At 45.2% G+C, this 72,089-nt stretch overlaps 1 long non-coding RNA gene across 1 annotated transcript; it reads left to right on the forward strand.

Moving 5' to 3' along the window:
- Nucleotides 1-16,025: 16,025 nt before the first annotated feature.
- On the forward strand, nucleotides 16,026-58,261 carry LOC141141502 (uncharacterized). Its single transcript, XR_012244106.1, has 3 exons — nucleotides 16,026-16,254; nucleotides 16,875-16,937; nucleotides 58,127-58,261. It is a non-coding gene; the product is annotated as an uncharacterized lncRNA (long non-coding RNA).
- The last annotated feature ends 13,828 nt before the right edge of the window (nucleotides 58,262-72,089 follow it).

Genomic DNA, 72,089 nt, shown 5'->3' on the forward strand with positions numbered 1-72,089 from the left:
CACTCAGCCAATATGCAGACTCTGTGTCCACTTTAACCCCATTTTCATAGTGACAGGGACTCTCACTATTACATATCCCCCCCTTTGTTTTGATCCGGAGGGAGGAACACCAGCACCCGTCATGGTTGGGACACCTTTGTGCTGGCTGTCAGCCACGTAGGCCCAACTTTTTTTCGGGTGCGCTTCCAGGTACGTCCCACCCTGGATCTTAACAGGGTCCTACATTTCCCTATACACAGCCTACTCCCTCTGTCCTTGTGGTTCCTGAGCTCACATTTCTTTTCTGTTGGCCCCCTGCCTTTCCTGCTACTTCCTTCCAACTCAGTTTCCTGATTCTGTAGAGAACCTCCTCCAGACACTACGCCTGATGAGTAACCACCTTTTCCCTCACTGGTACCCGTTTTCCCCATCACAATAGGTCTCTTGGGTTTACCAAATCTTTTGCCTCCACGCTTCAATTTTCCTGGTTTCCCAAAACCTCTCTTAGCATTACTGTTCTGAGACTGTAGGGGGCCTATTTCTATGGTGTTTATAACAGGACCCCTCCTCTTATTTCTGGTACCTGACTCAGCAGTCACTAATTGTTTACCAGGTTTACCTGTACCTTTGGACACCACATTATAATGTACCATTAACACATTACTTGGTTCATCATTGACAGACATTTTCAAACCAACATTACACCTCTCAATGTTGCACATGTCACCAATGCCTTTTTATTCAGCATTTGCTAGGGCAGAGTCTGCAGAGGGCACATATACTGGAGGGCCGCCATCACCCACGGGAACCTAACAGGATGTCACCTCCCCTGGGTTCACCCACTCTGCAGACAGCTGTCCTACCACTTGATCTTTAATAACCACCTGGATTTCTATCCAAAACCGGAACAGGCGAGCTCTCGTCTGATCCACGTACCAACCTTATTGCACTTTTTACCCATTTGCCTGTCGCAGGGACCATATCAGGTTTGTCACATAAACCTATTATTGGACTGGTGACCCCAGTCTCTTTAACCACCTCTGTCTGAGCCCCAGTCAGGATTTCTGCTGTTTTCTGGTCCATGCTAGGCCCTTCCATCTCACGTGGTTTGTCCACTGGTGCAGTATATGCTCCCTTCACCGACAACTGACCAGCACCACCCTGGGCCATAGCCGCAGAAATGCTTCCCATTGGGCTGTTAGGAGGTGAAACCTCAGACATTTTGGACTCATTTTTAGTTTCTCCAAAGCATCTCCCATATACCATTTTTTTCCCAGGAATTAACCCAGTAGCATCTTAACAAGAGTAATACTGTCAAGAATAAACCATTCCTGTCTTGTTCTTTGTTCTGTACAGCCTGCCATTTAGTGCTCCACCTAGTGGTACTCCACAGTACCAGGCCGTCTGACTGGAGGAGACACCCCAATATAGATTGGCTGTACATCCCAAAGTTTAAGCATCTCCTTTAATGCTTTGGTTAAAGACCAGACCCTTAATCCCAGACCCAAGTCCTTTCTGGGGACTTTCATTACATTGGGAATGCAGACAGACTCATTTGCTGAGACTTGAGAAGTTGCAATTGTCAAACAAACATCCTCCCAGCTGGAGGTAACCACAGCCTGGTGCTCACCTAGAGTGCTGCCAGGTGCTGGACTCATACCCAACTTCTCAGGCTCAGCATCAGTGAACTCCTCCAGAACATTACCAGTGACAACGTCACTTTGACACTCCATGTCAACCTCAGTTTTGTGGGTCACGGACAATGTCTCTGCTGTGCGCTCACCCTTATTTGGTTCATCCTGCTCATGAGGGTTAACCCCTGCAGCAGCCACTGCGCCCTCAGGTACAAGCTGTTCTGCAGTCCCTCCTGCTGGCACAGCAGAACCAGTGTCCACCTTATTTTTGTGCATAAAAACCTTATCAGGGAGATAAGATTTTTACCCCAACTATCCCAATCTATTGTATGTGCACTCCCTTCAGCGGTACTCCTCAGCACTGGTCCATCCGCCCAAGGAGACACATAACAGACTGGCTTAGCTGCAGATTCATTATCCAAATTACAAATCATGCCAGATTGTGGTAACACAGGTTTTAACACAGCAGGTTGCAATACCCCATATTCACCACCTTGCTCGGCTGGTGCTTCATAAACCTCACACACCTTTGCATTTTTCACAGGTTGTGTTAACCCACCATTTACCTGCACATTTTTAGTACTAGCAGTTTGCACCAACACATTACCATTACACGGTACAGTTCCACACTGTCCCACCAGAGTGACATCGCAGTTGTCCAGGGCAACCTCCGACTCCAATAAATGAAGTTCCCTGGAGAGGTCTAGAGACAACTGTGCAGTCTTACCACCAGTTGCTATGGGCAATGGCCCATTTTTGATTACAGCTTTTGCTCTGCAAGAACCTGGGGGTTTCCCAACAGCAATACATTTTCCATAATCATCAACATTGACAGCATTTGTACCTCTTGCAGGCTGTCCTAGCCCACTGCCAACTTGAGACTAGCAGACATTAGACACATCACTATTTTCCTCTTGAGCTGCACACACAGGTGCAGGTTTGACTTTAACCCCTGCCTCCCCACTGCACAGGGACAAGTCACCCTCAAGAACACATTCAGTGGCCCCACTAACTGGGGTCACTCTCACATCATCAGGGACAGTCTTGTAACCAGTCCTTTTATACCGGAAATCAGCAGTTCCAGCCATCATTTCATTAAAGACAGTCTTACCCACCGCAGTAGTTGGGGGTCACCATCTTCATTTGAGTACGTTGTCTTATGAACCAATCCTCTGCCGCACTTTTACTGGCCAACTCCCCCTGGTGGCCACGGGATGAAACTACAGCAGGCATCTCCCACTGTTTAGCACCACCTGCCGACACAACAGGAAACTCCTTGTTGCTAGGGGTGACTGCAAACATATTTTCACAGGAACCTGGGCCCGCAGATAAAGACTTTCTCAGCAATATTATCTCCAGCTGAATTCCAGAACCTAGGACAAGAAAACATGCCACGCCCCAGTTGGCCACATTCCAGGCATGGTACTGGACGACTTTTTCCCAGAGCGCTTCTCTCCTGGTGATTCCCAGCTGGCTGGAACGCACAAGCCTCTTTGCGGGGACGCTGAGCCAAATCTCCACTGCAGCTCCTCCTGTCCGGCACCACTTTCACTCTTGTCGCCATGGGAGATCGCGCTCTCCCAGCAGAACTATGCTGGCTCTCTCCAACATGATGTATCGGCTTCTCCTGAAGCCACTTGCCACGATCCTGGTTAGACATACCCCATGGTACACAGACAGCCCGACTGGCTTCCTCTGTGTTGCTATGGGCAACCACTCTTGGTCTCAGCCTTTCTCTTTGTAAATAGCATTGGCTTCTCTCTGCTGGATCCTGACACATTGACATTTTTCACAATAGCTACTGTTTTAACTGCAGCAGCGTTGCCAGGGGCAACAACACCCCTCTTCCAGTTATGGACATCCAGCCGCTCTCCCCTTACACTGAGGGTTGACTTTCTTTCCTCTGTAGCTTGGTTCAGCGCTGCCAGGTGCCGCTTGCACCAGTCCACAGCCGATTCAAACACTGGTGGACTTTCCATATTTGCAGTCACTCCACTGCACTTTTGCGGCCTCCAGCAAAAAATGAAGCAAAGTCACTTTAAAGCAAGTTGCTTTTCACTTCATGCAAGCTTTCCTCACCTGCACAGTGCACACACAGATTGTGCTGTCTCATGCACACAAACACAGTTCATAGCAGAAAAAAAATAAATAAAAAATTGACTTTTTATTCACAGGTACACCACCTGCAACACGCAATGCCTTTTGCCTGGCTGCACTTTCACACACAGCCAATAGTTACTGACTTGAACTCACTGTGGAGCAAGGACCCGGATTTCACCGTCTGTTGCCCGCATTCGAACACCCACTTGTAATATCGGGGACCATTAGCTCTCGTGGCAGATGCATTTGTCAGTGATTCAAGCCAGTCAGGAACTATATTTAAGGGCACGGTAGCCCATTTTTATTAAAAAGGCAAATAAAAGTCCGTAACATAAAGGGTTCCCATGCAGGGGTTCATCTCCAGCAAATAAACACAATAGAAAATGCTAGCCCACCTGGCTCTCTTTAGCAGTACCTCTGCTCTTTATCCTGGTCACACAGACCACAGGATTCCTCAATGTGGATGGCTTCACTTTAGCGCCCACAGCTCCGCTTTGGCCTTAGTCCTCAGGCCGATCCACTGCCTCTTGCAGTTACACATTCTGGCTGCCTCCTGCCCCCCCTCTAACTCCTGAAGACCTCCTGTCTCTCTGGGTGTGGAGCAGTCTCCAACTGGGAGCCATGAGGTCTTCCCATACCCTCATTATAAGTGCTGTGCTCACCTAAGCACACACCCTGCTGGTAATCTACAAAGTCTGGACACAGGGTTGGAGATCCCATCCCACCCAAGACACTATGGAATCTCCAAACTACAGAGCCCCATGAGGAACTAGCAAAACCTGGAGAAAACTGTCAGAGCAGTTTTCTCCGTTTCAAATTTACACTCTGTAGCTCTGCACTCAGCCAATATGCAGACTCTGTGTCCACTTTAAACCCTAAATGTGAATCCTGTGTCACATCTTCCTATATTCTTACAGTGACAGAGCCTCCCTCTGTCACAATTTACTGTATACTGTAGAGATGCTCTGGAAGCAGGCAGAAAAACTCTTTTGTGTGACAAGGGGGTGCAAAAAAAGGAGGAGGAAATCCCTATTTGCATTCTTCCCTATTGTAAAAACAAGGGTGGAGTTGTGGAGATTATTAATTAACAGTGGCCCCTACTTAGGAAGTATCCGTTCCTCAGAACAATATTACTCTCAAGACCCAAAGTGGTCTTCACCAAGACCCCCACCTTCAAGGATCTGTTAATGAGGATTTATATTTGAGATAAAAAGCCCCCTTTAAGAATGTGTTTGGTGATAAGGGCTTTAGAAAGTGCTGTAGTTGTAGTAGGTAGTCTATCTGCTTGTGTGTGGTGTTGGTATGCAGTATGTGTGGAAAACTAAAAGAATATTAGCAAAACACATTGAAGAGCATACTTGAAATATCTGAAATCACAAGACAGACCACAGAGCACCACAACATTTCAAACTCTATGAAGGTGGTAACCCCCAAAATTGAAGTATTTGGTGATACAATGAGTGATACATAGTTGCCAACATTGTAAAAAAAAAATGTGGGACACTTTTGTGGCTGTAGGTGGAGCTGTCCAATAATTAGGGGGCGGGGCATTCGTCAGCAGGCGTGGCCTAGCAAAAATAGACAAGTGCGGTGCGCGAAGTGCGCCGCGGCGAAAAATGGGCGTGGTTTACGTGAAATTGTGGGCGTGGCTTAAATGGGCATGGCTCTAGAGGGTGTGGTTAGAGTCTAAAATGAATGAGGGATGGAGAGGGGGAGAGAGGGGGAGAGAGAGGGAAATGACGGGACAGCAGCCCCAGATCCTACACAATAGAAATATGTGTATTCTAGAAAGTTTAACAATCAGCAGATAAAGATACTCCAAACACCTGGTGTTAACGCTTCAATCATCCCGGCACCATGGTTGTTATGGTGTCAGGATGATTGAAGCGCATTATTTCTATTATTATATTGTAATATAAAATGAAATCATTCAATTTACCATAATGCAGAATCAGTGGGATGCCTGAGCGTGTCACCAGCCACGTTGCCTGCCACCAGCCGTCCGTCCTTGCTTCAGATGTCCGAGCAGAGTCCGTCCTTGCATCAGATGTCCCCAGCGGAGCCCCCCCTCACACCAGGAGTCCCCGGCGGAGCCCCCCCTCACATCAGGAGTCCCCGGCGGAGCCACCCCTCACATCAGGAGTCCCCGGCAGAGTCCCCCTCACACCAGGAGTCCCCGGCGGAGCCCCCCCTCACATCAGGAGTCCCCGGCGGAGCCCCCCCTCACATCAGGAGTTCCCGGCGGAGCTCCCCCTCACATCAGGTGTCCCCGGCGGAGCTCCCCCTCACATCAGGAGTCCCCGGCGGAGCCCCCCCTCACATCAGGAGTCCCCGGCGGAGCCCCCCCTCACAATCAGGAGTCCCCGGCGGAGCCCCCCTCACATCAGGTGTCCCCGGCGGAGCTCCCCCTCACATTAGGTGACCCCGACGGAGCTCCCCCTCACATCAGGTGTCCCCGGTGGAGCCCCCCTTACATCAGGTGTCCCCGGCGGAGCCCCCCTCACATCAGGTGTCCCCGGCGGAGCTCCCCTCACATCAGGTGTCCCCGACGGAGCCCCCCTCACATCAGGTGTCCCCGGCGGAGCTCCCCCTCACATCAGGTGTCCCCGGCGGAGCTCCCCTCACATCAGGTGTCCCCGGCGGAGCTCCCCTCACATCAGGTGTCCCCGGCGGAGCCCCCCTCACATCAGGTGTCCCCGGCGGAGCTCCCCCTCACATCAGGTGTCCCCGGCGGAGCTCCCCCTCACATTAGGAGTCCCCAATGCCCCCCCTCACATCAGGTGTCCCCAGTGCCCCCCCTCACATCAGGTGTCCCCAGTGCCCCCCCACTCACATCAGGTGTCCCCAGTGCCCCCCCCACTCACATCAGGTGTCCCCAGTGCCCCCCCCACTCACATCAGGTGTCCCCAGTGCCCCTCCCTCACATCAGGTGTCCCCCGGCGGAGCTCCCCCTCACATCAGGTGTCCCCGGCGGAGCCCCCCTAACATCAGGTGTCCCCGGCGGAGCCCCCTTCACATCAGGTGTCCCCGGCGGAGCTCCCCCTCACATCAGGTGTCCCCAGCGGAGCTCCCCTCACATCAGGTGTCCCCGGCGGAGCTCCCCTCACATCAGGTGTCCCCGGCGGAGCCCCCCTCACATCAGGTGTCCCCGGCGGAGCCCCCTCACATCAGGTGTCCCCGGCGGAGCTCCCCCTCACATCAGGTGTCTCCGGCGGAGCTCCCCCTCACATCAGGTGTCCCCGGCGGAGCTCCCCCTCACATCAGGTGTCCCCGGCGGAGCTCCCCCTCACATTAGGAGTCCCCAGTGCCCCCCCTCACATCAGGTGTCCCCAGTGCCCCCCCCTCACATCAGGTGTCCCCAGTGTCCCCCCCCACTCACATCAGGTGTCCCCAGTGCCCCCCCACTCACATCAGGTGTCCCCAGTGCCCCCCCCTCACATCAGGTTTCCCCAGTGCCCCCCCCACTCACATCAGGTGTCCCCAGTGCCCCCCCCACTCACATCAGGTGTCCCCAGTGCCCCCCCACTCACATCAGGTGTCCCCAGTGCCCCCCCCCTCACATCAGGTGTCCCCAGTGCCCCCCTCACATCAGGTGTCCCCGGCGGAGCTCCCCCTCACATCAGGTGTCCCCGACGGAGCCCCCCTCACATCAGGTGTCCCCGGCGGAGCCCCCCTCACATCAGGTGTCCCCGGCGGAGCTCCCCTCACATCAGGTGTCCCCAGCGGAGCCCCCCTCACATTAGGTGTCCCCGGCGGAGCCCCCCTCACATCAGGTGTCCCCGGCGGAGCTCCCCCTCACATCAGGTGTCCCCAGCGGAGCTCCCCTCACATCAGGTGTCCCCGGCGGAGCTCCCCTCACATCAGGTGTCCCCGGCGGAGCCCCCCTCACATCAGGTGTCCCCGGCGGAGCCCCCCTCACATCAGGTGTCCCCGGCGGAGCTCCCCCTCACATCAGGTGTCCCGGCGGAGCTCCCCCTCACATTAGGAGTCCCCAGTGCCCCCCTCACATCAGGTGTCCCCAGTGCCCCCCCCACTCACATCAGGTGTCCCCAGTGCCCCCCACTCACATCAGGTGTCCCCAGTGCCCCCCCTCACATCAGGTGTCCCCAGTGCCCCCCCCACTCACATCAGGTGTCCTCAGTGCCCCCCCCTCACATCAGGTGTCCCCAGTGCCCCCCCACTCACATCAGGTGTCCCCAGTGCCCCCCCCCTCACATCAGGTGTCCCCAGTGCCCCCCTCACATCAGGTGTCCCCAGTGCCCCCCCTCACATCAGGTGTCCCCAGTGCCCCCCCACTCACATCAGGAGTCCCCAGTGCCCCCCCACTAACATCAGGTGTCCCCAGTGCCCCCCCCACTCACATCAGGTGTCCCCAGTGCCCCCCCACTCACATCAGGTGTCCCCAGTGCCCCCCCACTCACATCAGGTGTCCCCAGTGCCCCCCCCCACTCACATCAGGTGTCCCCAGTGCCCCCCCCCACTCACATCAGGAGTCCCCAGTGCCCCCCCCACTCACATCAGGTGTCCCCAGTGCCCCCCCACTCACATCAGGTGTCCCCAGGGCCCCCCCCACTCACATCAGGTGTCCCCAGTGCCCCCCCACTCACATCAGGTGTCCCACAGCGGTGCGCGCGCTCCCCCCCCACCTAGAACCCCCGCCCTTTTCCATATCAGACTGGCAGCGGGGCGGGGGGTAGGCGGGCCGAGGCGGAGCGGGGCGAGGCGGAGTGGGGCGGGCCGAGGCGGAGCGGGGCAGGGGGTGGGCGGCGACGCAGAAGCTTTGTCTAGCCCCCCCCAGCCGTCTTCCTGAACTTCCACAAAATGGCGGCCGGCGGAGACAATGTCTCCGCCGGCCGCCGACCTCTAGCGGCGGCGGCGGTTTCAAAAACGGGAACCGGATTTTTCGGGACATTTCCCGGGACACCACAAATCCGGGAATGAAGTCCAAGTCCCGGGAATGTCCCGGGAAATCCGGGACAGTTGGCAGCTATGGTGATACTGAGATGGAGTAGAGGAAATGTGATCACCAACCTAATCAAAGGGAGGGAGAGTGGATATATCACCTCAACACTCTAGCCCCAAGAGTTTTAATTTAAATTGTTTTTACAGGTTATATTTTACAAATAGGCGTGAGATAGAGGGAAGTTGTTTCAGAATGGCCTAATAAGTCTACATTTACACCGGCAATTAGGGCTGGGGTGAATAGTAGTGGCAGAAATCAGAGATTCCTGCTGCAGGCTTTTAGTGGCTAGGTGTGGCTGCCAGTCATGTTCATTATAATGGCAGGTCATTGTGGCTGCAGCGATTCATGGCTCTCTGTACTTTGTCTGCATACAGCAGCGATCACTGCAGGTAATGGCTGGCTGTGCAGAGAGCTGTGAATAGCTGTGGCCACCAGCAACCTGTCATTATAGTGAACAGAGCCTGTGGCTGCACCTAGCCACTGAGAGCCGCTGAGAGCCACTGCAGGAACTGTCGCTATAATTCATATTGGCCTTAATCACCTGTGTGAATGTAACCTGAGGGAAGTCTGATGTGAGAGATATGTATTGTATCTTTTTTTTTTTCTTTTTCACTTATTGGGATTATTCATTTTGATTCTTTATTATTAAGAATCTATTTTTATTATATGCTTTTAAGTCCAACCAAAGCAAATACATCATCTGCACCTAGTTTCTGGAGGACTGATATTAACATTTGGGTTCCATATACCTAGTTGTTTGGGATTATTGGAAAAAAAAAACACATTTTAAATGTATAATGTATAAAAAACAAACAAAAACAAACAAACATTTTAACCACTTGACCACTGGGCACTTAAACCCCCTTAATGACCAGACCAATTTTCAGCTTTCAGTGCTCTCACAATTTGAATGACAATTACTCAGTCATGCAACACTGTACCCAAATGAAATTTTTGTCCTTCTTTTTCACACAAATAGAGCTTTCTTTTGGTGGTATTTAATCACCGCTGGGTTCTTTATTTTTTGCGCTATAAAAGAAAAAAGACAGAAAATTCTGTAAAAAAATGCATTTTTCTTCGTTTCTGTTATAAAATTTTGCAAATTAGTAATTTTTTTTTCATATATTTTGGCCAAAATTTCTACAGTTACATATCTTTGGTAAAAATAAACCAAATCGGTGTATATTATTTGGTCTTTGTGAAAGTTATAGAGTCCAAAAGCTATGGTGCCAATATCTGAAAATTGATCACACCTGAAGTACTGACGGCCTATCTAATTTCTTGAGACCCTAACATGCCAGAAAAGTACAAATACCCCCCAAATTACCCCTTTTTGGAAAGAAGACATTCCAAGGTATTTAGAAAGATGCATGATGAGTTTTTTGAAGTTGTCATTTTTTTCCCACAATTCTTTGCAAAATCAAGATTTTTTTTTTCTTTTCACAAAATTGGCATATTAGCAGGTTATTTCTCACACACAGCATATGCATACCACAAATTACACCCCAAAACACATTCTGATATTACTCCCGAGTACGGTGATACCACATGTGTAAAACTTTTACACAGCGTGTCCATATACAGAGGCCCAACATGCAGGGGAGCACCTTCAGGCGTTCTAGAGTGCCCAGGCCAATTCTGACATTTCTCTCCTACATGTAAAAATCATAATTTATTTGTTATAAAATTACATAGAACCCCAAAACATTATATATTTTTTTTAGCAAAGACCCTAGAGAATACATCGGCGATCGTTGCAACTTTTTATCTCGCACAGTATTCGCGCAGCAATTTTTCGCACGTGTTTTAAAAAAAAAAACAGTTTTGTGCTTTAAAAAAAAACAAAACAGTAAAGTTAACCCAAAGTTTTTGCATAATGTAAAAGATGAAGTTATGCCGAGTAAATAGATACCTAACATGTCACCCTTCAAAATTGCACACGCTCGTGGAATGGCGCCAAACTTCGCTACTTAAAAATCCCAATAGGAGACGCTTTAAAATTTTTTATTGGTTACATGTTGTGAGTTACAGAGGAGGTCTAGGGCCAAAATTATTGCTCTTGCTCTACCGATCGCAGCGATACCTCACATGTGTGGTTTGAACACCATTTTCATATGTGGGTGTGACTTACGTATGCGTTCGCTTCTGCATGCGAGCACACGGGGACACAGAGAATTTTTTTTTTTTTTTTTTTTTATTGTTCATTTTACTTTATTTATTTTAGTTTGATGCTTTTTTCCAAAAAATAAATTTTTTGATCACTTTTATTCCTATTACAAGGAATGTAAACATCCCTTGTAATAGGAATATGGCATGACAGGTCCTCTTTACAGTGAGATATGGGGTAAATAAGACCCCACATCTCACCTCTAGGCTGGGAAGCCTGAAATTAAAAAAAGCAAAACAATCCTGGCTTTGATCGAAGCGGTGAGTCGGTAGAAGCACCTGAGGGCGGCGGGAGGGGGGATGTCCCCTCTTGCCTCCCGTAAGAACGATCAAGCAGTGGAACAGCTGCTATGATCATTCTCATGGTGTAGAGAATCGCCGGCTGAAAAAGCTGATATCTGAATGATGCCTGTAGCTGCACCCATCATTCATATATCCTCGCACAAATTCAAGGACGTCGTATGACGTAAGTGGTTATAACACATATTTTTTTTTTAACACAAAGTTGTCCATTTATACAATATTTCTAACACATAGCATGTACATACCAAAAATTACACCCCAAAATAGATTCTCCTAATCCTCCTGAGTACGGCGATACCACATGTGTGAAACTTCCACAGCCTGCCCACATACAGAGGCCGAGTACAGCCGAGTATGACAGAGTATGGCTGAGTATAGCCGAGCATGGCTGAGCATGGCTGGGAATCACCGAGTATTGCTGGGTATGGCAGAGTATGGCTGAGTATGGCAGAGTATGGCTGGGTATGGCAGCGTATGGCTGGGTATTGCAGAGTATGGCTGGGTATTGCAGAGTATTGCAGGGCATTGCAGAGTATTGCAGAGTATTGCGGGGCATTGCAGAGTATTGAGGAGTATTGCGGGGTATTGCGGGGTATTGCAGAGTATTGCAGAATATTGCAGGGTATTGCGGGGCATTGCAGAGTATTGCGGGGCATTGCAGAGTATTGCGGGGTATTGCAGAGTATTGTGGGGTATTGCAGGGTATTGCAGGGCATTGCAGAGTATTGCGGGGCATTGCAGAGCGTTGCGGGGTATTGCGGGGCATTGCAGAGTATTGCAGGGCATTGCAGAGTATTGCGGGGTATTGCGAGGCATTGCAGAGTATTGCGGGGCATTGCAGAGTATTGCGGGGTATTACGGGGAATTGCAGAGTATTGCACAGGGAATTGCAGAGTATTGCAGAGTAGTGCTGGGTATTGCTGAGCATGGGGGGATGGCTGAGCATGGAGGGATAGATGGATGGATGTGACTGTACATGTCACTGAACAGCGCTGTGGGCACTAGATATCCAGCCCACAGCGCTGCTCCCATCCGATCCCTCCCCCTCTGTACCGATCGATACAGAGAGGGGAGAGAGGAACCGGCGTCATGTCATGATGCCGGTTTGTTTACATGTGATCGCTCCGTCATTTGAAGGAGGTATTGCGGGGCATTGCAGAGTATTGCGGGGCATTGCAGGGCATTGCAGAGTATTGCGGGGCATTGCAGAGTATTGCACAGGGAATTGCAGAGTATTGCAGAGTAGTGCTGGTTATTGCTGAGCATGGGGGGATGGCTGAGCATGGAGGGATGGATGGATGTGACTGTACATGTCACTGAACAGCACTGTGGGCACTAGACATCCAGCCCACAGCGCTGCTCCCATTCGATCCCTCCCCCTTTGTACCGATCGATACAGAGAGGGGAGAGAGGAACCGGCGTCATGTCATGATGCTGGTTTGTTTACATGTGATCGCTCCGTCATTTGACGGAGGTATTGCGGGGCATTGCAGAGTATTGCGGGGCATTGCGGGGCATTGCAGAGTATTGCGGGGCATTGCAGAGTATTGCGGGGTATTACAGGGAATTGCAGAGTATTGCACAGGGAATTGCAGAGTATTGCAGAGTAGTGCTGGGTATTGCTGAGCATGGGGGGATGGCTGAGCATGGAGGGATGGATGGATGTGACTGTACATGTCACTGAACAGCGCTGTGGGCACTAGACATCCAGCCCACAGCGCTGCTCCCATCCGATCCATCCCCCTCTGTACCGATCGATACAGAGAGGGGAGAGAGGAACCGGCGTCATGTCATGACGCCAGTTTGTTTACATGTGCTCGCTCCGTCATTTGACGGAGCGATCACATGGTAAACGGCTGGGATCAGCAGCCGTTTACTGTGATCCGCCGGGTCATCTGGACCCAGCGGTCACGGATGTTCCCGTGTGCGCGCCCCAGGGGGGGCGCGCGGGAGTGGTTTTCTGGGATCACGTCATATGACGTGATCCCACAGTTATCCAACTGCCCTGCAGCCGTCATTTGGCTATGGGCCGGTTGGCAACTGGTTAATGCTGACTGACTGTTACATAGTCGGTAAGGCTGAAAAAAGACAATTGGCCATCCAGTTCAACCTGTGTAGGTGTATGTGCATCAGTGTCTATAATGATTTCCCATATCCCTGTATGTTGTGTCCTTTAAGATGTACATCTAAGAGTCTTTTAAAAATATCTAATACTCTCCGCAGCCACCACCAATTGTGGGAGAGAGTTCCACATCCTTATTGCTTTAACAGTGAAGAACCCCTATGTAGTTTAAGGTTAAAATGCTTCTCCTCCAGTCTCATTGTGTGCCCCCATGTCCTTTTACAATCCCTATGACTGAATAGTTTATTTCCTATGCTAGGATCCCCATTGAGATATTTGTAGATCACTATCATGTCCCCTCTTAAAGCGGGGGTCCACCTATCTATCGTTTTTTTTTTTTGGAGTTCATTCACAAACTTTTCTTCTCATGATTATCTACTCACATGTTCTGTGTAATAAAACCGCCTGTGTCCGATTTTGTTGTAAAGAATAACTTATAAAATTCACTGAAGGCGGTTTCCATCTTCATTGTGGGCATTTGAAGCCCACAAGCATGTATTTCCTGGATGCGGTGAATGCTGTGCTCCCAGAATTCACCGAGATGTTGTGATGACACTGTTGCACAATGCATGCTGGGAAGCCTGAGACTAGCTCCCAGGGGACTGTGGGAGGTCTGGGAGAGGCTAGAAACACGCCTACTCCCATGGGAGGAAAACCAGGAAGTGCTAAGAAGATTAGAAAAAAAAAGGTAATTACGGCGATTTAAATTTTTTTACACAGCATGTCAGCATCTAGGCAAGGAAGAGAATGCATAGAGATAATGTTCAAAATTTGGGTGGAACCCCGCTTTAAGCGTCTCATCTACAGCGAGAATAAATGTAGTGTTTGCAGTTGTTCCTGATAATTGAGGGCGTCCAGTCCCCTTATTAGTTTTGTTGCCCTTCTTTGGACTCTCTCCAGCTCCAGCACATCCCTTCGCAGGACTGGTGACCAGAACTGGACTGAAAACACCAGATGAGGCCTAACCAGAGTTTTATAAAGTGGCAAGATTATAGTTTTGTTTCTGGAGTATATACCTTTTTTTATGCATGCAGTTGCCGGCGGCCTTATCAAAATTTGAGTCTAAAACATTAATTTGTGCTGTACAGACAGTAGGGGAAGAAGGGTTACCTTCGAAATGCATTGGGTTTTCGGAGCATGTGAAAAGGGAAGGTTTACATTTGGTAATCTGTCTTCAGGTGCCAGCCTCTGACTGGCGTATTTATTGGATATGTATCCATTTAAATGCTTACAAGACTAGTGGCTTTATAAGTAGTATTTTATTTTTCTAATAAAAATGTTTTTTTACTGCACAAGGAGAGTGCTCTGTCTCCTTATGTTTAGTGAGGAAAGTGGTAACCATGCCCTGAGGGTGGAACAGCAGCAAAGTGGCATCAGCCTGAGAGTGGAAGGAAGATTAATTGCAATTGGTTGATTGCAAAATGAAGCAGCCCTGTGAGAAAGACAGGGTCCTGTGAGTCAAAAGAAATAACTCTGCCAGGGAGACAATGCTGCAATCTGGACTGTGCTGCAAGTGAGGAGAGAGGGAAGTTCAGAACCACTGTCCATTGATAGCACAGCTGGGAGAGAAATTGTTACAAATTTAAGAGTCTGTGAGAGTCAAAAATCAATTATTAGCATCTGACTGGTGTGGTATGTACAGTTTTTCAGCCTAAAAACCTCTAAAATGCTGTCAAACAGGTAGCTGCTTAATAGTGAAAGCATCTGACAAGCTGTTCTGTTGAACTACAGACTTCACTGACTGTTTAGTAGAGTTTTGGTTTCACTTAGCAGAGGTGAGCACAGAGGAGGAAAAGAAAAAGAATGTGTAGCTGAAAATTGCCTGTGATAAAAACTGACTGTCGGAGTGTGATCTCATTAACCCTTTCAGAAGATTGTTAAAATCATCATTATCTATATTGTCCACATGCCATCTCTTATTTATTTATACCGTATATGATCTTTTAAAAATTCGGGACATTGGAGGGATAAGTTGTGTCCCCATATTTTAATATGCAGGGGTTATTCAGCACTGGCTGCTTTAGGTATTACACGATTGCTGTATAATTATTAATTATTAATCATGTCTAACTGTATTTTGCATCATTAATTTTGTCATTGTCTACACTGTGATAGTTTGGATTGGCCACAGCTTTCACTTGGTGCAAGGCTGCTGTGATTGGACCTGTGATCGCTGTAGCCAATAACAGGATCACACAGTAGTAAATGATGGCATCATGAATAACAGCCTTGTTTACTACTGCTGACTGTGATGGTTATAATTGTTCACAATTATCACATGGCACATGGCCAATCACAGCGGTAGCTGTGATCCGGACATAGTGGTCATCGATCACACCTCTGCAGGGCTCCAAGACACCAGTTCTAAGGACATATGGGTAAGTCCTCCCAGGATGATGCTCATCCTGCCCAAATGTGTGTGTGTGTGTGTGTGTGTGTGTGTGTATGTATATATATATATATATATATATATATATATATATATATATATATATAGTGGCCAGCAAGAAGCTGTTAAAAAAATAACTTCTACTTGGTATCAGCATTTTGAAATCCTCTGTACTGCAGAACCCAGACTGCAATAGGAAGCAGCAGTCCAAGAATCCAAGCAGTTGTTCTGCTGTGTTCAGGTGTTATCAAGTAACATAGTAACATACAACTAAAAGAGAGCAGAGTAACAGAGAGATGAGCTGATAGTACAGTATATGTGTGCTGTTTTATATAGTTGGCACTCTCCATTCTTCTATCCTCCCAGGACTTTTGTTTTCAGGACTTTTAGGTCTTTTACATCATCATAAACTTATCCAACCCACTCCTGCCTTCAGACTACTGGATTTCATGGTGTCATCAAGAGGCTGGGTCTAGAAACAGGAACCACTGGGAGTTACTATACAACAATAATATAATGACAGCCTCGCAGGCAAAGAGCAAAGTGGAATGGCTGAAAAAGTGAACCCAAGCAAAAGATCCACTATACCATATCTAATGTAAGTGCTATATAATTTTGTAGATCACAACTGAATTTCCTTGCACTGTAAAAAAAAAAAACGTTTTCTGAGTGTGTGCCCACTGAGTCTGTGTGTGTGTGTGTGTGTGTGTGTGTATTTAAACTCTATACAAAAGATTATGTTTTTAGTTTGAATGGAGTAGGGAAGAAATAGAGCTATTGTTTTTCTGTTGTGCTCCCTTGCCAACCAGAGTATTGCAGAGAGCACAACCTCTTGTATTACCACTCTGGAGTGCATCCTTCATAAATTCCTTTGGGGAAACCACTAGGGATTGCTAAACGTGTCACTCGTGCCTTATGTCTTGATCCATAGGGAAACATGAAGAATGTAATCCTATCATCCTCTCTGCACTGTTTGCTGTATGTGAGTTGGAATGTGTTTTTTGCACAAAAGCCACATTATTTTTATTTTTTTTTATACTAAGCCCCTGTTCTTTGAGTGACACTGTTTCCAGCCAGTACATAAAAAAATCCATCAAACAGCATTGCACATTTTAACAGAATACGTCAAATGCTAAGCTGTAGATACTCTTATAATTTGATCAAGCTGTAACTTTTAAACTAACAACATGACACACGTAATTCCCTTTCCAATCATAGGCAAGAAACACACTGCTGCAGTCTATCGGGGAATTGGCTTTTCACTGTCGTATAGCAGAATCAGTAAGTTAAGTTACATTAGTCATTGTTCCATTGATTCATATCAAATTTACTATTGAACCTCAGACTATAAAGGGATAGATATGTATCAAAGCAATATATTTTCTGAATTAACAAATTCATAATGCTTCTTGTATTTGGTACAAGGAAATGTACTGCATTTTTCTGCAACATTTTAATAGACCTCCAGTTTCACCAGTGTGACAGCTCTGAGGCTCCTTTGATACAAGGAGCCTAATACAGGTAATTCATTCAGCTATTGAGCACACAATCTACAGAAGATAATTAGCAGAACCTTCCCGATGGACATTCTGGCAGACATGGATTATTTTCCACTGCCCCTGAGCATGGCATTCAAAACCATCAATAAAATAAAAAGTGTGCTTGTAAATAACATCACACCAGCCCTTTGTGATATACAATGGAACCAAAATCCTTTACTTATTAAAAGTGACATATAGCAGGGTTGTGAAGTACAAAAGTAAAATCTGTAGACATGCCCTACAGACCCTAATAATGTTCAGTCAGCTGCAGATCAGCAGGATAGGCTTTTTTCACTTTATAATATCAGGTATAAACATTTGCCTTTTGTGCATATCAGAAGTCACTTACTAATTTTTGGCACAGTACATGGTATTTTTCCTTGTCAAAAGAAGTTTATTGAGTATACAATGTTATAAAGATACATAAAGATTAGGGATGAGCCGAACACCCCCCGGTTCGGTTCGCACCAGAACCCGCGAACGGACCAAAAGTTCGCACGAACGTTAGAACCCCATTGACGTCTATGGGACTCGAACGTTCGAAATCAAAAGTGCTCATTTTAAAGGCTAATTTGCATGGTATTGTCCTAAAAAGGGTTTGGGGACCCGGGTCCTACCCCAGGGGACATGTATCAATGCAAAAAAAACTTTTCAAAACGGCCGTTTTTTCGGGAGCAGTGATTTTAATGATGCTTAAAGTAAAAAAAAAAAAGTGAAATATTCCTTTAAATATCGTACCTGGGGGGTGTCTATAGTATGCCTGTAAAGTGACGCGTGTTTCCCATGTTTAGAACAGTCCCTGCACCAAATGTCATTTTTAAAGGAAAAAATCTCATTTAAAACTGCTTGCGGGTTTAATGTCATGTCGGGTCATGGCAATATGGATGAAAATCAGTGAGACAAACGGCATGGGTACCCCCCAGTCCATTACCAGGCCCTTTGGGTCTTGTATGGATATTAAGGGGAACCCCGCACCCAAATTAAAATAAGGAAAGGTGTGGGGCCACCAGGCCCTATATACTCTGAACAGCAGTATACAGGCGGTGCAAACAAGACAGGGACTGTAGGTTTGTTGTTAAGTAGAATCTGTTTGTAATTTTGAACATTTTTAACGTGTTTAGCTCCAGCCAAAAAATCTTTTCTAAGCTTTTTGGAAAACATAGGGAAGGGTTATCACCCCTGTGACGTTTGTTTTGCTGTCTTTCCTCCTCTTCAGAAGATTTCACCTCACTTTTTTGTCCCAATGAAAAATGTTTTTTGAAAATTTGGGTTTTTTTGTGGAACAAGGATTGGAAAGCATCAGTGGAAAGGAGAAATTGTTTTCCCATATTAACTCTTACAGGAGAGAATTTCCCTTCCTAGGGGTAGATTTCATCTCACTTCCTGTTGTCTCCTTCCGTTTGCAAGTAGGAGTCGTTTGTAAGTTAGATGTTTGAAAGTAGGGTCCTGCCCTATATACTCAGCAGAAATTTGGGCCTTAGGTGTTGCTGTGGCCACAACACTGTAAGCCCTCACAGGGCCCTGCTGTGAAATATTAGATCAAGAATTGTAATTACATGCCCCTGTTGAACAGGAGCTGAAAAATTAGGCCTTAGGCACTGGTGCTGGTGCCACAACACTGCAACCCCTCACAGACACTCTAGTTGGAACGCAGGAACGAGCCCTGCTGCAAAGTATTACATCAAAAATTGTAATTACACGCCCCTGTTAAACAGGGGCTGAAAAATTGTGCCTTAGGCACTGGTGGTGGCGCCCAGAACCAAAAATGTTCTTACAAGCTATCAGCGTGATGATTGAGGAGGAAGAGGATAATTACTCAGGGATAGTCACTCAGCATCAGCATAGGCAGTCTTTGAAGGGATCTGAGATTTCAAAAAAAATTATTCGGTTACATCAGCATCAGGTGCTTGGTAGCTGGTGGTGATCCGATCGACCAAGTCGGTGGACAGACGCACCCTGTGATCGGTTACCACGCCTCCAGCAGCACTGAATGTGCGTTCCGAAAGAACGCTGGATGCAGGACAGGCCAGTAGCTCAATTGCGTACTGTGCAAGCTCTGGCCAGTGATCCATCCTCAAGACCCAGTAACCCAGAGGATTTTCGGTGGGAAAGGTGTCCAAGTCTGATCTTGCCCCTAGGTATTCCTGCACCATGTAAAACAGACGCTGGTGATGGTTGCTGGAACCGATCATACCTTGGGGCTGCGGACCAAAAAATTGTCTGAACGCATCGGTCAGACGGCCACCTTCTCCACCGCTCCTTCTTTGACTGACCGAAGCCTCAGCAACACGTTGTCCAGAAACAGGAGTTTGTAACCTCCCAGTCTCTGGGAACGCGTTGCACAGACCTTTCTGCAAGGCCTCCCGAAGATGTTTCATCCTCTGCTCCCTCTGCGATGGCAAGATAAGGTCCGCAACCTTACCCTTGTAACGTGGATCAAGGAGGGTTGCCAGCCAGTATTGGTCCTTCTCCTTGATACCACGAATACGAGGATCCTTACGCAGGCTTTGCAGGATCAGGGAGGCCATGCAGCGTAGGTTTGCTGAGGCATTCGGTCCGGAGTCCTCTGGGTCACTAAGGACAACAACGTCCGCAGCCACCTCCTCCCAGCCACGTACAAGTCCATGTGTTCCTTGGGACTGATCCCTTAAAGACTGCTGCTGATGCTGAGTGCCAGGCTCCACCTCCATACTGACACAATCTTCCTCCTCCTCCTCCTCCTCCTCGTCCTCTTCCTGTGTGATCGGCGGGCACGCAGCAACACTGTCTGGATAAAGGGGGCCTTGAGAGCTAAGGAAGTCCTCCTCTTCCTGCCTCTGTTCTGCCTCAAGTGCCCTGTCCATTATTCCACGCAGCGTGTGCTCCAACAGGTGGACAAGGGGGACAGTGTCACTGATGCATGCACTGTCAGTGCTCACCATCCTCGTGGCCTCCTCGAATGGTGACAGGACAGTGCATGCATCCCTGATCATGGCCCACTGGCGTGGGGAAAAAAAACCAAGCTCCCCTGACCCTGTCCTGGTGCCATAGTCGCACAGGTACTCATTGATGGCCCTCTGCTGCGTGTGCAGCCGCTGCAGCATGGCCAACGTTGAGTTCCACCTGGTGGGCATGTCACAGATTAGGCGGTTCTTGGGCAGGTTAAACTCCTTTTGGAGGTCCGTCAGCCGAGCACTGGCATTATATGACCGGCGGAAATGCACACAGACTTTCCTGGCCTGCCTCAGGACATCCTGTAAGCCCGGGTACCTGCCCAAGAACCGCTGCACCACCAAGTTAAGGACGTGAGCCAAACAGGGCACATGGGTCATTTGTCCCTGTCGGAGGGCAGAGAGGAGGTTGGTGCCATTGTCGCAAACCACCATTCCTGCCTTAAGTTGGCGTGGCGTCAACCACCTCTGAACCTGCCCCTGCAGAGCTGACAGAACCTCTGCCCCAGTGTGGCTCCTGTCCCCCAAGCACACCAGCTCAAGCACCGCATGGCATCTTTTGGCCTGCGTACTTGCGTAGCCCCTTGAACGCCTACGGAGCACCGCTGGTTCCGAGGAAGAGGCCATGGAGGAAGAAGAAGAGGAGGGGGTGGAGGAGAGAGGTGTGTCACAATCAGCATTTTGGAGGCGTGGTGGCGGAACAACCTCCAACACTACTGCACCTTGTCCTGCATCCTTCCCAGCTGCCAGCAGAGTCACCCAATGCGCCGTGAAACTTAGGTAACGTCCCTGTCCATGCCTGCTGGACCATGAGTCAGCGGTAATATGCACCTTACCGCTGACCGCCCTGTCCAGCGAGGCATGGACATTGCCTTCCACATGCCGGTAGAGAGCCGGAATCGCCTTCCGTGAGAAAAAGTGGCGTTTGGGTACCTGCCACTGAGGAACCGCACATTCCACAAACTCACGGAAGGGGGCAGAGTCTACCAACTGAAAAGGCAGCAGTTGAAGTGCTAGCAATTTTGCCAAGCTAGCATTCAACCGCTGGGCATGTGGATGGCTGGGAGCAAACTTCTTTCGGCGGTGCAGCAGCTGGGGCAGGGAAATTTGCCTGGTACAATCTGACGTCGGTGTACCAAAAGCAGATTGCCCACAAGTACTTGGCTGTGACACACCTAATTCTACACCTTCATTCCTCTCACTGCAGGTCTCAGAGAGGACTGAAGGTCTAGTGGGGTTGGAAATCTCAGCTGATGAGGAGCAAGGAGAGATCCTCTTTGTTCTTTGGTGTGGGTCTTTTAGATACGCTTGCCAACGAACTGCATGGCAGGTCAACATATGTCTGGTCAAGCATGTGGTACCCAAGCGGGAGATGTTTTGGCCACGCGAGATACGCTTGAGACATATGTTGCAAATAGCAGCGGTGCGATCTGATGCACTCGTCTCAAAAAAGGCCCACACCAAAGAACTTTTTGAATAACGCGCAGAGACTGCAGCGCCCTGCACATGTGGAGCTTTGGGGTGTGATGCAGTCAATGTGCTGCCCTTAGGCTGGCCCCTGGAGGGCATCCTGCCTCGTTGGTGATGTGCCGCCGCCTCCTCCTCCTCCTCCTCCTCTCTCCTATCAGGCACCCACGTTGAGTCAGTGACCTCATCATCCCCTCCCTCCTCATCACTGGAGCAAACCTGGCAGTATGCTGCAGCAGGGGGAGCATGACTGCCAGATTGCTGTCCTTCTTGGGCACCCCCTCTGTCCATGCTCATGTTACTGCCTTCATCGAGCTCAGTATCGTCATCAGAGCCTTCCAAACGCTGGGCATCCTCCTGGAGCATGTACCCAACACTGTGGTCAAACAGTTCGAGGGAATCCTCATGAGGACATGGTGGAGCTAGGGAAGGAGTCACTGATGACATTGAGCTGAGGGAAGAGGCCGCTGCTTTGCCAGACAAAGCACCCTGGGCATGGGTGAGAGAGGATGAGGAGGATGAGGACGGCTTGGTCATCCACTCGACCAAGTCTTCCGCATGTTACGGCTCAACACGGCCAGCTGCCGAAAAAAAGGCCAAGCGTGTCCCATGGCCACGTGCTGATGAGGATGCACCGTCTCCACGACCAGCACTAGACACAGAGCCTGCTTGCCCTCTCTTATTGGCTTGTGACTGTCTGCCTCTCCTTCTTGGCCTTCCAGACATACTAATGGCCTGTAGCTGCACTAAGCTGGGATAGAACACCTGTAATTTTCTTCAGGTAGCTTTATATACTGTAACTAGACAAGCCTGCCTGTCAGTAGGAAGATAACAGGAACGGATCTAGCTGAACACTGTGAGCAGGACGCACTGTACTAAATGTAAATAGTCTAGCTGCCTGACCGTGGTACTAATAGGATCAAATAGAACACCTGTAATTTTCTTCAGGTAGCTTTATATACTGTAACCAGACAAGCCTGCCTGTCAGTAGGAAGATAACAGGAACGGATCTAGCTGTACACTGTGAGCAGGACGCACTGTACTAAATGTAAATAGTCTAGCTGCCTGACCGTGGTACTAATAGGATCAAATAGAACACCTGTAATTTTCTTCAGGTAGCTTTATATACTGTAACCAGACAAGCCTGCCTGTCAGTAGGAAGATAACAGGAACGGATCTAGCTGTACACTGTGAGCAGGACGCACTGTACTAAATGTAAATAGTCTAGCTGCCTGACCGTGGTACTAATAGGATCAAATAGAACACCTGTAATTTTCTTCAGGTAGCTTTATATACTGTAACCAGACAAGCCTGCCTGTCAGTAGGAAGATAACAGGAACGGATCTAGCTGAACACTGTGAGCAGGACGCACTGCACTAAATGTAAATAGTCTAGAAGATAACAGGAACGGATCTAGCTGAACACTGTGAGCAGGACGCACTGCACTAAATGTAAATAGTCTAGAAGATAACAGGAACGGATCTAGCTGAACACTGTGAGCAGGACGCACTGCACTAAATGTAAATAGTCTAGAAGATAACAGGAACGGATCTAGCTGAACACTGTGAGCAGGATGCACTGCACTAAATGTAAATAGCAGGAACGGATCTAGCTGAACACTGTGAGCAGGACGCACTGTACTAAATGTAAATAGTCTAGAAGATAACAGGAACGGATCTAGCTGAACACTGTGAGCAGGACGCACTGCACTAAATGTAAATAGCAGGAACGGCTCTAGCTGAACACTGTGAGCAGGACGCACTGCACTAAATGTAAGTAGCAGGAACGGATCTAGCTGAACACTGTGAGCAGGACGCACTGCACTAAATGTAAATAACAGGAACGGATCTAGCTGAACACTGTGAGCAGGACGCACTGCACTAAATGTAAATAGTCTAGAAGATAACAGGAACGGATCTAGCTGAACACTGTGAGCAGGACGCACTGCACTAAATGTAAATAGCAGGAACGGATCTAGCTGAACACTGTGAGCAGGACGCACTGCACTAAATGTAAATAGCAGGAACGGATCTAGCTGAACACTGTGAGCAGGACGCACTGCACTAAATGTAAATAGCAGGAACGGATCTAGCTGAACACTGTGAGCAGGACGCACTGCACTAAATGTAAATAGCAGGAACGGATCTAGCTGAACACTGTGAGCAGGACGCACTGCACTAAATGTAAATAACAGGAACGGATCTAGCTGAACACTGTCAGCAGGACGCACTGCACTAAATGTAAATAGCAGGAACGGATCTAGCTGAACACTGTGAGCAGGATGCACTGCACTAAATGTAAATAGCAGGAACGGATCTAGCTGAACACTGTGAGCAGGACGCACTGCACTAAATGTAAATAGTCTAGAAGATAACAGGAACGGATCTAGCTGAACACTGTGAGCAGGACGCACTGCACTAAATGTAAATAGCAGGAACGGATCTAGCTGAACACTGTGAGCAGGACGCACTGCACTAAATGTAAATAGTCTAGATAGAAGATAACAGGAACGGATCTAGCTAAACTGAATACAGTGTATATATATATATGCAACACCTGGGATGCGTATATATACACAATACACTGTAAGTGCAGCTAACTGACTGACTGTTCTGCCTAATCTATCTAACTCAAATCAAATGACACTGTCTCTCTCTCTCTCTATCTCTCAGCACACCGGAACACACACTACACAGGGCCGCCGTGCAGGCGGCCTTATATAGTGTGGGGTGTGTACTAAATCCCCTGAGCCATAATTGGCCAAAGCCACCCTGGCTTTGGCCAATTACAGCTCTCTCTACTGACGGCGCTGTGATTGGCCAAGCATGCGGGTCATAGTGCATGCTTGGCCAATCATCAGCCAGCAATGCACTGCGATGCCGCAGTGAATTATGGGCCGTGACGCGCCACACGAATTTAGCGCGAACGGCCCATATCGTTCGCAATTCGGCGAACGGGCGAACAGCCGATGTTCGAGTCGAACATGGGTTCGACTCGAACACGAAGCTCATCCCTAATAAAGATACATAAAGTAAGTTTACAAGGATCTATAAAGTAAGCTCATTGTTTTACAGTAGGGTTTATATAGGTAAATATCATGAAATTTCAAATATTAAACATTGGGTTCACGTAAACCTAAATTAAAGATATATATCATTTCCTTAGTTACTTTTGTAGGTATTTAAATGATTTATACCTACTATACATATTGTTTACAAGTAGAGTGTATATAGGTCAAATAAATTCTGATAATGAGCTTTAATCGTAAGGTGGAGAAAAGGAAAGAGAAAGAAGAAAAAGGGTTGAAAGGTAGAGGTATGGTCCACAAGGTTGTCCCGCTCGTCAGTTTATTATTCTTTTTAGTTCTCTTTGAAGCCTTAGAATGGGTGTCTCTGTAAGTCATTTAATCTGTTACCATGGCAACAGGACAGAGTCATTGAAATTTGACAGGAACTGTTGTTTTATCCAAGGATGCCAAAGTTTTTCAAATTTTGGAATTTGATTTTGATCGATGGCTACCATCTTAGCATGGGACATTGTATTATTCATTCTGTGAATTGTTTCTGCTAGTACCAATGTAGGAGATTTCCATGCCTTGGCCACTGTTTGTTTTGCAGCCGTTATTAGTTGGATCATAAGTTTGAATTGAGAGAGTGTTAACCATTCCGGTTTTAGATTAAGTAAAGTTAAATATGGATCTGGTTGTATTATTTTTTTAAATATTTTAGATGCAATCACGAAGACTTCCTTCCAGAAGGTTTGGATTACTGGGCACGTCCACCATATGTGTAAATATGTGCCTATTTCTGGGCATCCTCGAAAACAAAGAGTTGAGGTATTAGGTGAATATTTTGCCACTCTAGCGGGTACAAGGTACCAGCGAGTTAGGACTTTATAATTTGTCTCCAGTGCTAAGATGTTGGGTGAAGATGACTTAGATGTGAGCCATATATTAGACCAGTCCGTGTCTTCTAAAGTTCGTCCCAGGTCCTCCTCCCACCTCTGAACGTAAGAGGGTCTATTAAGATTTGCTACTCCATATAATTGATTATAAAGTGAAGAAATTGTACCTTTAGCAAATGGATCTTTTGTACAGATTGATTCAAAAATGGATAATTGGGATAATGGTGTATCCCCCTTTAGGAATGGTGTATAGAAATTTTTGATTTGGAGATATCTAAATATCTCAGAGTTTGGTAGATCATATTTTTCTCTAAGCGATGGGAATGAAAGGAATGATTTAGATGCTATGAAGTCATTTAGTGTCTGAATGCCTGATGTTGTCCAAGCTTTAAAAGAATTTGGGTAGATCCATGCCGGATAAAAGGCCGGATTTCTGATAAAAGAAAGGAGAGGATTGTGTGGAGATTGTAACTGATATTTGGTTTTTAGTTTATCCCAGAGAGATAAGAAGTGTTTAGTTATGGGATTATGAATTTTAAAGCGGTCTTTAGGATCAAGCCATAATAAATTTGATATTAATAGAGGGTCATTTTCTGAAGCCTCTATAAATACCCATAATGGGATTTCCTGTTTTGCATGGTATTTGGACAGACTGGCCAAATGTGCTGCTCTGTAGTAGTTAGTAAAATTAGGGTATCCCAGGCCTCCTTTATTTTTGGGAAGATGTAGTGTGTGTATAGGTATACGTGGTTTAGAAGAGCCCCATATAAACGAAGTTGCTCTTTTTTGTACTATTCTCAAAAAATAGGAAGGAATTGGAATAGGGAGGACTCTGAATAGATAAAGCAATTTGGGTAGAATAGTCATTTTGATTGCATTAATCTTCCCTATCCAGGATAAAGGAAGTTGCGACCATTGTTTTATTAGATTTGTGATCTGTCTTAATACAGGAGGATAATTGGTTGAGAATAATTCAGAATGAGATGCTGTTAAATGAATTCCAAGATATGGGATTGATTTTTCTGCCCATGTGAATGGGAGGGCAGCCCTAGCCGGGATCAATTCCATGTTTGTGAGTGAAATATTAAGCACTAGGCATTTCTTAGGATTAATCATAAGGCCGGATAGGGCTGCAAATCCATCAAGAGCTGGTATTAAGTTAGGACCAGAGACCTGTGGTGATGATAGAAAAAGTAATATATCGTCTGCAAATATACATAATTTGTGTGTAATACCTCCTACTTCAATGCCAGTTATAGTTTGGTTTGTTCTGATGTATTGGGCCATGGGTTCGAGTATAAGGGCAAATAATAAGGGAGATAATGGGCAACCCTGTCGGGTACCTCTTTCGATATTAAAGGCTTCAGATTTGTATCCAGCATATTTTATATAGGCTTTGGGTTTATTATATAATGCTTTGATCCATGTTAAAAAGTGGGGTCCAAAACCCCATTTTTGTAATGAATATTGCATATATTGCCAGGATACTGTGTCAAATGCCCTCTTAATATCGAGAGATAGAAAACATAAAGGGATTTTCCGTTTTTTAGCAATATGTGCCAATAACACTGCCCTGCGTATATTATCGCCTGCCTGTCTATTTGGCATGAAGCCTACTTGATCTCTATGTATTAATTTTCCTATAATGCTATTGAGGCGTTTTGCTATTATTTTTGCTAATAATTTAATATCGAGGTTTAACAGAGAGATAGGCCGATAATTCACACAGGAAGTATCATCAGAAAGGGGTTTTGGGATCATACAAACAATTGCCATTAGTGTTTCTTGCCGAAAAGAATGTCCATCTAGAAGTTTGTTAAAAGTTTCAGTGAGAATGGGAGAGAGTATTTCTGAGAATCTTTTATAGTATAAAGCCGAGTAGCCGTCTGGGCCTGGTCTTTTGTTAAGTTTTAGGTCTTTTATGGCGTTAGCAACTTCATCTATAGTTATAGGCTCATCCAAACTGCTTTTTTGATTCTGAGATAACTCAGGTAAGGTTATTTTTGAGAAGAAGGATTCAGCTTCTGTAGGATTAAATTCATTGTTTGTCTTGTATAAAGTTGCGAGATGTGAGTGAAATTTATGGACTATTTTAACTGGATTACAAGTGTAAACATTTTTTGATAATTTCAAACGTATTGGTTTGAAAGATTTGTTAGTTGAATTTAATGCCCGAGCCAAATATGTACCTGGTTTGTTTGTATTCATGTAGAAATTGTGTTTGGAGCGTTTGAGGGATTTATCAACTGACTCAGTGAGAAATAGATCGTATTCCAATCTAGATTTTTCCAGATGAGATTTTGTACTCTGAGATGGATTATCTTGAAATGATATGTAGGCTGCATTAAAACTGAGTTCTAGTTTTTTTGCTAGATTTTTGCGTTCCCGTTTAAATAGTGCCATTTGTCTTTGTATTGTACCACGCAAGACAGGCTTATGAGCTTCCCACAGTGTTATTGGGGAGATGTCTGTTGTGTTATTAATTGATATGTATTCCTTCAAAGCTTGTTCAATGGCCATCTGATGTAGTGGGTGTTTGAGCATTATGTCCGGTAAGTACCACGTTGGGTCATGCGCTTTTGGTATGGCTGAGGCTATAGTAGTGTATACTGCATTATGGTCAGACCACGGAATCGGAATTATATCTGATGCAATAATTTCTGGTATATTCCTATTGTTAGAAAAATATGATCTATTCTGGTGAAGGTTTGATGAGGGTGCGAGAAATAAGTGAATTTCTTTTTCATTGGGTTACTTTCTCTCCATGAATCTACCAGATTGTATTTGGAAAGAAGCTGAGAAAAAGGTAAGCTAGAGGTTATTTTGGATGGTGTAAAAGGTGATTTATCTAGAAATGGGAGGAGGACCTGGTTCGAATCCCCACACATTATCACTGTTCCTATTTTGTGTGTATTAATCACTTGTAATATATGTGAGAGGAATGGTGTAGGTTGTTTGTTAGGAGCGTAGTAGGAAATCACCGTGATTGCTGTATCCATTATATAACCCATGAGTATCAGGTATCTACCTTCTGGGTCTTTAATTTCTGATGATAAGGTGAATGGTGTGGATCGGTGAAATGCAATTAGAGTTCCCCTTTGCTTGGTACAGGCAGAAGCCGTGTAAATTTTTTTGATAAAAAGGAGAAATATATTTTGGAGTAGAATCTTTGGTGAAGTGTGTTTCTTGGAGGCATACTATGTGAGCCTTCTTGTTATGGAAAGTACGGAAGGCTTTGGTCCTTTTTTGAGGGACATTTATTCCCTGAACATTCAGGGAAAGTATATTCAGTGGTGCCATGGCAATAGATCAAATAGTTTTGACTTACTTTTTGTTATGCAGAGCTGTCTGCGCAGATCAACCTGTGTGGACTGAAGAGATGAATAGATAGAAAAGAAACCAGTGAATTCTGAAGTAAAGAGTAAACAAAAAACATATGAGATTAGATGATACATTGTATAAATTATTTTTTGCAAGTAATCACAATTTACCCGTGAAAGAGAATAAATATCTCTCTCAGGGGAATAAGTGCCTTCGTCACACTCCCACATAATATGGTTGGGAGAATGAGGAGGGCTAATGGGGGTACACGGATCTTCCGCTTACAGGAGAGAAGTGCTATGTCAAAAGACATCAAAATGATGTTTCATTAATTGGAGTGCAGAATATAGTTTTTGTTGAAATTATTTATTCCAGGGTGGTTGTATATGGTTAGTCTTGCCCTAGGCTAAATAATTCAGTTAGAAAGGTACTGTTAATAACTTTGGTATTGATGAAGATAGTTTGAATTATTTTGGGATTTTAACCCTTTTAGAGTAAACAATTACATATTTTATTCATATGTAACTGTTTAGATATGTTAACTCATAAAATTGAGGTTGTATTGCTTCAGATTAGAATAAACAAAAACATAATTCTAGGAACTAGTTAGGTAATAATATATTTGTTTTAAGAAAAGAAAGAAAAAGCTTCCATTACTTCTGGATTATTGAACATATTTGTCCTAAAAAGTAATAAATCTATTGTTATTACCTGATAATATATAACTGAACAAGAATTTCCTTATTTCACTTATATATTCTAAGGCTATATGAATCAGAAGTAATAAGAAATATAACTGGAATGTAACATGATCCCACACAGTGTGTGACTATCAGAATGCAGTTACATTCAGTTATAAATACAGTTTTTTTTATAGAGAACCATCTCTTAGTATAATAAATGAAGAGATATCAGGAATTAGGATGTCAGTCCATTGAATCTTCTTGGTCCATGGATGATGTGGCGTAATGGCTTCTTTTGTGAGAATGATGATTCCCATTTTGTTCTGAAATTTTCTGGGTGCTGCCTGAAGGTGAAGATGATGCCATTCTTCTGCGTGTGGGAGAGTTGCTGCTTGTGGGTTCTGTCAGATTTAATTTTAAAAGGGTTTGTTGTAGTTCATCTGCTGATCTGCTTCTGTAAATTGTACCTTGGTGGTTAAATCTGACTGAAAAGGGGAAGCCCCATTGATACATAATGTTGTGGCGTTGCAGTTCCATTAGTTGGGGTTTCATGGATCGTCTTTTAGTAATAGTAAGTTGGGATAGGTCAGCAAAAATTTGATAATTGTGTCCTTGAAAATTAAGTTCCTTTTTTTCTCTTGCAGCAATTAGTATTTGTTCTTTCGTTCTGTAATAATGAAATTTTGTGATTATATCACGTGGGGGTCCATTTTTCTTTTTGGCTGTGAGGGCTCTGTGTACTCTGTCCAGTTCTAAACGTTCAATAGGGATATCTGGCTTTAGTTCTTGTAATAGAGCAGTAATAGTAGATTGCAGGTCTGTCACAGTTTCAGGTATTCCCCTTATGCGCAAGTTTGAAAGTCTGGCTCTATTTTCGTAATCTTCGAGCTTAGTTTGAAGTATTAAATTCTCTTTTTTTAATTGTTCCAATTCTGTTATATTTTCTTGGGTTGTAATTTCAATTTCATCCATTTTTATTTCTAAGGCTGCGGTGCGGTTTCCCAGCTCTCTTATTTCTTTGGTTAGGCTTTTTGTTATTTGGTCTGAGGTTTGTTTTAAAGCCTTATGAAGCATCTTTTCAAATTGTAATAATATTACTGGGGATACTGAGGAGGCTTGTGGAGAAGTTTGTGAGAGGATTTGTTCTGTATCTGACTCAAATGGAGAGTCTTGCTGTGACATTTTCTGTCTGTGAGAGCACCCTGATGCTGTATCTTGTGAGGTGACTGGAGCTGCTTCAGCTGCAGCGAGTGCCTGTGAGCTCTTTGTGAGGTGATTTTTATTTCTGCCACGGTTTCCTCCCAGTACCATATTTCCTGCCCAAACTTTCACAGTTTGTTCCCTGGGGCAAAAAGGTTCAAATGGATACCTTTTGAGCCTGCAGGCTCCGCTTTGTTCTTCTCTTCTCTCCTCAGCGGTGTGGAGCTCTAACAATGCATGTCTGCTCTGCTAGGCTCCGCCTCCTGCTCGTACATGGTATTTTTCAACTGTGAAATCAAAAGCCAAATATTTTATTCAGCGTTTTTTGTTAGGTCATTTTAGGCAGAGGTGTTTAGCATGCAAAGGGGTGTTAAGCTTTACCAGTTACGTAGCTTCATGGTAATTTTAATGAGCTTGTTAATCTCTGACTTTCTATATGAAATGACACAAGGACATCCGTGGGGTATTTTTAAAAAACAGTGAATCTGACATCCACCAAACATTCACTGCAGGTAAATCTTATTGGTGCATGTGTTTTAAATGACAGTGAAGTCAGTAAACAAATATACTGTATAGTACTCACTGGTAGTTATCCTCAGCATAGATTTGGGAAAAATTCTAACCTGCATTAAAGAAGTCTATACATAAACTGTAATAATTTCTGACATCTGAAGGTACATAATTCAAAGACAGTTCTAAATAAATATCTACTGATAGCATCTACATTTGTAACTTTGTATAACTGTGATCGAAGGATATTAGACCATATCTGGCCCTGTTCTGGAGGGTTATGTGAATATACACCCACTAAACCTGTCACTGAGCCTAATGTCATTTTAAATCTTTAAACTAAATACTAAACAGGGAATTTAATAAAGATATCCAAATCCATACCTGTTAAAAGATATTGCAAGTTCAATTACATAAAAGCCATTTTCCTAATTAAAAATTTGGATTTATTTAATTTCAATAAAAATGTTGGATATGCTGACCAATATTAAGCACTGTACACATAGGCCAAATATTGGCTGGTTTCAGCCAGTTCAACAGAAACCGGCCGACATTTGACCCATGTGTGCATGGGTCAAATGTCGAATGGGTATGTTGGAAAACCAGCATCTGATTGGCATTCGATCCATTGGCTGCCAGCGCGGATCAGTGTGTTCTGGCAGGGGCAGTCAGAACACACAGTCAAAATAGCTCATCAGGGAGATAAATGTACTAATATCAGTTAGTTAGTACAGCGAGCTCCCCCGAGCTCCTCTGGGTTGAACAAAAACAAAACTGATTGTGTGTACCAGGCATTAGAATAACAGGTGTGTTTCCTATTCATATTAAACAAAAAAAAAAATTGCAGTAGGCCAAGGAACAGTTTGATTGAGCTGTTGATGCTATCTTAATAAAAATAAAGAAGACATGGGTCTGAACCAATTCCAGCCCTACACTAAATGTATTGGCTTTACATATACTTTAACTAGCATGGTGTGCGGATGCATCAACTTTGGGATGAGTTCAATACCGCATCCACAGTAGCACTTACTGATGTGCCTGGATGTTTTTAATAAGTTGGTCTGACATTTTTCTGAATAGGATTTTCTCTTTTTCTGACCACTGAAAGTATATCTAGCAGAAAATAGTGTGCTAGGTTTGCAATATGATTCATATACAAAAGTCTAAAAAATATGTATAGACGTGGCTAGTTAAGCCACAGAAACAACAAACAACACCAGTAGGGTATCAGAAAGAGCACATAAATATAGAATTATGGAAAAATAGCAAAAGCAAAATGATTGCAAATTGTTTAAAACTGGAATGGTTACAAAAACGAGGCCTGAGGCTCTCAAAATTAGTTTCCAGAAGTGCTACTGAATCACTTAATATTTATAAGAAGCTATCCTTTTCTCATTTTCCCAAAGGCGTTCTTTTGCATAATATCTGTAATGAAATCTCAGTGTATAACCAATGAACAAGTTGAATCACAATATTTGTAGACACTAAAACAAGGAAACAAAATTGCTAGCAGAAAATTCTACTCAATATAACTTTAAAATGTAAGCTTTTGTGGATACTTTTATACAACATAGTTTGAAAAAGATAAACAGCAGATTGCTTAAAAGTATACATTTACATCTATATATTTTTTTAGGTGATCTAGTTCAACAAAGGCTATGTGACTGCCTTAATTTGGTGTGGCAGAGGGCCCATCACATGACTTCACAAGGGACGGGGTCTCCAGGTGACATCACCGGATGGCCACGCCCCATGGCTATATAAGAGATGGTAGACAGTGGGAGCCAACACAACAGAGGCAGCCAGCATTGGAGGAAGACCATGTTTTTTATTTTTAGTGGGCGGCGGCAGACAAAGAAGACATCACCAGAGAGAGAAGAGGTAGAAGATACACAATTGACAAAGTTGTAAATTTATAAGATATTTCCAACACATAGGTATATACCAATAGTTACACGACCAAAAGGTAGTGATGGGCTGTTTGACCAACAGGTACTGCTGGGCTGCATGATAGGTACTGATAGGCTGTATGACAGGTACTAATGGGTTGCATGACTGACAGGTACTGATGGGCTGCACGACAGGTACTGATGGGCTGCATGATAGATACTACAGGGCTGCACGACTGGTACTAATGGGGTGCATGACAGGTACTCTGATGGACTGCATGACAGGTACTTTGATGGACTGCATGACAGGTACTCTGATGGGCTGCAGACAGGTACTCTGATGGGCTGCAGACAGGTACTCTGATGGGATGCAGACAGGTACTCTGATGGGATGCAGACAGGTACTCTGATGGGATACAGACAGGTACTCTCATGCTCTGATGGGCTGCAGACAGGTGCTCTGATGCTCTGATACTCTGATTGGCTGCAGACAGGTACTCTGATGTTCTGATGGGCTGCAGACAAGTACTCTGATGGGCTGCAGACAGGTACTCTGATGGGCTACAGACAGGTACTTTTATGGGCTGCAGACAGGTACTCTGATGTTCTGATGGGCTGCAGACAAGTACTCTGATGGGCTGCAGACAGGTACTCTGATGGGCTACAGACAGGTACTTTTATGGGCTGCAGACAGGTACTCTGATGCTCCGATGGGCTGCAGACCGGTACTCTGATGGGCTAAAGAAAGGTACTCTGATGGGCTACAGACAGGCACTCTTTTATCACTGGGGCAATCAGGACATACTGTAGTACTGTCAAGGGTTAACCGGTAACTCACTGTTCCCACAATATTCTCTCACACAGGATTGGTGTGTGATGAGGAGAACACAGTAACAGCAAGTTACCGTGGTTTGTTTACATTTGTGACTGGCTTTGTTTGGACACAGCTGGTCACGTGGTAAAGAGCCAATCACTGTGTCTGAGGGACACACCTCATCCTCAATCATAGCACTGTGTGCCCCTGTGGGCATGAATGAGTGGAGTGAACATGAGTACGTCATATGATGATGCCAGGGATGAGAGGCCTGCCCTGGCATCATCTTGCCATAGGCCAGGCAGGAACCTGTTAAGAATCGTTTGCTATATAGTTGCACATTCCTTTACTTTAGTTATGTCTTCCGATGCTTGACTGTAGGAAAGCCACACTTGTCTTTGTACTCCTCACCTGGTTGCCGCCACACACGCTTGACACCATCTGAACCAAATAAGTTTATCTTGGTCTCATCAGACCACAGGACATGGTTCCAGTAATCCATGTCCTTAGTCTGCTTGTCTTCAGCAAACTGTTTGCAGGCTTTCTTGTGCATCATCTTTAGAAGAGGCTTCCTTCTGGGACAACAGCCATGCAGACCAATTTGATGCAGTGTGCGGCATATTGTCTGAGAACTGACAGGCTGACCCCCCACCCCTTCAACCTCTGAAGCAATGCTGGCAGAACTCATACGTCTATTTCCCAAAGACATCCTCTGGATATGATACTAAGCACGTGCATTCATCTTCTTTTGTTGACCATGGCGAGGCCTGTTCTGAGTGCAACCTGTGCTGTTAAACCGCTGTATGGTCTTGGCCACCGTGCTGCAGCTTAGTTTCAGGGTATTGGCAATCTTCTTATAGCCTAGGCCATCTTTATGTAGAGCAAGAATTATTTTTTTTTCAGATCCTCAGAGAGTTCTTTGCCATGAGGTGCCATGTTGAACTTCCAGTGACCAGTATGAGAGAGTGAGAGCGATAACACCAAATTTAACACACCTGCTCCCCATTCACACCTGAGACCTTGTAACGCTAATGAGTCACATGACACCAGGGAAGGAAAATGGCTAATGGGGCCCAATTTGGACATTTTCACTTAGGGGTGTACTCACTTTTGTTGCCAGTGGTTTAGACATTAATGGCTGTGTGTTGAGTTATAGCAAATTTACACTTTTATACAAGCTGTACACTCACTACTTTACATTGTAGCAGTGTCATTTCTTCAGTGTTGTCACATGATAAGAGATAATATATTTACAAAAATGCGAGGGGTGTACTCAATTTTGTGAGATACTGTATGTTCCACTCTCGCAGGAGCTTCCACATAACTCTTATTTACAATATTTGCATATTACAAAACATAAAGAAAAAAACATACATTCTTCCCCATTAACCTTGTGTCATGGTGTGGTTTGTTGTACCCCTTCACTTTCTTTACCCACATTTCTTTTCTTTCTACATTTCTATATTATTCTTTTTTCCCTATTCCGGTTATTTAATCCTTCAATTACTCAGAGGCCGTTGTAGGGTCTTCCATCCAACTTGACCAGACTCTTTCCTATTTTTCTTGATGTCCTCTATTGCTGTATGTTTCTCTATACAAAGGCAGGTTATCATTTACTAAATGCTTCCAAAAAGCTATTGAGGGAGCCTCTGTTTCTTTCCAGTTAAATACTATTTCTTTTCTTGCTTAGAAAAGCAATATAATTATTTGTGTTCCCTTTGCTATAGTGGCAGCAATATTATTCCCTATCAAACCCAAAAGGCATGCAATCCGGATAAATAAACAGACAGGAAAGGAACCCGCTCCAGGTGTCTGAGCCCCAAAATCTCCTCCTCTGTCAGGTGCGAGTGCTGGCTCAGTATGCATATAGCATATGAAAAGAAATTAGATCCAGATGGGCGCACTTCAATATAATATCTTTATTGGTAAAAATCCATACAGCAAAAGATGAAGTAGATTGCTAACATGTTTCACACCATAACTACTGGTGCTTACTCATAGCTGAGCCATGTTAGCAATCTACTTCATCTTTTGATGTATGGATTTTTACCAGTAAAGATATTATCATTGAAGTGTGGCCATCCAGATCAAATTTCTTTTCATGAATCCAAAAGGCAGGTACCTGCAGTCTGTTCCAAAACAACTGACATCACTATAGCAATTACATTTATGACCCTTGTCCAAAATGTTGTTGTTACCATTGAGGGTGTCAGATCATATGGAGATTTCAAGCTTCGAAACAGCAATGCCTGCAATGCTTCCATGGAATGTAACACCGCTGCCTCCAACATTAAAGCAGGATTATATCTATCTGTATTTAACCATCCATCTGCCAGTAAAAGCTGTGCTGGCAGATAATATTTGTGAAAATCTGGGATTGCCAGTCCCCCTCGTGCCAACGGTCACATAAGTGTAGTCAATTTATAGGTAGCTTATTTCTCCATAAAAATGAAGAAAAAGTGCTATTTCCTGACAGACTCCATGGCAGCAACATGTGGGTTTAGTCCCACCTTTACTACCCAATAGGACACTACTCCTATAAATCTTTGCTCCCTGCCCATGGCCGTGTTCATTTTTGTCCTCCTCCGAAGGGCCTAATGGTGGTCTTTCTACCAGAAATTTTTTTCCCCCACGATCAATATTGGCCGAGCTGCTACTTTAGGAGTGGAGGGTCACATTACTCCGCTAAGCCCTAGCTATTAACAGGTTATGGAGTGGACACTGGAAGAGGTGCTGGAAGAAGCCAGAATCCTAGCCACTGGCAGGCAGGCTGCGCATCGGTCGTATAGCCAGCTATTAGCAGGTGACCCTATTGCCCCAAGAAGTCTGGTGTATTCTTCTTACCTTCGGCCCAGGTGGTGATCGTGGTGGGAGTGGTGAGATGTTTCCTCTTTTACATGGCAGCAGTTTTTGTTTCTTTGTTCCCCATCCTTGTGTTCCCTTCGGTCTTTTGTTTGTGCTGGGCGATTCACCCCTAGACGAAGTCTTGGTAGACGAAACGCGTCGGGAGGACTCCACTGCCGCATTTTTTTTTATACTCAAGCGCTTTTTATAAAACTTCTTAAATGTAAGTGCATTTCCTTTAATAAATTTACTTATTGTTTGTTTATGGAATTACACTATGTGGCCCCTTTTTTATCCTATATGTGCCGTATTCTGGGATATGTGACCAACTATATGGAGAGGATACTTCTATGAAAACAGTTGAGACTTCCACCACTCCAGGTTGCCAAGATCCCTCCCATTGCCGGTGGGCAATACAAGCCGGTTTGACCCTTACAGTATACGCTGTCTTGGGTTCAAACCCTCCGGTAAGCCTCCTAAACTACTGGTTGTGGGAACTTTACACGTTTGCATAGAGGACATCGAGGTGGATTCTGCTCATTACTGATAGGAACCCCGAGGACTTCTGTCCCTAATAGATTGATGAACAATCATCACCATACCACTTCCATTTGTGTTATTTTGGAACACAGGACAATTCACAATCCTTTCACTTATTATAGTGACGGCACTTTTCACCTCATGGTTTACGACCATTATGGTCTTATTCACTTAGAGACTATAACTATGGACTTTTTTTGTTAACATAGACACGTTAAGATTAATGTTTTTTTCACTTATCTAATTCATTTTATATTCCTCAGTACTCAATTCATAGCGCTACACTTTGTTTCACTGGGCGATTTACAGGCATGGCGGCTGTTTCCTCCTGCGTTCCAGCCACTGTTTTGCAGGCGCGAGTATAGTACAAGAACGAGGCTTGGTTCACACATGCGCGATAGTGGCAAAATGACGCTAATCGCGCATGCGCACAGGTGCCCTTCTAGGTCAGAACAACGACGCAGCTCTCACAGAGGAAGTGACTCTTCAAAATCGCACCACTGGCCCTCCTCTTCCAGGTCTAAGCATCACAGTTCACCCTCAAGATCGGGTCACTGTAGCGGGGAACAATCTCGTCCTTCAAAGGCTCGCTCCAGTCACTCAGCTAGTTGTGTCTGCTGGGGCCGTAGAGCACAAGTACCTGCAGGAAAGTCTCTATGTGATCTCTGCTACGCCAAGGCATCTAGTGAGAGAGGGGATGTTGACCAGCATGGTCGAGAAGGTTGTTAAGGAATCCCCCAGGGGTATTGAAACTAGCCAGTCCTATGTTCCTCCTGCTGAGCCTCCACATTCTCCAGTAGGAGAGACACAAATTCAAGATACTTGGGAGTCCTCTCTGCCAAGCCATCCTTCGGCGGCCATCTCGGATAGTGACTCTGATGAAGAGAGTCCTTGTGTGGGGTTCAATTTTGCTCTGCTTTCCCCCTTAAGGCCATTAGGGAAACCTTAAATTGGGAGGTTCCTGTGGCCGCTCCCTTCAAACAAAGGAAATTCTTCAAACAAATAAAGAAGGAACGTGTCAATTTTTCATTCATCGCCGAACTTGGTGAAGTCATTACAGACGAATGGGGCAAGGTGGAGAATAAGAACTTCATGTTATCTAAAGTTTCAAAGCTCTATCCCTTCAAGGAGGAAAAGGTCAAGCATTTGGAGTCGGCCCCATTGGTGGATGCAGCCGTGATAAGGCTGGTAAAACATGTAAAACTTCCCCTGGAGGATACAGTCTCCTTTAAGGACGCTTTAGATAGACGGATCGTTTCTGATCTTTTCTTGATCAATATCATCCGCCTGGTGGCCCGGGTCATGCTTTCTTCTGTCACCACCAAGCGGGCCCTGTGGCTTCATCCCTGGCTGGCTGATCCAGCTTCAAAACAGGTATGGTGCCGAATCTCCTTTGAGGGGTCTTCTCTTTTTGGCGACAAATTGGATAATGCCATAACCCGGGCCACTGATGGGAAGTCGGGGTTCCTTCCTCAAAATCAGCGTTTGCAAGGCCAGAGAAGATCTTTTCCAAGAAAACAGTATCAGGAGCGAACCAGGGAAGCCCGCAGCTACAAACCAGGTCGTGAATCTCCAGGTCTTGGAAGGCAAGACAATCGTCCTTCAAGAAGTCCACCAAGAGCGGTTCGACAGGGGAAAGAGAGCCGAACAAATCTTTTTGAGATTGGGCCCACTCAGATAGGCCAGGTGGGGGCTCCTCTTTTCCACTTTAGGCACGTCTGGGCGGCCTCAATTCAAGACTTTTGGACGGTCAAGACGGTCTCATCAGGTCATGCCTGGACCTGAAGAGATGCTCCCAGATTCAGGTGGGTCCCCACCTCTCTTCCGTCTTCAGAAGAAAAAAGGCTGATTCTCTTAGCTTAGAATCTTTATTGGTTCAAGGCGCTGCTATCCCTGTCCCAGTCAACCAGCGAGGCATGGAAATTTATTCTTCTCTCTTTATGGCCCAAAAGAAAAGTGGGGCATGGAGGCCCATCATAAATTTGACCCATCTGACCACTTTATCAAAAAAGAAAAGTTTAAGCTGGAGATGCTGTCCACAATCCAGCAGTCCGTCCAATCGGGAGACTGGATGGTTTCTATAGACCTCAAAGACGCTTATTTTCATGTTCCCCTTTGCAGAAGAATTTCAACAATTTCTCCGCTTCTGTGGGCAGGCTTCATTTACAGCTCACGTGCCTTCTCTTCGGGCTGTCAACTTCTCCATGTGTCTTTTCAAAGGTCCTGTTAGCCGTTGTGGCTCTCCTGAGAACCAAGGGGATTCATCTGCACTATTACTTAGACGACCTTCTACTGTTGGCTCAAGACAAGGACCAACTCCTGGTACACAGGGGTCAGGTTATCTCCACCCTCCAGGAATTCGGGTGGAACTTGGAGAAGAGTCAGTTAGATCCGTCTCAGTCTCTGGTGTTCCCAGGAGCCCACTTCAGTACAGTCAGAGGCACCAACTCGTTACCCGAGGAGAAGATCTAATAATCCAAGATAGAATTCACCCAGCTCTCTCTGTTTCTCATCTCCATGCACTCCAGTGCCTGTGGATTGTCAGCACTATGGTGGCCTCGATTCCGATAGTGAAGTGGGTGCAATGGAAGATGAGGCCCTTTCAAAAAGGATTTCTTCATCAGCGGACAGGCAACAAAGCCCAGCTTAATCGAATTACTTCGTCCATGAGAAATTCCCTTCCGTGGTGGCTCCAGCGGGAAAATCTTTGCAACTGCCACTCTATTCTTCCCATCACATGGGTAACAATAACAACAGATGCCGGCAACAGGGGCTGGGATGCTCACAGCTTGACAGAAGTAGCACAGGGCACCTGGGATTTTACTTCCAGAAGAACGGTGTCAAACATCTTAGAGTTGAGAGCAGCATTCCAGGCCCTTCTGGCATTTCGCCGTCTGATATCAGGAACCTCGGTTCTACTCAGACTAGACAATACCATGGCAGTGGCATACATAAGGAGATGGGGGGAACTCAAAGTCTATCACTTCTATCAGAGGTAGAACCAATTATGTCCTGGGCCCAGAAGAACCTGGTCAACTTAACAACAACATATGCACCCGGGGTTTAGAACATCCAGACAGACTCCCTTTCCCGAATCCTCTTAGACAACGAGTGGTCTCTCCATGAAGCGGTATTCAGTTGGATCTTGACATTGGGGATCTCCCCAGAAGTTGATCTTTTTGCCTCCCTCTGCAACAAGAAGCTGGCGAGGTACTGCTCGAGGTACAAGGATCCTCAGGCCTACGGGGTGGACGCCTTGACGGAGAGATGGTGGTTCTGCAAAGCTTATGCCTTCCCTCCAACTCCCATCATTCTTCAGTTCCTGCGGAGACTCAGGTCAGAGACAGCAGAGGTGATAGCCATAATTCCTTACTGGTCCAACAGGCCTTGGTTTACCCTCCTAATGCTCATCAGTGTCTAGGATCCGATTCCTTTGCCATCCAGACCAGATCTTCTCTCTTAGGGATCGAGACTACATCCTTGCCCGGATCACCTGTACCTAAAGACCTGGTGTCAGGGAAGACAGGCTTTCCATGTAAGCGCCCGGCGTGCACGCATGCGTACTAGCACTTAACAACACACACCTGTCACTAATACTGAAGTCAGGCAGGCTATTTAAACAGGGCTCCTACAGAGGTTCATTGCTGTTTGGTCTGCAGCTCCTGTGTTGTTTCCTGTGTGACCTCTGATTTTGATCCAGCTTGTTGTTACCTGTGATTGCCTGCTGCCTGTTCTGATCCCGGCTTCCCATAGACTCTGATCCTGCCTGCTGATTCTGTCTGCTGATCTTCCAGTAATACTCGGCTTGTGACCTGACCTCTCTTCTGCCTACCGTCTATGCCTGATCTGCCTGATTATTACCGACCCGGCCTGTCTGACCCTGCATCTCGCTCATCCAGCCTGCTACAGCTCCCAGCCCTGCAAGCCTGCATCTGGTACTGCTCTGTGGTTCATCCCAGCCTGCCACCAGTCAAGCATCGTGTCAGCTCATCTACTATCTGCCTGCTACTACACGAACTATTGAACTGTTTACAGGCACTCATACCCCACCATGCTCCTGTGGCTGCTGTATCACTACCAGTATTCCGCGAGCTGGAGTTGTACGAGAGGCCTTCCTCTACACGTCAGGCTCACATCCCAGGTACTTAACACCTGGTTTTTGAGAGGGGAAGGTTGGAGGCACTAGGCTGCCCTGAAGAGGTTATTCCCACTCTCCTTAGTGCAAGAAGAAGAAGTACAAATCGGGTATATGAAAGGATTTGGGCAAAATTCACAAACCATATGTCTTCCAGATCCAACTCTTGTAGTGCTCCGGCAGTGCAGGATGTCTTAAGTTTCCTGCAAAAAGGGGGGCGTGGCCTGACCTGGCATGAAGACGGTCGCCTAATAACTGAGCTCCGGCCGCCACAGGGAGAAACTACCTAAAACCTGAGGTAATTTTGACACGGACGACATTCTAACGATGGGGACTGCCTCACGGAATTCCTCTGCCTCCCGATCTCGCTCCCCCAGGGAACTATCCGGGACTCAGAGCCAACACATCCCTGAGATGTTTAGGATGGGAAGAGGGAATATGGCACCTTCCCGCCCCGGGCACTCACATTCACAGGCACAGCAGTTGCCATTGACCGAACCGACACTCTCTACCCCTCCACATATTCACTCAAATGGGGATGGCTCCGGCATTGAACTCATGCCCCAACCTCAACTAAACATACAGGACTTACGTTCTATAACGGATGACATTAAGGACACCCTCTCTGCTGCCATCTCCGAGCTCAGACTTGATCTACGCGCACTGCATGACAGGGTGCTCACTGTAAAGAAAGTGACAGACCGCCATGAGGAGATCCTGCATTCTACCACAATCTGCATTGATTCACATACACTGTAGATGCGGGACATGCAACGCCACTTAGCAGCCCTCGACAACAGAGGTCAGCTTCATAACCTCAGGATTCGAGGAATGCCGGAAAGGCGATCAAATATCTCAGGCTGTTGTGGGCCTCTTTAATGGCCTCCTCTGTCGTCCTCCTCAAACTTCTATAGCCTTGAAGAGAATCCACCGCACTCTGCGACCCAAAGGCAGAGAGAGTGACCCCCCGCGTGACATCATCTGCTGCATTGTGGATTACAAGTTGAAAGAAAATATCATTAAACAAGCGAGGGGCAGACAGCAGCTCCTTCATGAAGGGACTCCTATCCAAATTTATCAGGATCTCTCAGGCATTACGCTGCAGCACAGGCGAGACCTGAAGCCCCTACTGGACACGCTCCGGGAGAAGGGCATTCTTTATAAGTGGAGGTTCCTTTTTGTCTCTCAGCTTCTGCCCACGGCCACATGGCCCTCCTCAAAGTGCCTGAAGACCTGCCTCACTTCTTGCGGTGCACTCGGCATTCCCTTGATGAGTGTACCTAACTGGTATGCAGCGTTCCGCTGCCCAACTTCAATGAAAGACGTGACACAAGCTGAACCCATGGACGCCCAGGACACCAAGTACCGCTGGAGACGGTCTCCTTCTGCCCTCAGGAATTACATCAACCCCCACACTGGAGACTGGGATTCCAGCCCTACTACCTCGCCCAGGTACCGCTAGCTCCCATCTGATGTTCTCATATCCCAGATTTCTGTTTACCTCTTCTGGTTCCTACTGGTCAACTTTGACTTTTATTTAGCTTTTACTTTCATCTTGCTTTTTGGATTTTATTTTGTTATGGGCTCATATTCTTAAAGTTTTGCCCCTCGTTCACAAACTCTGACCCCCTTAGCCAACCTTTGTGAAACTGAGAGCCACTGCTTCTTTCCACAAAGTTTGGACTACTGCTTCGCTACAGCTATGGCTCTCTCTTCTCTGCGGTGTTAGATATCACTCACATGCTCCCAGAATCTGCCTAGCGTCAAGGCTCTTACTCTGGAACTACTAATACCACAAGACTTTGCGACACAAGACCCCACCCCACACAGGAAAGACGGCATGGAACGCCCCGCCTCCACCTCTAAGACCGAGTTTCTATTGCACAGCCTGACCAGTGTACAAACTCTGGGTCGCCCTTCACTGATTGGGGCACCCGCTCTACCCTTCGCTCAAGAATCGCCTCCTGAGCCCCCACCACTAGCGGGACCACATGCACTCCTTGAGGTAACTACATCTACAACTCCCATCTGGACGTCATATACCAGTACTTAGACTGGGATTGCTGCTTGGTTCCAGCATCGATGGCGGTTGATTTGCGCCCACCGCCCTACCAGTACATGGACCCTGTTGCAGCATACCGACCGCACAGTACCCTCGGGTCAGAGCGGGTATGGCTCAAGCTGCAGGCACTTTTCTCTCCTTTTTCCCCCTCAATGAACGGCTATGATAATATCACAGCTCCTTAACCATTTCTATGTTTCTACCTGCTCTATTCGTACCGTTTGTTCAACAACCGATCACCCTCTGTTTAATGCATTACTATACGGTTTACTTTGATTGTATCAATGGACAAATGTGATTTTTCAACTTTGATTGCCTCCTGGTTCTAGAAAGGCAGCCTTGCACTACCTGAAAGTCTTAATTACACTGAATACTTTGCTGTATTTAATGTTTTACTGCTTAGGCACCAGCTCTCAGCCCACTTGACCATCAACGTTTGTGGTCAAGCAGACCTGGGGGGGGCGGAGTGGACAGTAGTCCTCCCCCCCTCCCACGTCCAGGCTGATTGGTGGTCCCACCGATTGTCTGGTAGTGTTTCTTTTTCCTCCAGACATTTCCTCCTGTTTCTCTGCTCACATCTTATCGCTTCCAGCTAGTTTGCTGGCTCTCACCGTCCCGCGATTCTACCTCACACCCTGTTAGAATTAGTCCACTAGCACCTACCTCCCCTGTTACTTACTATGTCCCTGTGGTGGAGGACTATCTCCTTTTCATAGTCCCTCTTCACTGCCTTAGTTCTGGTCAACCCCCACACAGGTACGTGTCAGGGTGCTGTCTCCCTGTCCACGTCCTGTACTCCACCGATTCAGTACATTACAGAGGCTTGTGGACAAATTACTCCACACCTCATTGGTTCTCTCCCAGTGACCCACCGGCTGCATTCACACCTACCTTACGCACTGCGGACCCTCTCCTCCCTCCCCCCCACCCACATCACCCCCCACACACGGCAGCCGCAACAGATACCCGATAACCACTGGGCGGCGCACAACCTCAAATTCAAAAGCTTAAACTATGTTCAATCAACATTAGGGGCCTCAACACCCCTGAAAAAAGGTCTAAACTTCTATACACCTTACAATAATCAAAGACCCACATAGCACTCATACAGGAGACACACTTCCGAACGGACGCCGTCCCTAAATTACAGAATAACTACTTCCCCATGGCCTATCATTCCTCCAACACAGAGGCGAAATCTAAAGGCATGACCATTCTCATTTCTAAACATTGCCCCATACAGATTACTGATGTTCAAAGGGACCCAAATGGGAGATTCCTTTTTCTGAAAAGCACTCTACATCACAGACCCCTCACAATTGCCAATATTTACGCCCCCAACTCAAAACAGGTTACCTTCTTCCGTACTACTCTCCAACTGCTCACCAGCTTCCAATCAGGTACCCTGATCGTTGGAGGAGACTTTAATGTGGCACTCACCCCCTCAATTGACACCTCAAGCGAAACATCCTCCCTAACCTACAGAGCTTTACGTACAATTAAATGGCAACTTAGCAACCTACTGCTCAATGACACATGGCGCACAATGAATCCCAAGGAAAAAGATTTTACTTTCTTCTCTTCCCCGCACAACAAGTATTCCAGATTGGACCACTTTTTTATCTCCCAGACAGACCTGCCCTATCTCATTAACGCCACTATTGACCCCTCAGTACTCTCTGACCATAACCCCATCTCTATGACTTTACAACTGCCAACCGCCCTCCCTAGAGCACAGATTTGGCGACTCGATAATTCCCTACTGACTGACGCTACCAATATTCACCGGATAACCGCATGCCTTTCCAACTTCTTTGCAGAAAATACCTCAGACGACATTTCACCTGCCGTCACATGGGCAGCACATAAATGTGTCAATCTGGGTGAACTACTGTCCCTAGCAGCACAACGTAATAAACTTAAGAAGGCACGTATTGATGAACTGACTGCTCATATCCGCACGCTCAAACATACACATTAGGCGTCCCTCGCTGCCTCTTCTTTGGCAGACCTGACTCAGGCAAGGGAGGAACTCCTAGAAACGTTTAATAGCACACTGAAACGCAAATTTTCTCTAACACAAAAGCTATACTATGAATTTAGCAACAAAGCCGGTAAGCATTTAGCTAGGGCACTCCAAACCAAGAAAGCGGCCAACACGATTCCCAAAATCAAGCGCCCCTATGGAGACTGCCTGGTTACCACTGAGGACATACGATATTCGTCCAATATTTCTCCAAATTATACAACCTCCATCCACACTACAGACTGACACCAACGTAGACCGCAGGGCAACCATCTCAGACTTTTTAGCACGATACGGTCTGACCCCTCTCTACCTGGAAGATTCACTAGCACTAGACATGCCCCTCTCAGTCAACAAAATCCTCACGGCCTTAAAGCAGATGAAGTCGGGCAAAAGCCCCGGTCTTGATGACCTATCGATCAACTACTATAAATCCATCCCGACTATTCTCATTCCTCATCTCACCAGAGCCTTCAACAATCTCTCACCAAACTACCACCCACAGGGAGATCCTTGAAGCACACATCACACTCATCCCCAAGCAGGGCAAAGACCCCACATTAGTGTCCAATTACCGCCCAATCTTGCTACTAAATTTGGACCTAAAACTTTACGTCAAAGGGTTGGCGAGCCGCATTCTCCCCTTTTCCCTGAATTTTGTCTCAATAGACTAGGCTGTTTTTGTCCCAGGCAGAGAAGCTAGGGACAACACCACCAAAGCCCTAAACATCCACCACTGGCTCTCCAAATCTTCCACATGAGGCTTTTTCCTCTCCCTTGTTGCAGAGAAGGCATTCGACAGGGTGGCCTGGGACTATATGGAAGCTACGTTGCAGGCCTTGGGCCTACCCCCCCGAATGCTACAAATGATCCTGGCTTTATACTCCTCCCCGACGGCTAAAATTAGGATTAACGGTGGCCTGTCAGATGCCTTCTCTGTATCCAATGGAAACCGTCAGGGTTGCCCCCTATCTCTACTAAGACTGAGAGATAACCCTGCCATCAGAGGCATAGAAATAAATCATAAGCAGTATAAAATGGCCGCGTATGTGGATGACATCCTGCTCTTTCTCACTGACCCTATCACAACCATCCCCATCCTTCCGGCAGACTTTTCACTTTTCAAAACCCTATCCAACCTTCAAATTAATTTTGAGAAATCAAAAGCACTCAATATTACCCTACCGACCGCTACAGTGACACAATGTAAGAATAACTTCCTATTTGGATGGGAACCGCGTGAAATATCTTATCTTGGAATCAAAATTCCAACCAATTTGCGTGATCTCTATGCCAGAAACTTCTTACCAACGCTCCTGTCCATCCAAGGTGACCTCCAGACATGGCATCTGGGCTCCTTCTCTTGGTTAAGCAGGATCACCATACTGAAAATGAACATCTTGCCCAGACTTCTCTACCTCTTTCAAGCAATACCCATTAAACTACCGATCTCTTTCTTCACATCCTATAAACATATATGTAGGATCTTTATCTGGGCCTCCAAGACCCCACGACTAAGCTGGGATAGGTTGGTTCTACCCAAACAGCTAGGAGGCCTAGGCCTCCCGGACCTCCCAAAATATCATTGGGCATGCCACCTGACCAGGCTAGTGGATTGACATGTACACCGCCTTACCAAAGACTGGATCACTTTGGAGGATTCTTTCGCAAATATCCCAATAACGAACTTGCCCTGGATTGACCACAAATATGTACCCATTGACTACACGTCACACCCACTCATTGGAGCCACGCTATCACTTTTCAAACCTGCTTGTAAAATGCTAGATATCACACCCTCTCCTGGCCCTATGACCCCATTGGAAAACAACCCCGGATTCACCCCGGCCCGTCATTAAAAAACCCGACTCCTGACACACGAACCTTGCATGCCAGGGCACAGCATTTTTTCCAAAATGGGACATTCCTATCTTACCTCGCACTCTCCGCAACACTGCCTGACTACACCATTCCCTTTTACAAATACCTACAACCCGAGACACTTTTTCAATGCGTCCAAGCCTTCCTCTCTGTGGCATAGGGACTACACTCCCTTCGAACTCATGTGCAGCAGTACGGAACCCCAGGGTCACTTAATTTCCTCAATTTACTCCCTCCTTTTCTCAAAACACAAGGTCAAAGATGAAAACTAGTAAGGTAATGGGAATTGGCTCTATCCATAGATCTCACCCCACTGAATGGGAACGCATATTCACCCTCATTCACAAAGGCTCAATCAACGTCTCAACACAAGAAAACAGATATAAACTGTTCTCTGAATGGTATAGGACACCCGACAAGGTCCATCACTTCCACCCCACTGTCCCCTCAACTTGCTGGAGGTGCAACACGGCTCGGGGCACCCTTCTTCACACTTGGTGGGAATGCCCTCTCATTCAGCCATTCTGATCAGAAATACATCAACTGATCTCCCACATTACCACCTACTCACCAACCTTTTCCCCTGCACGCTATCTACTACATCATACCCCTGAATCCACTGGTTCTTACAAAAAATCCCTATTGCTTCACCTCATTAATGCAGCCAACTTATGTGTCCCAGCTCTGTGGAGGAATACTACACCCCCCACGGTGATAGATTGGATCTGTCTGGTAGACAGAATAGCAGACATGGAAAAACTCATAAGCCAAGCCGACAACCCAATCAAATTTACTGTCACATGGGCATGCTGGCTACACGACAGGCAGTCCATGGCACAAACCGCTCCACCTGCTATGCTACCTCCCCTACCTTGAACTCACTGAACTATTCTCTGCTCCCAGACCTCACGCTCCATGCACCCAACACCTACGCCCACCACTCCCTACACCTTTCCCACACCACCTCTTTACCCTGAATGCGCTCACCTGTCACTACCATGGCCTTAAGAGGCTCCCTACTGGCCTCCCCCGCAATACTTTGAACCACCTCAGTATTCAGGTATAGGTACACTCCCGAAAGGTCACTGGACCCCCCATCCCCCTACCCCCCCCTGACAATTTGACTTCCTATCGGGATTCCGTGTTGGGCCCTGCCACACCGTCCAAACTTGACATAATTTTATTATTTTTTTCTGTTTAGACCCCCTATCATTCACAGCGAGGTCCCTATAGGGGTGAATGGTACTTGGGATGGTCTTTGACGGTGTAGACATAGCCTTCCTATAAACCCCGATTTTCACATTTATTTCATTTCACCACACTGATCAACACTAGCTGTCATGAAGATCCTGCCAGTAATCAGCGATCCAGACTCAGGGGGACACGGCCGCGGGTTCCACTGCGCATTCACGGGTGCTGTCACGCACGGGCACGCGCGCGCGCACTCCCGCTAGTGCCAGGCGGGCTATTTAAACCGGCCTGTCACACTCTATCCCCGCTGTCTGCTCTACAGCGTTCCGTGTGCCTTAACCTGATCTGACCTGTGTACTCTGCTATCTGACCCGGCTTCCTGTTAGACCATCCTGCTATCCGCCTGCACCAGACCCTCTTGGCTTGCCTGACCATCCCTCTGTGTTGTCCCTGGTACCTCTGCTGTTTGACCGATACCGACCTCCGGCTTGTTTGACCATCCCTCAGTCTGATACCTGTATCCAGTCTACTACCTGCTGCCTTGTTCCTGGTTCCAGTCCAGCGTTCCAGTCTACTACCTGCTGCCTTGTTCCTGGTTCCAGTCCAGCATCCAGCCTACTACCTGCTGCCTTGTTCCTGGTTCCAGTCCAGCATCCAGCCTACTACCTGCTGCCTTGTTCCTGGTTCCAGTCCAGCGTTCCAGTCTACTACCTGCTGCCTTGTTCCTGGTTCCAGTCCAGCGTTCCAGGCTACTACCTGCGGCTTGTTTCAGCTTCCAGTCCAGTGATCCAGGCTACTACCTGCTGCTTGTTCCTGGTTCCAGTCCAGCGTTCCAGGCTACTACCTGCTGCTTGTTCCTGGTTCCAGTCCAGCGTTCCAGGCTAATACCTGCTGCTTTGTTCCTGGTTCCAGTCCAGCGTTCCAGGCTACTACCTGCTGCTTGCTCCTGGTTCCAGTCCAGCGTTCCAGGCTACTACCTGCTGCTTTGTTCCTGGTTCCAGTCCTGCTTACTTACCTGCTTCCTTACCTGCTGTGGCTCCGGGTCCTCTCTGCATTCCAGCTTCCTCTTCTGCTTCTGGATCCAGAGGGTGCCACCACTCCTGAACTTCCGGTGACTGTCGATCCTGCCAGGCACCCATACCACTCCTCACTCCTGGCCTTCTGTCTCCATTCCAGAGGAACAGGAATGGGAGCTGTAAGGGAGGTCCTTCTCTGCACTTCGGGCTCAAAACCTGTCAGGTATGTGACACTAGCCTTCTTGATTACTAAATTCATCATTCTCTATGCATATTGACAATCCCACATATAAACCCCTTGGTGTCTCGCAACAATTAATCACACTTAAATGTTATCATTTATGTTTCATTCTACTCCTCCTTTTTCTTCTGTTACCGAGACATGTATTATTCTTAAGTTATGTATACTCATGACAATGATCAATACTTATGTCTTCAATTCTTGTGTTTTGAATATTGACGTGTATTGCATACTACCTGTTAATTTGTTAAAACTTAATAAAACTTTTTGAAAAAAAAAAGTTTCCTGCAAACAGGACTGGATATCCTTTTGTCTGTTAGTGCTCTCCGTGTTCAGGTGTCAGCAATTTCAGCCTTCTCCGGAATCACATGGGCCAAGCACCCTTTGGTCCAACAATTTTTCAAGGGGGCAGTTAGGCTCAGGCCGCAGAGGAAACCTAGATTCCTCAAATGGGATCTACCACTAGTTCTTGATTTCTTCTCACAACTTGACAAGCCATTCTCAGTCAGAGAGCTTATCCTCAAGACTTCTTTTCTGATAGCCATAACTTCGGCAAAGAGAATTTCTGAAATTCAGTCCTTAGGTTCAAAGGAACCCTTTCTCACTTTTTTTCCGGATAGAGTGATCCTAATCCCGATGCTAGGGACAAATCCCAAGGTCACCTCAGTCTTCCATGAAAACCAGGCAATCACACTCCCTACATTTAATGGCTGGTGTAGGCTAGTTACTGAACATGGCCGTGGGCAGGGAGCAAATATTTATGGGAGTAGTGTCCTATAGGATAGTAGAGGCGGGACTAAACCCACACGTTGCTGCCATGGAGTCCATCAGGAAAGGAAAATTACGGTATTTTGATATGAATTTTCCATTTTAATTACGTAAAAAAAATTTTTAATATCCACTGTGGTGAATTTCTGAATGAATATAGAAATTTAGAAAGAAGCTTCATCTTTATAAAATGTATGCGATCTGACAGCGATAGAGGTAATGTCTCCCATATTTTTAGCTTTTTCTTCACTTCCTCTACTGCTGGGTTTAGGTTAACCACTTGCCTACCAGGCACTTACACCCCCTTCCTGCGCAGGCCATTTTTCAGCTTTCAGCGCTGTCACACTTTGAATGACAATTGCGCCGTCGTGCTACACTGTACCCAAACAAATTCTTTATCATTTTCTTCACACAAATAGAGCTTTCTTTTGGTGGTATTTAATCACTGCTAGGTTTTTTATTTTTTACAAAAAAGAAGACCAAAAATTTTGAAAAAAAAAATGTTTTTTACTTTTTTCTGTCAGTAAATTTTGTAACTAAGTAATTTTTTGCCTTTACTGATGTACACTAATGAGGCGGCACTGATGGGCATTGATAGGCTGAACTGGTGGGCATTGATGAGGTGGCACTTATGGGCACTGAGGAGGTGGCACTGATGAGGAGGCACTAATATGCTACACTTATGGGCAATGATAGGTGGCACTGATATGTGGCACTGATGAGCACTGATAGGTGCCACTGATTGGCAATGATAGGCGGTGCTGGTGGGCACTGATAGGCAGCAGGGATAGGTGGCATGGATAGGCAGTACTGATGGGCACTGATGGGCATTGATGGGTGGCACTGATGGGCAACATTGATGGTCATTGATCGACAGCAGTGATGGGCACTGATTGCCAGCACTGACTGGCATCGCTAATGGGCACTGACTGCCACTGGTGTGCACTGATTGCTGGCATTGGTGGGCACTGGTGGGCACTGTATGGTGACACTGTTTTACTATATTGTAATCAGGACACTGATGATCAGTGCCCTGATTACATTCCTACATGTCCCCCTGTGTGGAGATGCCGCTGATCGGCTCTCCTCGCCACACATTCTGTCAGTGTGAGGTGAGGAGCACCGATTACCGGCACTTCCTTGTTTACCTGTGACCGGCTGTGATTGAACACAGCCAATCACATGGTTAAAGAGCCGCGGATGCAGCTCGTTACAGAGATCGGGGTCGCGCCATGTCCTAGCAACACGGTGCAGCCACGATCACCCGCGGGCACGCAAGAGCGACCGTTTTGGGGCCATCCCAGAACGAGAGCCACATCGCCCAGCCGTCATTTAACGGTGGGCAGATGACAACTAGTTAAACATAAAAAAATCACTAACCTGTCGTGTAATCTCTATCCCAAGATATTTAAATACCGTTATCCACTGCAGTGGCTTATTTGGCGAGGCCGAATCTATTGCACCTTGATCAACGGCAAACATTAGGGATTTACCACAATTTACCTTAAGCTCTATATATGACAAATATGTGTTTAGCGAATCTAAGGCTCCCTGCAAAGTTGGCCCAGCGTCACCCAAAAAGAGCAAAATATCGTCCGCATATAGGGCTACCCTCTCCTCCAGCCCCCCCTATTTGTAATCCCCAAATATCTAGGGAAGTCCGAAGGGCCTCTGCCACTGGCTCGATTGCTATAGCAAAAAGGGCCGGAGAGAGGGGGCAGCCCTGCCGCGTTCCTCTATATAGATGGAAAAAGGTTGAAAATCTTCCCCCCGGCTTAACCGCTGACATAGGATTGTAGTATAATGTTTGAATCCAATTACTAAACACTTATGCCCCGTACACACGGTCGGATTTTCCGATGGAAAATGTCCGATCGGAGCGTGTTGTTGGAAATTCTGACCGTGTGTGGGCTCCATCGGACATTTTCCATCGGATTTTCCGACACACAAAGTTGGAGACCAGGAGATAAAATTTTCCGACAACAAAATCCGTTGTCGGAAATTCCGATCGTGTGTACACAAATCCGACGGACAAAGTGCCACGCATGCTCAGAATAAATAAAGAGATGAAAGCTATTGGCCACTGCCCCGTTTATAGTCCTGACGTACGTGTTTTACGTCACCGCGTTTAGAACGATCGGATTTTCCGACAACTTTGTGCGACCGTGTGTAGACAAAACAAGTTTGAGCCAACATCCGTCGGAAAAAAACCTAGGATTTTGTTGTCGGAATGTCCGAACAAAGTCTGACCGTGTGTACGCCCTATAATGGAAATCCCATTCTTCTGAGTATTTCCCATAAAAAAGGCCATTCAATAGTATCGAAGGCCTTTTCTATATCCAGAGAGGCCACCGTTCTAGACCCCTCATTAATATGCTGCGCATGTATATTAGTATGGAGTCTATGTAGATGAATGTCTGTGCTTTCATGGGGCATAAATTCTGTCTGGTCCAAGTCAATGATAGTTGTTAACAAAGGTTGTATTCTCAATGTCAGTATTTTCGTCAATATTTTAAAGTCCATATTCAATAATGCTATTGGTGGGTATGAAGCACATACTTTTGGATCTTTCATTTTCCTTATGTATAAGAGCTATATGTGCCATTTTAGGGCAAAAAAATCCCCATACTTTATATAGAATTTGATAGGAATTCCATCGGGGCCCTGGAGCCTTTCCCTTCGAAAAGGTATGTATAATCTTCTGGATCTCTTCCTTTGTGATGGGTCTAACCAAAGCCTCTCTCTCCCTATCCAACAGCCACCCGAGGGCTATCCGATCTAAAAGGTCGGACATCTCCCTCGGGTGGCGGTCGTTGCAACTCTTTGTCACACTGTATTTACACAGCTGTCTTACAAGCGCAATTTGTTTGGAAAAAATACACTTTTTTGATTTAAAAAATAAGACAGCAGAAAAGTTAGCACAAATTTTTTTATATTGAAAGATAATGTTACGCTAAATTGATAGCCAACATGTCATGCTTCAAAATTGCGCCCGCTCGTGGAATGGCGTCAAACTATGACCCTTAAAAATCTCCATAGGCAACATTTAAAAATTTCTACAGGTTACCAGTTTTGAGTTAGAGGAGGACTTTTGCTAGAATTATTTCTCTCATTCTAACGATCGCGGCGATACCTCCCATGTGTGGTTTGAACATGTGTACACATGCAGCGTTACGTATGCGTTTGCACTGTCCTTTAAAAAAATAAAATTAGGTCTCTTTTATTCCTATTACAAGAAAAAAAGTGGGGGCCATCTTTCCCTTACTTGGCTCCAGGCCTGTTAGGGGGAAGGATGCGATCGTCTCCACCGCTACGATGGCTCCGGTAAGCAGGGGAGACGACCGGAGCTCTGCGGGAGGGGGGTCCCTCTCCCGCCCCTGATAAAAGTGATCTCACGGCAAATCCGCTTCAGAGACCACTATTATCTGAAAGCGGACCACCGGCTGATGAAGAGGATACTGGGGTTATGGCAGCTATCTGCTGCCATAACAATGGTATTTCACTTCAAACAGCCGACGTACAACGACGGCGGGCAGTCCAGAAGTAGTTAAATATGAGTATCCTGTTGGCTTTTCAGCAGTCAGCTGGTACCATTCTAGTTATTAAGTAATAATGGTCTGACCTGGTTACCTGGTAACCTGGCTAAGTTCTTTAAGGATTCTTGGGTGTAAGCCATTAGGTCCTGGGGATTTATTTGAGTTAACTCTTTTTTGGACACTGGCTTCTGTTAGCCACAAGAGTACATTCCTTGTTGTGTGACTAACAATACAGTCTTGATTACTATGCCCCTCCTTTTTTCCTTTGTAAGAACTGAGGAGAAGAATGCATTTAGTACAGTTGCTTTCTCCTTGTCATTTGTAACCAACTCCCCCTGATCATCCTTAATGGGGCCCATATGCTCTGACTTCGCTTTCTTATTATTAATATATAAAAAATAAAATTGGGAGGATTTTTTTGTGCTCTCCTCTGATTTCCTCTTCTGTGTCACTTGTGGTCTATTTTAGCTGCCCTTATTACCTTATTGCCCTAGCTTTTTTGAAATTCAGTGTTCTTGCACCACCCTCGTGCCTCAGTTTCCTATGGTTTACATGGAATGTAATTACCCTTTGATTGCTGTTTAATACATTGTCCTTTATTTCCACATCTGCAATAAGATGTGTGGTATTTGTACTTAGTAGATCTAGCAATGCATTATTTCCAGTCAGGCCATCCACCCACTGACACATGAGGTTGTCCTGCAAGACATTTAACAAATGACGCACCTTAAATGGGTGAGCAGTTCTGCCTGCCCAGCCAATATCTGGATAATAAAGTCCCCAATTAAAATAACATTATCCTGCCTCGCTGCCATTCCTAACTGTTTCACGAGATCAAACTCCTCCTCATCCTTTAGGTTAGGGGGCCTGTAGCATATGCCCACTATTAATTTCCCATTAGTTTTTTCCCTTTGAAGCCCCAGCCACAAGGATTCCATCTTCTCCCTGGTTGCATTGGCAGTGATGACCCCCATGTTCTCTAGCAAATCATTCTTTTTTGAAAAATATTTATTGAGATTTTCACAGTACAATAAGAGGTAAATGTACATAATATAGAGCTTAATAGCCCTGACACAAAATTGTGAACAAAAAAGAAAAGCAAAATTTGAACATGGATAAGGGAGGGGGACCATGCGGAGGGAGGAGGGAAAGGGGAAGGTGACAGGGGAAGCATATTTACCCATAAACAATAATATGGCATAGCATTTCAAAGCAAAATGACATAGTGAACATTAATACCTTTAGGAGTGGATGCAACATTTGGTGTATCTAAGTGGTGGTCTCAGAGAATGGCATAATAACAATAATATCAATGGAAAAGGTTACCTGTCTTGGAGAAAAATTCTTTGGTTGCCAAAGAGCTTCATGAGGGCGTGGTGGCTCTAGGGTGGTAGGAAGATGGAGGGGTCAGACAAGTTGGTCACTTTAAGTTTACCTAGAGTTGGTGAGGTCTCGCCTAAGATCCCAATCCGTGAAGCGAAATGGATACACGAGATACTGCAGTTCCTTTTGGGTGAACATGACCTGATTTATGCAATCTTGCAAAGGTTGAAGAGCGATAGAATTGCCTGTTTCACTTCCAGGAGGTTGGGTGGTACTGATTTAATCCAATGGGACATGATCATCCTGCGAGCAACTAGGAGACTTATATGAGTTCATTGTGTAAGGTTAAGTGGTCCTGCTTTTGATGATGGGGAAGATGGTGGTTCACATCCGAATAGACACAATAGAAGATTTTTTTTGGGGGGGGGGCGCTCTCTCGTCCCCCCTCTTTTCCTGCAGCCTGCCAGGTTGCGTGCTCGTATAAGGGTCTGGTATGGATTTTGGGGGGACCCTGCACCATTTTTATTTAATTTTGGCGCAGGGTTCCCCTTAATTTCCATATCAGAACTGAAGGGCCTGGTATGGATTTTAATGGGACCCCCACGCCATTTTTTTTTTAAATTTTGGTTTGGGGTTCCCCTTAATATTCATACCAGACCCAAAGGGCCTGGTAATGGACTGGATGGATACCATGCTGTTTGTTTCAATGAGTTGTATCTATATTTCTGAGACCCGACAATTCATTACAGCCGCGATCAGTTTTAAATGACAATTTTTCCTTTTAGAAATGTCATTTTGCTGCGGTATTGTTCTAAACACTAGAAAAATGCACCACTTTACAGGCATACTACAGGCACGATATTTAAAGGAATATTTCATTTTTATTGTTTTCACTTTAAGCATTAAAAAAAATCACTGCTCCCGAAAAAACAGCCGTTTTAAAAAAAATGTTTTGCATTGATACATGTCCCCTGGGGTAGGCCCCGGATCCCCAAATGCTTTTTATGACAATAACTTGCATAAAAGCCTTTAAAATTAGCACTTTTGATTTTTCATGTTCGTGTCCCATAGACTTTAACGGTGTTTGCGTGTTCTTCCAAATTTTTTGCCTGTTTGTATGTTCTGGTGCAAACAGAACCTGGGATATTTGGCTCATCCCTAGTGATGCCACTGACACCATCAGACAAATTGAGTAACCTGGATAGAGGCTTTTTAACGTCTACATTCATCAGGGAGATTGGAACCCAGGTGTAGGGGGTCCTTGCTTTTTTGAAGATTAGTCTAATGTGGGCCTGCGTTCCTATAGGATGATAAGGGCCACCATCCCACACAGCGGTGAAGACATGTTTCAGAGTGCCAGGGATAAAGTCTTATGTCAATTTATAGCATCCACCTGTGTAGCCATCTGGGCCCCTTGCTTTGGCAGATGCCAGAGATTTAATAGTCAGCTGGATGTCTTCAACAGAAATGGGAGCATTGAGTGCTCTGCTTGAGTTTAAGTAGATGGATCTTGGTTAGTGATGTTTGGTCAGGCGAGTCCTCAGAGTATAGGGTTGTATAATAGTCTGCAAGTAGTGGGAGAGTGAACATATAAGACTGCTGGATAGGCTAGGGTGAACTTAACTTGATTGTTGTGTAGTGTCGAGCAGATTACAAAGAACGCCTTGCGTTGTTTCATCACCTCTACCGAGTAGTCTGCAAAGAGCAGTAGGTTTGCATCATCAGTGGATAGAGAACGTGAACGGCAAAAAATTTCTGCATAATGGCATTTTTATCAGCATAGTTAAGATATCTGACAATGACATGGCGAGGTTTGGTGCGATTTTCTGTATGCTGACCAATGCGATGAGCACGCTCGATGGTGCAGGGAATGCAAAGGCCCAGTTGCTAAGGGATGATTTTAGTGCAAACATTCATGAGCTGGGCATTGGATACTGACTCTGGCAAACATATAATACGCAGATTATTTCTTTGTGCGTGATTCTCCAGCTTTTCCCATATGTCCCTGTTAGAAGTGGAGACGCATGCTAGCATAGCAGAGCTAGCTGTGGTCTCATCTTCTAATGAAGAAATCTGCTCCTCTACATGAGAGAGCCTCTGAGCCTGTGCCTGGTTTTAAATGTGGAGCTGCCCCAGTCCCCCTTGCACTGCAGTGTCCACTGTGGCAGTTAGAGTAGAGGCAAGGAGGGTGATTAAAGCCTGCACCATGCCTGCAGGAGAGGCAAGATCTGTGTCTCGGCACTGCTGGAGACTGCAGTGTCTCTGGTGCACGTGGCCGCCATTTTGGCTGTGTCTGCCGCTGTGTCTCCCGAGGGTTGTAGCATGGAGGAGACAGAGCGGGTGTGAGATTGCTCTACAGAGTGGTCCATGGGGGTCCCATTAGACAGCAGAGACAGAGGGGGGTCACCCTGAAGCATCAGCTGGCTTTATGTGTCGATTATGTGAGGCGTACAGTGGAAGCTGGTTCTGCTCACCTCCTCATGTGGCACTGGAACTGGAAGTAGCAAATCATTCTTGACATACCAGCACATCCTTTCCCCTCTTCTAACCAGTCATGTAAGCTTACAAACCAAGTTTCTGATAACACCATGTCAAAATTCTCCTCATGAATCAACATCTTCAGTTCATCCATTTTATATTGATACACAGGGAAGAAGACTAAGAGGTGGGACAAGAAGTGATAGAAGGAAAATAACTAAAATGCCACAGTGGAACAGGCAGCACCCAGAGTTGAATACAGAAGCTGGCAGCGCATGTGAATTGAATCACAAATCTAGCAGAAACACTGCAGAAAAGAGGTAAGAATTTCACAAACAGAAAACTGCAGACTAGATCTTGACATTGTACGGGTGCATATTATTTCCTTCTTAGTTGTTCTGAGGTTACAATTGGATTCTGCCAACCTATTTACCTTGGATTTAGGTATTCTAGTTACACTATATTGCCCCCAGTAGCACCCTCTGACCTTTAGTCAGTGCCAGGTATAGCTTTCTCTGATCCCAGCACCTAGTTTAAAAGTTCCTCCGACTTTTTGGCCATCTTCTCTCCCAACAGAGCTGCAACCTCCCCATTTAGGTGCAGTCTGTCCCTGCTATAGAGCCAAAAAATTGTCCAGTTCTCCAGGAACCCAAATCCCTCCTTTCTGCGCCAGTTTCTCAGCCACTTGTTATGTAATCTCCTACTTCCTCTGGTGTGGCTTGAGGTATAGGCAGTATTTCTGAGAATATCACCTTGGAGGTCCTTTTTTTTTTAACACAGTCCTTAAGTCTCTGAAAATTTTTTTTAGGAAGCTCCACCTTCCTCTAACATTTGAATTTGGTGTTCGCGGCAAATTCGAAAGCCGCCAGAACACCGTTAAAGTCTATGGGACACTAACATGAAAAATAAAAAGTGCTCATTTTAAAGGCTTTTTGCAAGCTATTGTCAGAAAAAGTGTTTGGGGACCTGGGTCCTGTCCCAGGGGACATGTATCAATGCAAACATTTTTTTTAAAAATGGACGTTTTTTTCGGGAGCAGTGATTTTTTTTAATGCTTAAAGTGAAAACAATAAAAATGAAATATTCCTTTAAATATCGTACCGCGGGGGGTGTCTATAGTATGCCTGTAAAGTGGTGCATTTTTCCCGTGTTTAGAACAATACCACAGCAAAATGACATTTCTAAAGGAAAAATTGTCATTTAAAACTGATCGCGGCTGTAATGAATTGTCGGGTCTCATTTTAAAGTGAAACAATTAAAATGAAATATTCCTTTAAATATCATCCCTGGAGGGTGTCTATAGTATGCCTGTAAAGTGGCGCATTTTCCCGTGTTTAGAACAGTACTGCAGCAAAATGACATTTCTAAAGGAAAAATTGTCTTTCAAAACTGATCGCGGCTGTAATGAATTGTCCGGTCTCGGCAATATAGATAAAAATCATTGAAAAAAAGAGCATGGGTTCCCCCCCAGTCCATTACCAGGCCCTTTGGGTCTGGTATGAATATTAAGGGAAACCTCAAACCAAAATTTAAAAAAAAAAATTGCATGGGGGTCCCCCTAAAATCCATACCAGGCCTTTCAGGTCTGATATGGAAATTAAGGGGAACCCTGCTCCAAATTTTTTTTAAAAATGGCGTAGGGGTCCCCTCAAAAACCATACCAGACCCTTATCCGAGCACGCAACCTGGCAGGCTGCAGGAAAAGAGGAGGGATGAGGGAGCGCCCCCCCTCCTGAACCATACCAGGCCACATGCCCTCAACATGGGGAGGGTGCTTTGGGGTATGACCCCAAAGCACCTTGTCCCCATGTTGATGGGGACAAGGGCCTCATCCCCACAACCCTTGCCCGGTGGTTATGGGGGTATGCGGGCGGGGGTCTTATCGGAATCTGGAAGCCCCCTTTAACAAGGGGACCCCCATATCCCGGCCTCCCCCCTGTGTGAATTGGTAATGGTGTATATTGTACCCCTACCATTTCACAAAAAAGTGTCAAAAATGGTAAAAAAGACAAGAGACAGCTTGGGACAAATCCTTTATTGAAAAAAAAAAATGTCCCACGATATAAATTCATGCAGCCCGATGGACCGAAAAATAAAAAATAAAAAAAGCCGATACCGTTCCGCCTCCATGGGAGGCTCCCACCGACTGGTGCTTCTTCTCTGTGACATTTCTTATATAGCTGAGGACGGGGCCACCCAGCAATGTAAACGTGTGACCCCGCCCCCTCTGTCGCCATGGGGGCTTCCCTATGGCTTTCCCGTGGTGTCAGAGGGGGGCGGGGTCACCTGTTCCTCCATGGAGGCAATATGGTATCGGCTTTTTTTTTTCCCTTTTCGGTCCGTTGGGCGGCATGAATTTACATCGCAGGACTTTTTTTATTTATTTTTTTTAATCAAATCGTTTTTATTATTCTTTTTTCATACAAAAACATCACAAATGACCAACAACATACACCCAACATACAACCCCGGCACAAAATAAGATGGGGGGAAAAAAATTATATATCCAAAATGTCAAACCATCTTCTCCATATCTTTTCAAAATTCCCTGGGCGACCTCTGTGTAAAAATATATACTTTTCCTTAACTAATGTTTCCCTTATTTGTATCTTCCATTCCGCTATTGTAGGTGGGTGTGATGATGTCCACTTTTGTGCTATGAGCTTATGAGCCTGAAATAAGATCCTAGTTAATAATATCCTGTATTCCCCTGGGATACCCCATTCATGCATACCCAAGAGGCAACCTCCCAGTTCTGGAGACATCCTGGTCCCAAAAGCACTATTAATCATTGATACCACTTTGTGCCAATAGTGGAGCTTAGGAAATCTCCATAACATATGGATTCAATTCGCTGGACTCCTTTTACATCTAGAGCATTGAGCTGTATCTCTACGTTTCCATTTAAACATTTTCTCTGGTGTATAATAAGCCCTGTGTAATATAAATATTTCTGTTGAATTCTGTGTTGGAGATAGAGATGACAGGGGTGTTATCGACAGTGCCAATGCCCATTGTTCATCTGAGATTGGCCCTATATCACTTGACCACGCTGCTCTTGCTGGTATATCTATCTTTATATTTATCATATAATATATTATATATTTGTGAAATCAAACCCTTTTTTTTCTGCATTTTTCAACAGGGCTATAACCTCTGATTTATTAAATGTCCATTCCGTCAGTCAGCCCTATGCTTGTAATGCATGCCTTAACTGTAGGAATTGAAAAAAATCGTTTGTTTGGAATATTATATTCATTACTTAGTTCACTAAAGGTTTTTATCACTTCATCCCGGAATGCCTGTGTCAAATACCTTAGTCCCTTGAGCATCCATATCTCAAACCCTTCCAGTTTCATCAGTTCCGCATAGCTACTATTATTTCATATAGGGGTGTATGCCGTATAACCTTTTATTTCCATGATTTTTTTAATTTCCTGCCATACCTTGTCAAACAATTCTCCCGTAATAAAGCCTTTATTCGACCATTTGTTTCTTCCCTCCAATAGAGAGATCAGTGGATAATTGGGATATACTGATAATAGCAGGCTCTGTATAGAATCAGAGTCTGCCATTACTGTCCATCCAAAAAAGTGTTTTATTTGTGAAGCTAAAGAGTAGCTTTTTGGATGGGGAATCACCAATCCACCTGCTCCTTTATTTAACAATAATGTTGTCAGCTTTATGCGTTGTGGTTTTTTCTTCCAAATAAGTTCTCTAAAAAGAGATTCTATTATTCTAAACTAAAATGTTGTAATCCATACGGGAGAATTATTGAACATGTAAAGCAATTGTGGGGACCAAATCATTTTAAAACGGGATTCCGTCCCTGGAAAAAAAAAATTTAAAAGTCAGCAGCTACAAACACTGTAGCTGCTGACTTTAAATAAGTACTTACCTGTCCTGGGTGCCCGCGATGTTGGCCGCCCGAGGCCGACCCGTCCCCCGGCTCTCGGGTCCCGGCACCACCATCCTAAGTAAGGGAAACAGGCAGTGGAGCCTTGCGGCTTCACTGCCAGTTTCCTACTGCGCACACGCGAGCGGCGCGGCGCTCTGTGAATGGCCCCGTGGTGTTCTGGGAACACACACAGTTCCCAGAAGGCTACAGGGCCGCTCACCGAGGAGCAGAACACGCCGCGGAATAAGAAGAGGCAGATTCGGAAGACTGCCTAGCAACAAGGGTTTAGGTAAGTTTAATTTTTTTTTTCAAATTTTTTTTTTTAATTTTTTTAGGATTTTTCATGCAATTTTTTTTTTAGGGTGGCCCTCCACTTTAACAAGGTTTTCCCTGCCTATTACTGTCAGTGGTAATTTACACCAACTTTGACATTTATCCTTAAATGTTGCCAATAAAGGTTTAAGGTTCAGTTTGATATAATCTTTTGCATTTCGTGATATCTCAATCCCCATGTATCTCACTACTTACTTAATTTGAATTTGAGATGCATGATTCAGTAAAGGGACTTTTAATTCATCTAATGGTAATAATTCAGACTTATCCCAATTGATCTGGTAGCCCGAGATTCGTCCAAATATGGAGCTAAGGCACATAAGTTCCGTTAATGACTTTGAGGTATCCCCCAGGAAAATAAGAGTATCATCTGCATAGAGAGCTACTTTATCCTCTCTTCCTGCTCGTCGAAACCCAACTTTCCACTGATTGTCTAATCGCAAGAGCAAAAGGTTCCAATGCTATCACGAACAATAGTGGGGACAGAGGGCATCCCTGCCTAGTCCCTCTAGACAGATTAAAGAGTCTAGATCATATATTGTAAATTCTTAACCTTGCTTTTGGTTCCCTATATAACATTTTGACACACTTTAAAAATCCTGGGCCTATACCAAAAGCCTCCAATAAGGCCCATAGGTATTCCTACTCCACCATATCAAAGGCTTTTTGGGCATCCAAGCACAGTATTGCTCTAGATCCCATATTTTCCATAGGTATCTGCATATTTAAAAAAAGTCTACGTATATTTGTTGAAGCTGCTCTAGTTGGAATAAAACCTGTTTGGTCCTCATGAATCAAGGTGTTAATATAGAATGATAATCTATTTGCGAAAACCCGGGCCAACATCTGAGGTGAGGATAAGATAAGGGCGATAAGACTCAGGCAGCATTGGGTCCTTACCCTGTTTTGGAATTACTATAATTATCGTTTCCTACATTGACTCAGAAACTATGTTTCTGAAAGGAGTCATTTAGTACTTCTAATAGTTCTAATAGTTCTGGCAATAGAATCTTACAAAATTTTTTATAGATTTCCAGCGGTAGTCCGTCCATCCCGGGAGGTTTATTATTGTGTGTTTGCAAAACTGCTTGTTTTAGTTCTTCCAGGGGTATAGGGCTATCGAGAAAATCTCTTTCCTCTAATTTAACCACTTGACGACCGCCTCACGCCGATTTACGTCGGCAAGGTGGCACGGACAGGCAAAATCACGTACATATACGTGATTTGCCTTCCGCGGGTGAGGGGTCCGATCGGACCCCCCCCCGGTGCCCGAGGCGGTCGTCTTTTGTCCAGCGGCGATCAGAGGTGAGGGGGAGGCCATCCGTTCGTGGCCCCCCCCTCGCGATCGCCGCCGGCCAATCACATCATTCCTTTGCTGCTGTATGCTAAACAGCAGCAAAGGAAATGATGTAATCTCTCCTCGGCTCGGTAATTTCCGTTCCGGCCCGAGGAGAGAAGACAGGTATGTGAGTGCACAACACACACACACACAGTAGAACATGCCAGGCACACAAAACACCCCGATCCCCCCCCCCCCGTCACAAACTGACACCAGCAGTTTTTGTTTTTTTTTGTTACTGCATTGGTGTCAGTTTGTGACAGTTACAGTGTTGGGACAGTTAGTATTACCCTCCTGTAGGTCTAGGATACCCCCCTAACCCCCCCTAATAAAGTTTTAACCCCTTGATCACCCCCTGTCACCAGTGTCGCTAAGCGATCATTTTTCTGATCGCTGTATTAGTGTCGCTGGTGACGCTAGTTAGGGACCTAAATATTTAGGTTCGCCGTCAGCGTTTTATAGCGACAGGGACCCCCATATACTACCGAATAAATGTTTTAACCCCTTGATTGCCCCCTAGTTAACCCTTTCACAACTGATCACCGTATAACTGTTACGGGTGACGCTGGTTAGTTTGTTTATTTTTTATAGTGTCAGGGCACCCACCGTTTATTACCGAATAAAGGTTTAGCCCCCTGATCGCCCGGCGGTGATATGCGTCGCCCCAGGCAGTGTCAGATTAGCGCCAGTACCGCTAACACCCACGCACACAGCATACGCCTCCCTTAGTGGTATAGTATCTGATCGGATCAATATCTGATCCGATCAGATCTATACTAGCGTCCCCAGCAGTTTAGGGTTCCCAAAAACACAGTGTTAGCGGGATCAGCCCAGATACCTGCTAGCACCTGCGTTTTGCCCCTCCGCCCGGCCCAGCCCAAGTGCAGTATCGATCGATCACTGTCACTTACAAAACACTAAACGCATAACTGCAGCGTTCGCAGAGTCAGGCCTCATCCCTGCGATCGCTAACAGTTTTTTTGGTAGCATTTTGGTGAACTGGCAAGCACCAGCCCCAGGCAGCGTCAGGTTAGCGCCAGTAGCGCTAACACCCACGCACGCACCGTACAGCTCCCTTAGTGGTATAGTATCTGATCGGATCAATATCTGATCCGATCAGATCTATACTAGCGTCCCCAGCAGTTTAGGGTTCCCAAAAACACAGTGTTAGCGGGATCAGCCCAGATACCTGCTAGCACCTGCTTTTTGCCCCTCCGCCCGGCCCAGCCCAGCCCACCCAAGTGCAGTATCGATCGATCACTGACACTTACAAAACACTAAATGCATAACTGCAGCGTTCGCAGAGTCAGGCCTGATCCCTGCGATCGCTAACAGTTTTTTTGGTAGTATTTTGGTGAACTGGCAAGCACCAGTCCCAAGCAGCGTCAGATTAGCGCCAGTACCGCTAACACCCACGCACGCACCATACACCTCCCTTAGTGGTATAGTATCTGAACGGATCAATATCTGATCCGATCAGATCTATACTGGCGTCCCCAGCAGTTTAGGGTTCCCAAAAACGCAGTGTTAGCGGGATCAGCCCAGATACCTGCTAGCACCTGCATTTTGCCCCTCCGCCCGGCCCAGCCCACCCAAGTGCAGTATCGATCGATCACTGTCACTTACAAAACACTTAACGCATAACTGCAGCATTCGCAGAGTCAGGCCTGATCCCTGCGATCGCTAACAGTTTTTTTGGTAGCTTTTTATTGAACTGGCAAGCGCCAGCGGCCTAGTACACCCCGGTCGTAGTCAAACCAGCACTGCAGTAACACTTGGTGACGTGGCGAGTCCCATAAGTGCAGTTCAAGCTGGTGAGGTGGCAAGCACAAGTAGTGTCCCGCTGCCACCAAGAAGACAAACACAGGCCCGTCGTGCCCATAGTGCCCTTCCTGCTGCATTCGCCAATCCTAATTGGGAACCCACCGCTTCTGCAGCGCCCGTACTTCCCCCATTCACATCTCCAACCAAATGCATTCGGCTGCATGAGAGGCATTTTCTTTATGTCCTCCCGAGTACCCCTACCCAACGAACCCCCAAAAAAGATGTCGTGTCTGCAGCAAGCGCGAATATAGGCGTGACACCCTCTATTATTGTCCCTCCTGTCCTGACAATCCTGGTCTTTGCATTGGTGAATGTTTTGAACGCTACCATTCATTAGTTGAGTATTAGCGTAGGGTACAGCATTGCACAGACTAGGCACACTTTCACAGGGTCTCCCAAGATGCCATCGCATTTTGAGAGACCCGAACCTGGAACCGGTTACCGTTATAAAAGTTAGTTACAAAAAAAGTGTAAAAAAAAAAAAAAATATATAAAATAAAAAAAAATAGTTGTCGTTTTATTGTTCTCTCTCTCTCTATTCTCTCTCTCTTGTTCTGCTCTTTTTTACTGTATTCTATTCTGCAATGTTTTATTGCTATTATGTTTTATCATGTTTGCTTTTCAGGTATGCAATTTTTTATACTTTACCGTATACTGTTCTTTATTGTTAACCATTTTTTTGTCTTCAGGTACGCCATTCACGACTTTGAATGGTTATACCAGAATGATGCCTGCAGGTTTAGGTATCATCTTGGTATCATTCTTTTCAGCCAGCGGTCGGCTTTCATGTAAAAGCAATCCTAGTGGCTAATTAGCCTCTAGACTGCTTTTACAAGCCATGGGAGGGAAAGCCCCCCCCACCGTCTTCCGTGTTTTTCTCTGGCTCTCCTGTCTCAACAGGGAACCTGAGAATGCAGCCGGTGATTCAGCCAGCTGACCATAGAGCTGATCAGAGACCAGAGTGGCTCCAAACATCTCTATGGCCTAAGAAACCGGAAGCTACGAGCATTTTATGACTTAGATTTCGCCGGATGTAATTAGCGCCATTGGGAAATTGGGAAAGCATTTTATCACACCGATCTTGGTGTCATCAGATGCTTTGAGGGCAGAGGAGAGATCTAGGGTCTAATAGACCCCAATTTTTTCAAAAAAGAGTACCTGTCACTACCTATTGCTATCATAGGGGATATTTACATTCCCCGAGATAACAATAAAAATGATTAAAAAAAAAAAAAAAATGAAAGGAACAGTTTAAAAATAAGATAGAAAAGCAAAAAAAATAATAAAGAAAAAAAAAAAAAAAAAAAAAAAGCACCCCTGTCGCCCCCTGCTCTCGCGCTAAGGCGAACGCAAGCGGCGGTCTGTCGTCAAACGTAAACAGCAATTGCACCATGCATGTGAGGTATGGCCGCGAAGGTCAGATCGAGGGCAGTAATTTTTGCAGTAGACCTCCTCTGTAAATCTAAAGTGGTAACCTGTAAAGGCTTTTAAAGGCTTTTAAAAATGTATTTATTTTGTTGCCACTGCACGTTTGTGCGCAATTTTAAAGCATGTCATGTTTGGTATCCATGTACTCGACCTAAGATCATCTTTTTTATTTCATCAAACATTTGGGCAATATAGTGTGTTTTAGTGCATTAAAATTTAAAAAAGTGTGTTTTTTCCCCAAAAAATGCGTTTGAAAAATCGCTGCGCAAATACTGTGTGAAAAAAAAAATGAAACACCCACCATTTTAATCTGTAGGGCATTTGCTTTAAAAAAATATATAATGTTTGGGGGTTCAAAGTAATTTTTTTGCAAAAAAAAAAACTTTTTCATGTAAACAATGAGTGTCAGAAAGGGCTTTGTCTTCAAGTGGTTAGAAGAGTTGGTGATGTGTGACATAAGCTTCTAAATGTTGTGCATAAAATGCCAGGACAGTTCAAAACCCCCCAAATGACCCCATTTTGGAAAGTAGACACCCCAAGCTATTTGCTGAGAGGCATGTCGAGTCCATGGAATATTTTATATTGCGACACAAGTTGCGGGAAAGAGACAAATTTTTTTTTTTTTTTTTGCACAAAGTTGTCACTAAATGATATATTGCTCAAACATGCCATGGGAATATGTGAAATTACACCCCAAAATACATTCTGCTGCTTCTCCTGAGTACGGGGATACCACATGTGTGAGACTTTTTGGGAGCCTAGCCGCGTACGGGACCCCGAAAACCAAGCACTGCCTTCAGGCTTTCTAAGGGTGTGAATTTTTGATTTCACTCTTCACTGCCTATCACAGTTTCGGAGGCCATGGAAAGCCCAGGTGGCACAAAACCCCCCCAAATGACCCCATTTTGGAAAGTAGACACCCAAAGCTATTTGCTGAGAGGTATAGTGAGTATTTTGCAGACCTCACTTTTTGTCACAAAGTTTTGAAAATTGAAAAAAGAAAAAAAAAAAATTTTTTTCTTGTCTTTCTTCATTTTCAAAAACAAATGAGAGCTGCAAAATACTCACCATGCCTCTCAGCAAATAGCTTGGGGTGTCTACTTTCCAAAATGGGGTCATTTGGGGGGGTTTTGTGCCACCTGGGAATTCAATGGCCTCCGAAACTGTGATAGGCAGTGAAGAGTGAAATCAAAAATTTTCACCCTTAGAAATCCTGAAGGCGGTGCTTGGTTTTCGGGGCCCCGTACGCGGCTAGGCTCACAATAAGTCCCACACATGTGGTATCCCCATACTCAGGAGAAGCAGCTAAATGTGTTTTGGGGTGCAATTCCACATATGCCCATGGCCTGTGTGAGCAATATATCATTTAGTGACAACTTTGTGCAAAAAAAAAAAAAAAAAAGTGTCACTTTCCCGCAACTTGTGTCAAAATATAAAATATTCCATGGACTCAATATGCCTCTCAGCAAATAGCTTGGGGTGTCTACTTTCCAAAATGGGGTCATTTGGGGGGGTTTTGTGCCACCTGGGCATTCCATGGCCTCCGAAACTGTGATAGGCAGTGAAGAGTGAAATCAAAAATTTACACCCCTAGAAATCCTGAAGGTGGTGCTTGGTTTTCGGGGCCCCGTACGCGGCTAAGCTCCCAAAAAGTCCCACACATGTGGTATCCCCATACTCAGGAGAAGCAGCTGAATGTATTTTGGGGTGCAATTCCACATAGGCCCATGGCCTGTGTGAGCAATATATCATTTAGTGACAACTTTTTGTAAATATTTTTTTTTTTTGTCATTATTCAATCACTTGGGACAAAAAAAATAAATATTCAATGGGTTCAACACGCCTCTCAGCAATTTCCTTGGGGTGTCTACTTTCCAAAATGGGGTCATTTGGGGGGGTTTTGTACTGCCCTGCCATTTTAGCACCTCAAGAAATGACATAGGCAGTCATAAACTAAAAGCTGTGTAAATTACAGAAAATGTACCCTAGTTTGTAGACGCTATAACTTTTGCGCAAACCAATAAATATATGCTTATTGACATTTTTTTTACCAAAGACATGTGGCCGAATACATTTTGGCCTAAATGTATGACTAAAATTTAGTTTATTGGATTTTTTTTATAACAAAAAGTAGAAAATATCATTTTTTTTCAAAATTTTCGATCTTTTTCCGTTTATAGCGCAAAAAATAAAAACTGCAGAGGTGATCAAATACCATCAAAAGAAAGCTCTATTTGTGGGAAGAAAAGGACGCAAATTTCGTTTGGGTACAGCATTGCATGACCGCGCAATTAGCAGTTAAAGCGACGCAGTGCCAAATTGGAAAAAGACCTCTGGTCCTTAGGCAGCATAATGGTCCGGGGCTCAAGTGGTTAAGTTTAGGAAAGACCAATTTATCCATGAATTGTTTTACTTGGTTCATTGGCTTCTCCACCCTTGATTCATAAAGTACGGTGTAGAAGTCAACAAATATGTTCTGAATACTATCAGTGTCATATCTCACTACTCCTTCTGCATCTTTAACTGCTGCAACAGTTATCAGACCCTCTTGAGTCCTAACTATCGCAGCTAACATGCGTCCCACCTGTTCCCCCATCTCATAGTGTTTTTGATTTTGAAAGAATCTACTGTTTTCTGCTTTGGTTAGAAATAACATTTTATGAATTTTTTGAGCTTCCTGCCAGGCTAAGCGCTTTTCTTCTATGAGACCAATGATATAATTATGCTCTGTTTGAGTCACCCTTTGCATTAACTCCTCTTCATGACTACTAGATGATCTCTTAATTTTAGATATTTCTTTGATCATAACCCCACGCATATATGACTTCATAGTGTCCCAAACTACTAATAAAGATGTTGAGTTTTTATTTTTTTTTTTAAATTCTATTACTTGTTGTTCTATCATATCCTCCTCTGTCAGTAATAGCAACCACTGTGGATTAATTTTCCAGGGTAGAGAAGCCAACTGTACCTCAGTCTGTATAGTCAATATAAGTGGGGAATGATCAGAAAGGCCCCTAGGGCCATATTGAATTAATTCTAGCCATGGGAGAAAATTATCATTCCCCAAAGCCAAATCTATTCTTGACAAAGATCCATATGTACTTGAACAACACGAGTATTCTCTCTTTGATGGATATCTAATTCTCCACACATCTACTAACTCAATTTCTTGTATATGGCCAGCAAATCTAGTTCTCCTCATTCTTTGTTTACTTTTTATGGTGCTATGTCTATCCTCCTCCTCATTCATTATGTTATTAAAGTCTCCCATAACTAAAGTTGGCAAATTCGGGCACTGTACCATTTTTCTATACACATTTTTTAACACTTCATCATTATATGGGGGAGGAACATAGACATTCACCAACAAAAAGTTTTTTTTTTTTTTTACTAAAGGACTTGTCCCAAGCTATCTCTTGTCTTTTTTACAATTTTTGACACTTTTTTTGTGAAATGGTAGGGGTACAATGTAACCCATTACCAATTCACACAAAGGGGAGGCCGGGATCTGGGGGTCCTCTTGTTAAAGGGGGATTCCAGATTCTGATAAGCCCCCCGCCCTTATACCCTCACAGTCACCGGGCGAGGGTTGTGGGGATGAGGTCCTTGTCCCCATCAACATGGGGACAAGGTGCTTTGGGGTAAGACCCCAAAGCACCATCCCCATGTTGAGGGAATATGGCATGGTATGGTTCAGGAGGGGGGGCGCTCTCTCATCCCTCCTCTTTTCCTGCGGCCTGCCAGATTGTGTGCTCAGATAAGGGTCTGGTATGGATTTTGGGGGGACCCATTTTTTTTAATTTTGGCGCATGGTTCCCCTTAAAATCCATACCAGACCTGAAGGTAATGGACTGGGGGGGGACCCATGCTCTTTTTTTCAATGAGTTGTAGCTATATTGCTGAGACCTGACAATTCATTACAGCCGCGATCAGTTTTAAATGACAATTTTTCCTTTAGAAATGTCATTTTGCTGTGGTACTGTTCTAAACACGGGAAAAATGTGCCACTTTACAGGCATACTATAGACACCCCCCAGGGATGATATTTAAAGGAATATTTCATATTTATTTTTCACTTTAAGCATTCTTAAAATCACTGCTCCCGAAAAAAGGGAAAAAAAAGGGAAAAAAAAGTCCCCTGGGGCAGGACCCAGGTCTCCAAACACTTTTTATGACAATAACTTGCATATAAGCCTTTAAAATGAGCACTTTTGATTTTTCATGTTCGTGTCCCATAGACCTTAACGGTGTTCATGTGTTCTTCCCAATATTTTGCCTGTTCATATGTTCTGGTGTGAACCGAACTGGGGGGTGTTCGGCTCATCCCCACTTATTATCTAGAACTAAAAAGAGCATGATAAGGGTCCAAAGTATCCTTTTGTATTAGTTATGCAGGACATAGCAGCTAGATTCCTGGTGTCTATGGCTGGTATCTCAAGGGAAGAGAGGCACAGGAATGTTTTTCAGCAACATAAAAAAAACAGCAATTTGGAGTCTGTATTGATATATAATGGGCTGCCATTGCTGATCTACATTTAAAATGCTATTTGATGCCTGCTATATTAACCCGCTGCCCTGATACATTTCTGAATCACTGACCTTGAAAAGGTTTGTGTATCATGTGAGGTGGAAAAAGTCAGAACGTCTGATCTATACTGTTTCTATCAGGTGGGTGACAATAACAGAACCAAAGCCAGTGAATAGCATACCAACTTGGCACATTTCATTTTTAGAAGAAGAGATCAGCAATGGAACCAAACCCTATGTTTATCTCAAGGCAGGTAATTTCTTTAAACACTGCCTAAATTATTGCTGAAATGTGTGATTTTTGATATAGTAATAAGTATGCATGATATCAATATCCCAGGAGACTGTGGGAAAGTTGGATGTGATTTTCACCCAGAAAATGACAGAAGTGCAGGGAAGTGTCTTCAAAAAAGGTACAAAAATAAAACAAAATGTTCATTTGTTAGAGAGAAGGGGTCAGGGGTGAAATGATGGAAAGTGAGTTAGGAAGATGAAGTTCCACTTTAAATAATCAACTCTCTGCCATCAGTTTAGCAGGAGGCCCGATTAAGGGGTGGGGACTCTTAATTGATTTTGAGTGTAGGAGGAGTAATTCCACAGCTCCCAGCGATTAAAAAAAAATTCCCCAGGTCCCATCAGTTCAGGATGTTCTGCCAGAAGGAGAGTGGGAACAGTTTATTAGTTTTGGCTCCAAACATCCAAATAATTAAATTAAAGTTTCTGCTTGCCCCAGCAATCAAATTCAAAGAAAGAAGCCAAGATTTGTATTTAATTGTTAGGAG

This window comes from Aquarana catesbeiana, linkage group LG04 (assembly GCF_042186555.1).
Source record: "Aquarana catesbeiana isolate 2022-GZ linkage group LG04, ASM4218655v1, whole genome shotgun sequence".
NCBI classification, from domain to species: domain Eukaryota; kingdom Metazoa; phylum Chordata; class Amphibia; order Anura; family Ranidae; genus Aquarana; species Aquarana catesbeiana.